The sequence below is a fragment of the Sapajus apella genome, unplaced genomic scaffold (genome assembly GCF_009761245.1).
Source record: "Sapajus apella isolate SASKATOON/1434 unplaced genomic scaffold, GSC_monkey_1.0 scaffold42, whole genome shotgun sequence".
Lineage (NCBI taxonomy): Eukaryota > Metazoa > Chordata > Mammalia > Primates > Cebidae > Sapajus > Sapajus apella.
In genome coordinates, this window is record NW_022436982.1 from 1,097,280 (window position 1) to 1,167,509 (window position 70,230).

At 44.7% G+C, this 70,230-nt stretch overlaps 4 protein-coding genes and 1 non-coding gene across 10 annotated transcripts in view; 2 read left to right on the plus strand and 3 right to left on the minus strand.

Moving 5' to 3' along the window:
* NFX1 (nuclear transcription factor, X-box binding 1) overlaps nt 1-12,045 on the minus strand; it is an 81,841-nt gene extending 69,796 nt beyond the window's left edge. For 3 of the 6 annotated variants that reach the window (XM_032299965.1, XM_032299966.1, XM_032299968.1), the window contains exons 1-3: nt 11,871-12,045; nt 6,764-7,771; nt 184-342 (exon numbers count right to left, since the gene is read on the minus strand). In XM_032299965.1, the coding sequence (XP_032155856.1) occupies nt 184-342; nt 6,764-7,771; nt 11,871-11,895 (1,192 nt within the window). In that variant the 5' untranslated portion in view covers nt 11,896-12,045. Of the gene's footprint in view, nt 1-183; nt 343-6,763; nt 7,772-10,327; nt 10,391-11,870 lie in introns of all 6 variants that reach the window. The other 3 variants (XM_032299964.1, XM_032299967.1, XM_032299963.1) reach the window with 2 other exon arrangements.
* A 7,649-nt stretch (nt 12,046-19,694) lies between these two features.
* CHMP5 (charged multivesicular body protein 5) lies at nt 19,695-35,743 on the minus strand. Its single transcript, XM_032299969.1, has 8 exons — nt 35,478-35,743; nt 34,499-34,603; nt 33,018-33,064; nt 30,180-30,273; nt 29,684-29,755; nt 24,676-24,784; nt 22,993-23,105; nt 19,695-20,376 (listed from the first exon to the last, which is right to left on the minus strand). The coding sequence occupies exons 1-8, from the start codon at nt 35,544-35,546 to the stop codon at nt 20,326-20,328; spliced, it is 660 nt and encodes a 219-aa protein (XP_032155860.1). The 5' UTR covers nt 35,547-35,743; the 3' UTR covers nt 19,695-20,325.
* Nucleotides 35,744-35,968: 225 nt separating this feature from the next.
* BAG1 (BAG cochaperone 1) lies at nt 35,969-47,533 on the plus strand. The gene is made up of 7 exons (XM_032299970.1): nt 35,969-36,457; nt 37,827-37,955; nt 39,880-39,962; nt 42,596-42,709; nt 45,426-45,533; nt 46,627-46,689; nt 47,243-47,533. Exons 1-7 carry the CDS (start codon nt 36,241-36,243, stop codon nt 47,330-47,332), a joined length of 804 nt encoding a protein of 267 aa, XP_032155861.1. The 5' UTR covers nt 35,969-36,240; the 3' UTR covers nt 47,333-47,533.
* LOC116566201 lies at nt 39,609-39,712 on the plus strand. The gene has a single exon (XR_004275796.1). It is a non-coding gene; the product is annotated as a small nucleolar RNA U13 (small nucleolar RNA).
* A 5,993-nt stretch (nt 47,534-53,526) lies between the features above and the next one.
* On the minus strand, nt 53,527-60,288 carry SPINK4 (serine peptidase inhibitor Kazal type 4). The gene is made up of 4 exons (XM_032299971.1): nt 60,181-60,288; nt 57,336-57,376; nt 55,901-56,013; nt 53,527-53,732 (listed from the first exon to the last, which is right to left on the minus strand). Exons 1-4 carry the CDS (start codon nt 60,239-60,241, stop codon nt 53,687-53,689), a joined length of 261 nt encoding a protein of 86 aa, XP_032155862.1. The 5' UTR covers nt 60,242-60,288; the 3' UTR covers nt 53,527-53,686.
* Nucleotides 60,289-70,230: the final 9,942 nt, after the last annotated feature.

Here is a 70,230-nt window from a genome sequence, read left to right on the forward strand (position 1 = left end):
GCTGGTTTATTTAAGATCCATAGCTTAATTCTCGTCAAATGAAACACATGATCAAGGTAACATAGTCTGTGTGCAGAAAAAATATTTAAGAGAAATTAAATTGTATTTTTAAAGCTGGGTTTAAAACTTCAACATATCAAATGGGTAGGTATAACTACTACTCAAAAGAGAGAATTAACTGACCTGCTTGAGATGCTGGAGACCTTGCCCATTTCTTTATGCAGTTCAAATGAAACACATGGTAACAGCTCTGACAACTCCACACTGGGGCCGTGACGCGAACCAATTCACAGCACACCATGCACTCGTATTTTTCTGTAGTTAGTTGTTCAATTAGAGAACCTGTTTAAAAAACAAAACAACAAAAAAGATAAACTCAAACACAAAAAACCATTCCTCACTTTAGTCAAGGATCAGCAAGTCATTCAAGAAAAGAATCCAAACACAGAGACTTTAAGGGATATTTGATTCTGAGTAAGGTGGCTGGCTATTCAGACTGACGCCAAGAAAGGGCAGGAATATGCTGAGGAAGAGGATTTAGGAAGAAGACACTCAGGTGGGGATTCCCACAATTAAGGAAACATTCCCAGGAAAATAGCAGAGTAGCCAAATGCCCCTTGTAACACAGCCTGAGCATCCATGGGCAATACAGGGTCTTGCTTTGCATTTTCTATTTTCTAGGATCCTCTAATCAAACAGATCCATGGATTTAGGTTAGGAAGGGGCTTGTGAAGCTTGAGTGGTCAGCTATAAGACGCCCAAGCCTAGGCAGGTTCCAACAACCCATGAGTGGTGAGATGGCTCTAGCAGTTGCCCTAAAAGTCTTTAGTCATTCACTCAACAAAGATATTCTTGGTGCCTACCATAAGCCCATTGGTGGTGTTAGTCTCTGGCTCCAGGAGCTCACCATCAGTGACAGAGACCATCAGTGACAGAGACTAGTGTGTAGCATCAGAAGAATCCTCCCAGATTTACTTCTGAATACCTTCACCCACTTCCAGATTTTTTCCTCAAATACAATTGCAGCAAAGTCTTTCTAGATTTTAATACAGCCAGGTACTCTCAAAACTGAGTGTGAGTGTGTGTATATGCTTTTTTGAGTACACACTTCTAGCACTGCATTTATTTCACAATATTATAATATTGTTATTTGTTTTCAGGTCCAAATAGGTTAAAAGAATAAAACTAACCTTAAATACAACATTCCAAGCACATTTCATATTATTATTTAGTCCCCTCAGAAACGCTGTAACAGGTCAGATGCAGTGGCTCACACCTGTAATCCCAGCAGTTTGGGAGGCCAAGGCAGGCAGATCACAAGGTCAGGAAATCGAGAACATCCTCGCCAACATGGTGAAACCCATCTCTACTAAAACCACAAAAATTAGCCAGGCATGGTGGTGTACGCCTGTAATTCCAGCTACTCAGGAGGCTGAGGCAGGAGAATCTTCCGAACCTGGAAGGCGGAGATTGCAGTGAGCTGAGACTGCACCACTGCACTCCAGCCTGGGCGACAAAGTGAGACTCCAGCTTAAAAAAAAAAAAAGGCTATAACAGGTACCATTTTACAGATGAAGAAATTGAGGCTTCATGTAGTTAGATCATTTACCCAAGGTCACAGAACTAGAAAGTTAAAAGTCAAAATTTCAAACTCGTCAAACTATCTGACTCAAAAGCTCATATTTTAGTATTCCATAATATTGGCTCTCCTAAAATTTACTTTCTGATTGTTCAATTTAATGTCAAAAAAATAGAGAACACCCTGAGACTGAAAGCTCTGTGGGCAGGGATAGAGTCTTGTCTACCTTGCTGAGTGTAGTATTTCCAGTATCTGGCATACTCTAAGTGCTCCATAAATATTTGTTAAATTCATGGATAAAGAAAAAATAAGTGATATCTGGTCTGTTCCACATCCTCTTTCTGTGAAAGTTACAGGTGTCACCAAAGTTCAGGCTCAAGTGTAGTAGCGTGAACGTGGTTTACTGCAGCTTCAAACTCCTGGACTCACGTGCTCTTCCCACCTCAGCCTCCTGAGTAACTGGGACCACAGGTGTGTGCCACTATACCTGGCTGATTTTTTTGTTAGTTTTTGTAAAGATGGGGTCTACCTCTGTTGCCCAGGATGATCTTGAACTCCTGGGCTCAGGTGATTCTCTTGACTTGATTTCCCAAAATTTTGGGATTACAGAAATTTAACCAAATTAAAAAAAAAAATCTTCCCTGAATAAGAAGTAAATAAAATAAAAGCAAAAACATCTTCTCCAAAAAGGAAAGATGAAGAAACTGTCACAGATGGGAGGGGACTAAGGAGACATGATTAAACGCACCGTGATATCCTGGATTGGATCCTGAAGCAGAAAAAGGACATTAGCAGAAAAACTGGTAAAATCAGAGTAATGTCTGTAGTTTAGTTGTACTGCTGCCACTTTCTTAGTTTTGACAAGGGTACGTTGGTTACGTAAGATGTTAACATTAGAGGAAGCTGGGTGAAAGATATGTGGGAATTTTTTGAACTATCTTTGCAACTTTTCTATAACTTTGAAATTATTCCAAACTGAAAAGTTTTACAATCAAATACCTTTCTCTCTCCCAGACTTTAACACTTCAATAAATGCCAATTCCATTCTTCTAAGTTGCTCAGGCACAAAATTTCCTTCCAAATACATCCAAAGTCTAACCAATTCTTACCTTTTCCACCACTATCCCACCAGTCTGAGTCTCCATCATCTCCTACCTGAATGAATGCAATAGCCTCCTAACTTGTCCCTATGCCTTCTTTTTTTTTGGGACAGAGTCTCACTCTGCCATCCAGGCTGGAGTGCAGTGACACAATCTTGGCTCACTGCAACCTCCTCCTCCTGGGTTCAAGCAATTCCCTGCCTCAGCCTCCTAAGTAGCTGGGATTAGCCTGCCACCATGCCCGGCTAAGTTTTTGTATTTTTAGTAGAGACAGGGTTTCACCATGTTGGTCAGGCTCATCTTGAACTCCTGACCTCAGGTGACTCAACACCTCAGCCTCCCAAAGTGCTGGGATTACAGGCGCGGGCCACCACGCCCGGCCCCCATTGCCTTCTTAGAGCCTATTCTCCACACAGCAGCCTAAGTGACCCTTTTTTTTTTGAGACAGTGTCTCATTCTGTCACCCAGGCTGGAGTGTAGCAGCATGATCACTATTTACTGCAGCCTTCACCCACTGGGCTCAAGTGACCCTATTTCAGCCTCCCAAGTAGCTGGGACTACAGGCACGTGCCACCATGTCCAGGTAATTTTTATTTTTTTATTATTTTTGTAGAGATGGGGCTCATTAAGTTGCCTAGGCTGGTCTGAAACTCCTGGGCTTAAGCAATCCTTCTGCCTCAGCCTTCCAAAGCACTGGGATTACAGGTGTAAGCCACCATATCTGGCCCCTAAATGATTATTTTAGAATGTAAGATCATACCATCCCTCTTCGCAGGACCTTCCAGCAGCCTCTCATCTTACTGAGAACCAAGTCTAAGGGCCTCACATGATCCAGCCCCTGCTATTTCTCTGATCACCTCTCCTGCTCCCATCTTTATCACCCGCATACCCATCCTCACATCTAAATTTGCTCCTCTCTCTGCCTAGAATGCTCTTCTCAAGCCAGCCACATGGTAGATTTCTTTACTTCACCCTCGTCTCTTTTCAAATGTCTCCTTATCAACGAGGTCAGCCTATCTAAAATAGCACCCTTGTCACTCTGTCCTCTTAACATTCTTAATATTTCTTTTTAGTCCTTATCACCACCTGACATATTAACTATCTAAGTGCTTTCTGCCTGTCTTCCCTACCAGAATGTAAATTCCATCAGTTATTCCCTTTACCTAGAAGAGTGCTTGGTACATAGTATTTAGGCAACAAATATGAACGAAGTATCCTCAAGAATGATATGAATAATGTGAAAATGTTAAGGTCTCAAAAGATTTGTTAAGCAGAATTCTAAGATGGTCTTCCAGATTTCCACCCCCCTGGTATGCATACCCTATATAATCTCCTCCCCTTGAGTATGGATGGGCCTGATTTAATCAGGTAAGCCCTTTTAAAAGAGTCTAAAAATCAGAAACAGAAGTCAGAGAGATCTGAAGCGGCAGCAGTTGCTTTCCTACAGCCCTCAGAGAAGCAAACTATCATGCTGTGTACAAGCCACATGGCAGGGAAATGCAGGTGGCCTCTAGGAGCTGAGAGGGACACCGTTGGCCAACAGCCAGCAAGAAAACAGGAACCTCGGTCCTGCACCTATAAGGGACTGAATCCTACCAACAACCAGTGAATGAAAGAGAACTCTGAGCCTCAGATGAGACCATATCTCCAGTCAAATTTGAAGGTATTGAGCAGAGAACCCAGCTAACATGGGCCCATTATCTGACCCGGGCCCATTATCTGACCCACAGGGACAGTGACATAATAAATGTGTGCTATCATAAGCCACTACATTGTGATAATTCACTATAAAGCAAGAGGTGATTATTAACCAGCTTTAAGATTCAATAATAACTCTGGTATAACATTGCTTTGCTTCACATATAAGTTGAGGTTCCAAGAACAACCACCAGACGAAGCAAGCAACTACAACTATAGGCTGGTGTAAAAACAGGCCCTGGGTAGATGCTGTCTTCAAGGGTTGGGCTGTATCTCACACTAAACTGGAGAGGAATTAAGATAGTGAAGGTCCATGAGGAGGAGCTAGCAGAATAAAACTATTTGGCTTGATGAAATACACACTTAGGGCAAAATGATAGATGTCTTTGAATATTGCCAAAAGCTGATTTGCAATAAGGAGGAGGGGAACTGTGAGAAAGAAGAGAGACTAGTTGCTGTGCTGAGACAGAGGATAAAACTTGAACCAAAAGATAGGAAGGAAAGACACTTTCAGTTCAATATGAGGATGAACTTTCTAATGGTTAGAACTGAGAACCTACTATGTTTCAAGGGCTGTGTGGGGCAGTAGGGTCACAAAAAAAGAAAAGAAATATACAGTGTCTGTTTTTGAGGAGCTTACAGACTAGTGGAGGACAATGAAGCATAAATAAATTATGGTTTCCAGGGGTAAGTTCTGTAACGGAAGCATGCAAATATAAGAGAAAGACAGAAATGTAAGGGCTATAAGAGATTAATGCTATCTATAGGGGCAAGAAAAGGTTCCCCGGACATGTGACTAAAATAACTTTTTTTCCCCCACCCAAGACAGGGTCTTGCTTTGTCATCCTGGCTGGAGTACAGTGGCTCACTGCATCCTTGATGTCCTGAGCTCCAGTGATCCTCCCACCTCAGCTTTCTGAGTGTCTAGGACTACAGGCATGTGCTAACACACCTGGCTAATTTTCTTATTTTAATTTTTTTGTAGTGACAGGGTCTCCCTACGTTGCCCAGGCTGGTCTTGAATGCCTGGGTTCAAGTGACCCTCCCACCTCAGCCTCCCCAAGTGCTGGAATTACAGCCATGAGCCACCATGCCTGGCCTAAAGTAGCTTCTGAAAAATGAGTAAGAATTCATGGCCAGGCGCAGCCTGTAATCCTAGCACTTTGGGAGGCCAAGGAGGGCAGATCACGACGTCAGGAGTTTGAGACTAGCCTGGTCAGCACAGTGAAACCTCATTTCTACTAAAAAAAAAAAAAAAAAAAACATTAGCCAGGCATGGTAGTGCATGCCTGTGATCCAAGCTACTCTGGAGGCTGAAGCAGGAGAATTGCTTAAACCTGGGAGGCGGAGGGTGCAGTGAGCCAAGATCGTGCCTCTGCACTCTAGACTGAGCAACAGAGTGAAACTTTGTCTGAAAAAAAAAAAAAAAAAATTCTCCAGCAAACTGAGTGACAGAAATTCTAGAGAGAGGGAACAACAGCATGCAAAGACAAAACAGTGTAGAATTCAGGGAATAAAATGTGGTAGACATTGAGGCAGCAGAAGATGGGACTGCTGAGTAAGGCAGCAGAAGATGTGACTTCATGTGTTTCAGGCAAGGCACAATGGCTCACACCTGTAATCCCAGCACTTTGGGAGGCCGAGGCAGGCTGATCACCTGGGGTCAGGAGTTCAATATGGTGAAACCCCATCTCTACTAAAAATACAAAAATTAGCCAAGTGTAGTGGCAGACGCCTGTAATCCCAACTACTCGGGAGGCTAAGGCAGGAGAATCACCTGAACCCAGGAGGCGGAGGTTGCAGTGAGCTGGGATTGAGTCATTCACTGCATTATAGCCTGGGAAACAGAGTGAGACTTGTTTCAAAAAAATAAATAAAATATGCATGTTATAAAAATTGCTCTCCAATGCTGGTGTAAGAGGTGAACTGAAAGAGAAAAATTAAGAGATGAATGATAAGACCAGTTAGGGACTGCTGCAACTAAGCAGACCAGATGAGGCAGATGAGACAGCACAAGATGAAACCTACAGAGGCAGCAGAGATGTTACCACCCACCACTTGTGCTTTCACGACTCAAAAAAATCTTGTAACCAGACATCTACATCACCCATATTTGCATTTCTGAAAACTCTTACAAAATTGCTTGTTTGGAAAACAAAGAGAATTCTTACTTGTATTTGCTTGTGATATGCATAAAACTAAGTGATTATCTATTGGGGAGAGGAGCAGTGAGTAGTAGTAGAACTTAGGCAGGCAGGGAATAAAGACAGAGACTTTTTCACCATGTAACTTTTCATACTTTCTGTTTTCTTAATTATGTGAATATATGACTTATTTAAAAATTAAAAAAACAACAAAATATTTCCACCTATCTAGGTAGGTTTACCTGTGTGCGTTTCCACATTCTTTAGCACATGGTTCTGTTTGCCTCGGGGGAAAGGAGATACAACTTGAGGATCCTGCCTCCGTACAGTGCATTTCTCTTGGTCAACCCTCCTGGAAGACTTGTTGATGACTGCCAAGTTCTCACCAACACAGGCAGATTTTGTTGGTCTTTCATTGAGGTTATCCTTTGGAATGGGGGCCATGTTGTTTCTGTGTCCTGCATTTGTTTGTCGCTGGCCCTCCTGTTTTGGTGGATTTCTGCCTGGTCGTGGCCTGGCCCCCTCCACTTCCCAGGGAGGCCTTTTTTGTGGGTATCTTCTCTGCTCATTTCGTCTGGCTCCATACCCATCCAATACTCCCTTTCTAGAGGATGCATCTGAAGAGTCAGGGTGGAAAACCCCCACAGGTTTGGTATTCTCAGGTCCAGCATCCTCAGGTTTTTGAGTTGTTCGGTTACTCCATTCACATTTGAGTTTCCCCTTGACTTTTGGTCCTCTACCATAGCTGTATACAAACTGTGTTGCTTTTTTGGGTTTTGCTCCCCTGGGATCTGCACCCACAACTTCCTTCTCACTCTCAGAAGGGCTATGCTCTCTGGGGTCTGTCCCACTCTCTGATCTGGTCATACTCTCTAATCCAGCTGCATCTGAGGTCTGCTCAGTAGGACTCTGTGCTTTCTTGTATCTGGCATGGTGCTTCTCATTCCTCAATTTCTGCCAAGGTTGACTCTGAAGACCATGGCTCTTGGGTGATTTATTACATGGAGAGGATTGGAAAGACGTCTGCTGACTCTTAGGTTTGCTTCCTGAAGGATGATAAATATGCTGATGAACAGCAGAGATTTCATCATAAGGGACCTGCCTGGAAAGGTGACAGGGAGGTGGTGAACTGTAATTTCTTCTACCAATCCTATTAGAATCTAGTCTCCTCTGAGTTCCACAATTTAGACCAGAATTTTTTTTCTCCTGAGGAATGAATTCAGCAGCATCCGTATTGAATTTAAAAGTACCTAGGACATAACAAATAAGACATGCCAGTAAATAAATTAATCTTCATCCATGAAAGCCATAGACTCCAAGCCAAATCTAAAAATTATTTTCCTTAGGACTTCGTATAAAACATGCTGTTAAGTGAGACCTATGTTTCCAGTGAAAGTGATGGGTCCAAGGTGCTTATGGAGGACTAATCAATCATCATTCCATGTCCAAAAACCAAACACCAATAGCCAATGATAGCTAAGTGTTGTTGGGTAAAAATGTTCACCTGGGCCATAAAGTACTATGTATACATGTATTTATTTATTTATTTATTTTTAAGACAGAGTCTCGCTCTGTTGCCCAGGCTAGAGGGCAGTGGTGCGATCTCCGCTCAATGCAGCCTCAAGCGATTCTGCCGTCTCAGTCTCCCAAGCAGCCGGGACTACAGGCATGCGCCCTCATGCATTTGTATTTTTAGTAGAGATGAGGTTTCACCATGTTGGCCAAGTTGGTCTCAAACTTCTCATCTCATGATCCGCCCGCCTCGGCCTCCCAAAGTGCTGGAATTACAAGCATAAGCCACTACACCCGGACTACATGTACTTATTTTATTATAAAAATTTAGGGCCAGCTAACAGTTCAGGGATATCAATCATCAGGTTCCACGTGGTCTTCTTTCGAAAAACCAAAGTAACATTGTGTAATATCAAGTAAACAGGCTTTGGACTAAGCCAAATGGGTTAAAGTCTAGTCGTTCAACTTATAGTATGAACATAGGGATACCACATGTCTGCTTTCAGCCTTAGTTTCCTTGTCTAGTAAAGGATGATAATACTTATTTTAATGGTTACTGAGAAATTTAATTATGATTTCATAGATAGTACTTAATAATAGTTTTCATCTCTTTCCCCTAGGAATATATGTTGGGTTTTCCATACATAACCTCTATAATATGGTTTATAATCCCAAAGTGGAAAAAATTAAGCATACTCCCCTTCAACCCATTCATGTTCCCCCAGAAGATGCTTCTCGGTACAGTCAATTCAGTCCCTGAAGCGCAAAGACAAAATGGTTTGCCTAAAGACATTAGTTAGTAGCAAAGTCAGAACTATGTGTAGCATACAGAATATACTATAAATTGATAGTGTCTGGGAGACATGAGTTTAAGTCACTCATCACTTACTGTGACTTTATGAAAGTTACTTAGGCTGTTTCCTTACATGTAATCAAGTTAGTAATGATCTCTATATCAAAGAATTTTGCAAGAATTGCAATGAAGAGTAAAGCAAGTTAGTAACACACATAAAATGGTTAAAATGATACTTTACAATTGCTGTTAGGACTACAGAGTATCTGAAACACACAGGCTTGAGCATAAATGTGTGCAGTACAGAGCCTGAAGGTTTCAGGTCTAATAATAAGGCCTAACATTTATTATGTATTACGTGCCAGGCACTATCCTAAGCACTTTACATGTGTTAACTCATTTAATCCTTACATTCCTGAAGAGAAACTTGCCCAAGGCCACAGAGATATTTCAAGGAAGTCTTCAGGATTCCAACTCAGGATGTGTATGTAGTATTAGAGACCATGCTCTCACACTAACACAGCTTGGGTAGTGGGTAACATAGAAACATACAATGAAGAACGGAATGAGATCATAAAGGTCATAGGGTACCTCTCACCCAATTCAGGATTTGTCCTGAAAGCTTTCACATAGGCAGAATTCTAGGGGTGGGATGGAGGGCCTCATAAAATGACAAGATTAGACAAATACAGAAGGTAGCAGAGGAATTCTGGAAACATAAGATAATTTAAACGTTGGAAGGGTTAAATTGGACCAATTGGTATTGTGTAGTTCTCTCTTGCTTGAAAAAGCAAGGCTGGAAAGAGGGCCAGAAATAAGATTAAAGATGTCCAGAGAAGCCTAGTAAAGGATGGGAACAGTGTTTTGTGTTAAACAGTAATGAGCTGATGCAATTAGAGAGTCCAGAGAAGGCTGCATATATTCATATACAATATATGTTCAACTAGATAAGAGGCAATAGGCAAAGCCCTCAGGAAATAAACCCGTAAGAGACATGAAGAAGGGAAACAGGACAAATTTGATCAGGTAACTGGCCATGGCAGAGATCAGAGACACCAATTTTTTTTTCACTATTTCGAATAGCTGGAAGTTAGTAAATAGGATGTCTAGTCATTATGGCTAGAATACAAGTAAGTGGTACCCTAAATTCAATATAGCACGGTAGGTGTCCAATAGGTAGGTGGGGCAGAATAAAGGGAAATCCAACTGGCAGATTAGAAAGTCCAGAGACAAGGCTGGCACTGCAGAGTCTGCTCACTGGCAGAAAGGTATCCTCTGCACTGGGCTTCTGTTTAAGGACCTTGATGATGAGGGTGTCGGCTAAAGATGATGCTAAAGTAAGAACATGGAAAGGGAACTAAAGCAAAATCAAACTAAAGCACATGAAAACCAGTAAAGAGGTCTTTGGACTAGAAGATTTTGCCTCATTGGATACGTTCTGGGTTGGAAAGAGTAATTCAGGCGCAACACCAACCATAGTGTTGAACTTTGGTTGACTCACAATTAGGCCCCACCCAATTCTTCTTCAAACACTGAAGGGTACAGAAATGAGTCAGAAATGAGCCTGTGGATGAGACAATTAATGGATCCGGTTTAGAGAATCTGGTGAAAGACTAAGGGAGAATAAAAAAACACCAGCCTAAAAAGTTTTCCAACCCCAACTAAGAGTTTTTTTATTTTTATTTTGAGACAAGAGTCTTGTAATGTTGCCCAGGCTGGAGTGCAATGGTACGATTCTGGCTCACTGCAAACTCTGCCTCCCGGGTTAAAGTGATTCTCCTGCCTCAGCCTCCTGAGTAGCTGGGATTACAGGCACCCACCACTACACCAGGATAATTTTTTATTTTTAGTAGAGACAGGGTTTCACTATGTTAAGTAAGGCTGGTGTCGAACTCCTAACCTCAGGTGATCTGATGGCCTCAGCCTCCCAAAGTGCTGGGATTACAGGCATAAACCACCGCGCCCGGCCCCCAACAAAGACTTAATATTCACATCAAGACTACAGTACATCAATGCAATATGTTTTCCAACTTTTTATACTAAGAACCACAGTAATAATTACATTTTACCTGCCACCCAGTACACAAATACACATACGGTCTTGGTGGCCCAACAGCTGGTTGGAGACAGAGCTGACTCAAACCAATGATTTCCAAATCCCATTCTACAAACTGCTGCCCTGTTTTCCAGAGTGGGCCATAAAATCAAGTGAATGAAGTGGGTTGTGATTTCTTTGAAAACATAATATATTACTGATTGTAAAACCGACCAACCAACAAACCCCACCGCTTACAGAAACTTCTGGTTCGCTTTTATATTTATATAAGTGTACCCTAAGGGCGTGATGCAAAATTTTTTTTTTTTTTTTTTGGTCGCTGTCCAACAAATTTGGAAAACACTCATCTATGGAACACCCTGAAGAAATGGAAATGGATGTTATATTAACAAACAAATGAGGCTGTCTCTACACACTGAGGCAACTCCAGGAGGGAAGTAAGTGAACAATTATGGAACAGGTACACTGCAGGGCAGGAGCGATCACAGGAATTAACTTATTTACTCCCAACTGACAGATGAGAAGACTAGGACAGTCACACCGGGTTCGTGGCAGGCTAAGACTCTAAACTACTGGAGTTCGACTCGCGCACACGCCACCAGCCCAGGAGGTACGAACAGACCACACCCTATACGTCAAGAGCCCGCGACGGTCAAGGGCTATGACCTGGCCGATGACTGCCCTGTCGAAGGTCAGTGCGCCGCCGGCCCAGGAAAAGCCTGTGGGGAGGGCGGGACACCCACACCGACTCGCGACGCCGGGACAAGTCCTCTCTCCTCCGAAACCCAGCTATCGGGCTTCACCACCCAGTTCAGGAGGCTAGAGATCTCCGTACGTACGACGCGCGGGGCTTGGCCCTTCCAGGCCACTATCCCCAGCCCTAACACGCGCTACTCTCGCGATGAGTGGCTGGAGCCCTAGAACTTCGTCATTGACCCAATTTCCGTTCCCTGAAAGGGGCCCAGTCCCGCTCAGGCCGGGACAATACCTGAGACAGGAGGCGCCTCCGCCATCCCGTGCCGCAGCACCTAGACCGAGCCGGACAGGAGGCGAGCACTGTCACCAGATCACGTGCTCCGGACTTCCGGCGCCGCGGGAATATTCGCATCTGCGCGCCGTGTAGATGGCCACAGAGGTTGCGCGGCCCGAATCTGTGTGGCGCGTTCGTGACATCAGATAAACGCGCCAGGTGTCAGACGGGAGGAGACCAGTAGCTGAATGGAAACAGCAAGAATCGTGGGAGGGAGGGGTCAGCGACTTGCGTAATCATTGTGGTTTTTTTTTTCTTATTTGAGCTAGGGTCTTGCTGCGTTACCCAGGTTGGAGTGCAGTGGCCAGATCACGGCTCACTATAGCTTCAGTCTCTAATCCTCTCGCCTCAGTCCCCGGGGTTGCTAGAACTACAGGCGGAGACACCATGCGCAGCTATTTTTAGTAGAAACGGGTTTCGCCATGTTGCGCAGGCTTAAGCGATCTTCCCGCTTTGGCCTCCCAAAGTGCCGGGCTTACAGGAGTCAGCCACCACGCCTGGCTCCGAACTTTTTTTTTTTTTGAGACTGGGTCTCGCTCTGTGGTCCAGGCTGGAGTGAAGTGGCGCGATCTCGGCTCACTGCAACCTCCGCCTCCCGGGTTCAAGCAATTCTTGTGCTCAGCCTCCCGAGTAGCTGGGATTATAGGTACCTGCCACCACGCCCGGCTAATTTTTGTATTTTTAGTAGAGACGGGGTTTCATCATATTGGCTAGGCTGGTCTCGAACTCCTGTCCGCCCGCCTAGGCCTCTGAAAGTGCTGGGGTTACAGGCGTGAGCCACCATGTCGGCCCGAACATTTCTTGATGGCCTTCTGAGTTTCCTCTTTATAAAACTGCTTATCGAATTCCACTGCCCATTTTTCTTCTTGATGGTCTCTTTTATATTACAGGTATCAATCGTATCAATCGTCAGTTTTAGACATTTAAATTGTCTTTTATTCCATTAAATTTGTTAATTTTGTCTGTTGAACATAAATCCTTAATTTTGATAGATTAGCTCATCGATCTTATAGTCACCTTTAGAAATTACCAGGTGTGTCACTCTGTGTCCAATCAGGAAAGAACACTTTTTTTTTTTTAATAGGGAAAGTTTTATTTAAGATTAACCATAATAGAGGGTTGGAATAATAATGGATTCGCCAGTAAAGAAGCAAGAGAATTCCAAAACGGGATTAGCATATATAAGGAGCAGCTAGGGCTGAGATGGTGGCAAAGGAAGAGCCAAGACCAGAGCTGGCATGCAGACCTTGTTAGAGAAAAGGCCTGTGGCTCACAGGGTGGCATGGAAGTTGCCAGACATTTTTCTCCTGGAGTGCTGGTGAAAGCCATTCTTGGGAAGGTGTCTCACCAGAGGTATTCTACCACAAACCGTCTGCGGGGAGTGCTAGGAGAAGTTTCTGACAACTGGTCACTGTATAGTGTGATAGCCAAGCACTGAAGAAGCCAGTACAGTGCAGAAGCCACTAAAGAAGTTGCCCAGACCACAGAAACCTGCCCAACTGAAATCGGAAACAGGAGCCAAAACCCATTCCTCCTGCAGTTCTCTCTCCAGTGCCCTCTATTGACAAGGTTTACTATCTGCCAGCTGGCAAAGAATAAATTAAAAGGCCCAAATCCATTTCATAGAGCAAGCACAAAGGATAAATGTAGAAATGAAAGCAAATTCTTAATTGGCACACTACAGAACCTACTTATTATTTTCAAAACTTGTGGATAAATGAAAGCAAGCAAGCATTTATCTTGGCTTTCCTATACAAACTACTTCACACAACATACTAAAGTTTATGGTAGGTGGTGAAAGCTGTACTCAGATGGAAATACATAGCTGTAAACACTTATATTTGAAAAAGAAGTCCAGCCGGGCGCGGTGGCTCACACCTGTAATCCCAGCACTTTGGGAGGCTGAGGCGGGTGGATCACGAGGTCAAGAGATCGAGACCATCCTGGTCAACATGGTGAAACCCCGTCTCTACTAAAACTACAAAAAATTAGCTGGGCATGGTGGCGCGTGCCTGTAATCCCAGCTACTCAGGAGGCTGAGGCAGGAGAATTGCCTGAACCCAGGAGGCGGAGGTTGCGGTGAGCTGAGATCGTGTCATTGCACTCCAGCCTGGATAACAAGAGCGAAACTCCGTCTCAAAAAAAAAAAGAAAAAGAAGTCCAGATAATAGAATATTATTCATTGTCAAAAACATGAAGCCAGCATCGTGGTGTTTACCTGTAGTCTCAGATACTCGGGAGGCTGAGGCAGAAGGAGTGTCTTGAGTCCAGGCAAGTTCAAGCCCAACCTGGGCAACATAGCAAAATACTGTCTCTTAAAAAAAAAAAAAAAAACCCAAAGACAGGGTGTGGTGGCTCATGCCTGCCATCTCAGCACTTTGGGAGGCCAAAGCAGGTGGGTCGCTTGAGTCCAGGAGTTCGGTACCAGCTTGGGCAACATAGCAAAACCCAGTCTCTACCAAAAATACAAAGATTAGTCAAGCTTGGTGGTGCGTGCTTCTAGTCCCAATTACATGGGAGGCTGAAGTGGGAGGATCATTTTGAGCGCAGGAGGTGTTGGTTGCAGTGAGCCAAGATTGCACCACTGCACTCTAGCCTGGGTGACAAAGCGAGACCCTGTCTCAAAAACAAAACAAGAAAAACCCCAAATCCATAAGAGCTATCAAGCCATGAAAAGACATAGGAAAAACTTAAATGCATATTGCTAAGTGGAAGAAGGCAATCTGAAAAGAATATTTACTGTTCGATTCCAACTATATAATGGTCTGGAAAAGGCAAAATTATAGAGACAGTAAAAAGATCAGTGGTTGACAGGAGTTAAAGGGGAGAGAGGGATGAATAGGCAGAGCACAGAGGACTTTCAGAGCAGTGAACTATTCTGCGTGATACTACAATGGGGGATACATGTCATTATATTTGTTAAAACCCATAGAATCATCAGCATGGTGGCTCACGCCTGTAATCCCAGCACTTTGGGAGGCCAAGGCAGGTAGGTGGATCTCTTGAGCCAAGGAGTTGGAGATCAGCCTGGGTAACGTGGTGAAACCCCATCTCTGCTAAAAATACAAAAATTAGCTGGGCATGGTAGCATGCAGCTGAGGTCCCAGCTACTCAGGAAGCTGAGGTGGGATCACTTGAACCCAGGAGGCGGAGGTTGTTTTTGAGCTGAGATCATGCCACTGCACTCCAGCCCGGGTAACACACTGAGACCCCATCTCAAGCAAAAACCAACAAAAAAACCCATAGGAATGTACATCAAAGGTAAACCCTGTAGACTTCGTGTGATAATAATGTGTCAATGTAGATTCACTGATTGCAACATACCACTGTGGTGAGGGAAGCTGACAGTAGGAAGGCTGTGTGTTATATGGGAACCCTGTGTGTTTTGCACTCAATTTGCTGTGAACCCAAAACTAAAAAATAAAAAAGAAGAAAAATCTCAAATAAATAGCCCAACCTTCCACCTTAAAAAACTGGAAAAAGAGCCGGGCGCGGTGGCTCAAGCCTGTAATCCCAGCACTGTGGGAGGCCGAGGCAGGTGGATCACGAGGTCAAGAGATCGAGACCATCCTGGTCAACATGGTGAAACCCCGTCTCTACTAAAAATACAAAAAATTAGCTGGGCATGGTGGCGCGTGCCTGTAATCCCAGCGACTCAGGAGGCTGAGGCAGGAGAATTGCCTGAACCCAGGAGGCAGAGGTTGCGGTGAGCTGAGATTGCGCCATTGCACTCCAGCCTGGGTAACAAGAGTGAAACCCCGTCCCAAAAAAAAAAAAAAAAAAAAAAAATTGGAAAAAGAATAGCAGGGCTGGGGTGGGAGTGGTTGACACCTATAATCCCAGCACTTTGGGAGGCCAAGGTGAGAAGATCGCTTGAGGCCAGGAGCTTGAGACTAGCCTGGGCAACATAGGGATACCCCATGTCTACTAAAAATTAAAAAAATAAATTAGCTGGGTATGATGGGGGAAGACTGCTTGAATCTGGGAAGTGAGACTTCAGTGAGCCGTAATTGCACCACTGTACTTCAGCCTGTGCAGTAGAGTGAGACCCTGTCTCAAAAAAAAAAAAAGCAAACTAAACCAAAGCATGTAGAAGAAATGATAAAAGACCAGAAATTATTGAAATAGAAAAAGAACAAAATCAACAGAGTTCACTGAATTAAAGTGATAAAACTGACAAATGAAAAATGTTTAGAGAGAATAATCAAGAAAAAAGGAGAAAAACTGAAATTACTAAAATTATGGAGGAAAATGTAGGCATTATTGTCCACATTACAGAAGTAAAAAGGATCAAAAGGGAATGCTATGAACAACTGTATGCCAACAAATTACTTAGATGAAGTGGACAGATTCCTAGGAAGACACAAACTACTCAAGAACAAACAGAACATCTGAATATACCTATAATAAGCAGAGACTCAATCAGTAATTTTAAAAACTTCCCATAAAGAAAATTCCAAGCCCAAATGATTCTATCAAATGTTCAAAGAAGAATGAACACCAATCCTTCACAAACTCTTCCAAAAAATATAGGATGGAATACTTCCCAATTCATTCAGTGGACAAAAAACTTTACCATAGAGCAATCATTGCCTACTTCTTCACTGCAGAAATTGATGGTAACAGTCCAGAATGCTTAACCGTGAAAATAGGTGCATACTGATCAGGCACCACAGAGCAGCGGTTCTTAACTTTGGCTACACATAAGTACCTGGGGAGCTTTTAAAAATCCAAATGCCCAAACTATATCCAGATCTATTATATCAGAATCTATGGGGGTAGGACCCAGGCATCAATATTTTTAACAACTCTCTAGGCGATCTAACTATAAGAAAACACAAAAGGAAAGCTAAGGGATATGGATGATAGAAGTGCCAAACTTTTACTCTACTGAATCATTCCAATCTCCTTCCCCATTCCTGCTAAACTCTCAGAACTGAGAGACTAAAACCTAAGACCACCTGCACTCAATTGTGCTTTTCCTAATAGTTAACAGGTAAAAAATAATAGTTGTCTGGCGGTAGCCATAGGAGTGATGATCATAGGTTCTGTAGTGCCTGGGGCTTTCTGCTACAGGACTCCCTCCCTCCACTTTCCTTTAATTCACTGGTATTGACACAGACCATGGCATGCCCTTTGGGCTTTCCCCAGGACAGGAAGAATTAGCAAAATGACAAAGGCATAAGGAAGCTTCAGGTAGGAGAAACTATGAACAGAGGTAAGGAGTCATGACTGTACGGGGACTAGATGTGGGGGGACTAGATGCAGAACAATTACTAGATCATAAAATTGAAAAGTGTGACATGACACAAGCTACAGAGCAATTATTCCATCTCTTGCTGGCAAGTGACAGGAACCCAATGCCAACTACTTTAAGCAAAAAAGGGGGTTAAGTTTATTTGCAGAATCCTCAGATACCTCACAGAACAGAGTTGTAGAGACTCGGAATTTCAAGGATCAGAATTCAGAGCTGAGTGCCATGGAGAATCTTTCATTCTGTCTCTCATCTTGGCTCCTCTCTGGCTTCACTCTCCAAAACTGACAAAGAGTAAAAGAGTATTTTTTTTTTTAAAGGAAAAAGCATTTTCTCTACTTTCCATTTAGAAAATTTGAGGTATGAACTCTGATAGACACAGCGTGATCACATACACACGTCCATAGCTTGGAAGGGTAAGGACAGTACTACTCTAATATTGGCATGTTCCCAATAATCGCATAGTTGAAATGGGGGAGTTGTTCCCTTGAAAGAAAGAGAATGCTGTTCTGAAAAGACTAGGCAATAAATCATTACAGATAGGCAGAGGCCAGGTCATTGGCAGCTTTTTATGGCCTGCTGGAAGTATTAGAGAACCATTAAAGACTTTAAGTCAGATTTGTATTTTAGAAAGAGTAGCAATATGTGATGAGTGCACTCACGGAAGTGAAACTGTGCAAGAAGAGAAGACATTTATTCCAAAAGACTATGTGAGAGATATCTAGGCCAGGGAGAGTTGAGAGAAGGAGAGGAGGAGCTGGATTTGATAAATAGGGATTAAAAGCAGTGTTTAAGGATAATTGACTGTGTAGGCAAAATGTAGGCATCATGTACAACTCAAGAGCTTTCTGCTTTGAATGATAGGAGGATGATGGTTCCATTAGCCTCACAGCCTCCTGTCATGAGACAGTGGTTTCCGTCTCATAGCTCCCATTATGAGACAAAGAAAACAGAAGCAGGAGATTCAGGTCTGAGGAAAGGTGATAGGCTGTTTCAGCCATTTGAATGCTGAATGGCTGAAACATCATTCAAATGGCTTGTGAGCTTCTGGAACATCCAAATAATAGGCAAAAGCTAGCTATAAATAAGATTCTGAAACTCAGGGGCAAGCTCAGGGATAGAAGTATAGATTTGGAAGTTAGCAGTTAAAAAGCCCTGAGAATAGCTGTGATCACTAAATAAAAGTGAACAGAGAAAGAAGTCTCTGTGGGTAAAAGCTAGAATCCAGAGGGAGCAGTAACATTAGTTAGAGAGTTGAGGATTTCAGAAAGATGCCTTAGAGGGAATAGTTAGAGGAACAGAAGAACCGGAGAGTACTGTCACAAAAGCCAGGAGAATAGAGATTTGGGTAGAATGATGGTTCACTCGTATCCAATGCACTAACAATCTAGTGAGAGGGCTAAATATCACCCACTAAAACGGGCAATATATGAGTCACTGGTAACACTAGGCAAGACAAGAAATCAAAGAGAAATGTTTGCTGACAGTGAACTTCAAGATAATGAGCTTAATTTGGAAATGCTAGATTCTAGGTAATGATGGGCATTTAAATGGAAATGCCCAGAAGTGAAAATAAGAGTAAGAAGGCTAGGCTAGTGACAGTCATTTTGAGTCATTAGTGCATAGGTAATAGTTAGTGGGTGTGAGATTTCTCAAGGGGAGTACAGATTGGAATTATAATGAAAGAAATATTCAAGGGGCTAAGAGGTGTTCATATAAGAGAATAAGTGGGTCAGATTAGAAGAAAACTCAGAACTCAGAAAAGCCAAGAAAGATTTCAAGAAGGTAATGATGAATACTGTATGTTTGCTCCCTCTGGAAGGCTTCTTGAGAAGGTGAGGTTGGAGATGGAAGAGGGTTACATATGTTATCTTATCCCCACTTATAACTAGACAAGAGTGAACTCCTGAAGAGAGGAAATGTGATTGTTCTCACTAACTCCTGGGCTGGTACAGAGACTTCTACAAAGCTGGTGTTCCTAAATGCATATTGGTTTGATCTGCAGACACATGAGAGTCGGGTACAGATGACAGTGTGAGGCACCCAGCTAGGCTGGAGGGGGAATGCTGCTGGCAAGAAGTTGAGTGAAGAAGGGAGGACAGGATCATTAAAGACTCTGAAATTGGGCAGGAGTTGAACTTGCTGTAGCACTTCAGGCACCTTCCAAGAAAAGAATGAAGCCATTGCTTTTTTATTGTTAAAAATCCTTCCTTTGAGACTAGCCCGTTGTTGCAGTTAACAAGTTACTTATGACCATTACTTCAATTATTCCTCACAAAAGCTGTCTGTGAGCTAAGCATGATTTTACTAATAAGAAAACAGAAGGTTAGAGAAGCTGAATAGACTACTCAATAGTTAGTAAATGGTAGACCCAGGGCCCAAGCCCAGACTGTTCCTTGCTCTTTCCTCACAATGCTACTGGTTAATTTGGTTTCTGTAGTGGAGTGATAGGCTGAAATGACATTAGAATTCTATTAAATTTGGTTTCCACAGTAAAGGTTTTAAGCTGAAGTGATATTAAAATTATATCCTTTTGAAAAATATTTATTGAGTATAAATAAATGTCCTATACATTAAATATCAAGAAATATTCATTATTGATTACAAGTCAAGATGTAATACTGAGGGAACTATAGAATCAAAATACCCACTCATGATACAGTAGTGATAATTCCATTCCAATACTGGACATAGTAATGTTTTGTTCATAAGACACAACTAAACCCATCACTTTAACCAACCTATAACACAATAGAAAAGGATTGTGACTCATAATATGAACAGCCCCAATAATCTCATCTTTGTCTTAACGATTTACCAAGTCATTTTGAGACTGTAGAGTTACACTGTCATAGATTTTTAGGATTCCATTTCCTTAGTTTTATTTCAAATTATTATTAATGAATGGAAACAAGTCATACAAGCCAAAGATACTTTTAAACTAAGTTCATTTTTCATAAGAAAAAAAAGGAATCAAATTTTAGTACAAAGAAAGCATCTCCCAAGCAATGAGTCTCTTAATGGAAAAAATAAAAGAGCAGTGTATTATTAAACTTTCCTTCAAAGCAAGGAAAGAAACCTAAATCTGTTATGGTAAATTTGGAAAGATAGTCCCATAATATGTGTTTGTTTTACAAGATATACTTGAATGATGCAAATCTATGAAGCAGGGATCTGTGGCAATCCAAATTCATCCACCAGAACTCCATCCTGTAAAAAGGAAGCAATGTTTAGTGCCACTATTTTTCCACTTGATAAAAAAGATTACAAACATTTAACAGTTAAAACTCATTTCTACGTATTAAATCAATCAAAACCAAAATCCCACTCATGAGAATGAGCTTGACCGGGTGCGGTGGCTCACGCCTGTGATCCCAGCACTTTGGGAAGCTGAGGCGGGCAGATCACGAGGTCAAGAGATCGAGAACATCCTGGCCAACATGGTGAAAACCCATCTCTATTAAAAATACAAAAATTAGCTGAGCATGGTGGCGCATGCCTGTAGTCCCAGCTACTTGGGAGGCTGAGGCAGGAGAATTGCTTGAACCCAGGAGGCGGAGGTTGCAGTTAGCCGAGATTGCGCCACTGCATTCCAGCCTGGCGCCTGGTGACAAAGCAAGACTCTGTCTAAAAAAAAAAAAAAAAAAAAAAAAAAAGTGAGAATGAGCTTTTTCATGAAAGGTAAAGGAGGAAGTGATGAATCAAGAAGAGAACTAGAAAGGACCAAAAGGGGGATCCTCCACAGGGGAAAGAGAGTGAAAAAGAGAGAAAGAGAAATCTAAGAGTAAACCTGGAAAGGGGAAAAGGAGGCTGGAGGGTCAAGGAAGAAAGGTTATGGAGTTGGCTCTTGCCTCCATATTTGCATTTTCACTCTGATCCTGAATGTGGACCAATAGCTTTCCTAGCCTCCCAAATCCTTGAAGGAGCAGTGCCCTCGGATAGGGAGTCACTTTCATATCATGCTTTACTATAATCATAGGCAGTGATACCACTATCACTAAAAAAAAAAAAAAAAAAAACCAGGACTGCTCTATCTGTGGAGTAGCCATTCTTTTATTCCTTTACTTTAAAAACAACAACAACAGGCCGGGCACAGTGGCTCACAACTGTAATCCCAGCACTTTGGGAGGCTAAGGCAGGCGGATCATTTGAGGTAAGGAGTTTAAGGCCAGCCTAACATAGTAAAACCCCATCTCTACTAAAAATTCAAAAAATTAGCCAGGCGTGGTAAAGCATGCCTGTAATCTCAGCTACTTGGGAGGATGAGGTGGGAGGATTGCTTGAACCTGGGGGTGAAGGTTGCAGTGAGCTGAGATGGTGATACTGCACTCCAGGGTGGGTGACAGAGTAAGACTCCATCTCGAAAAGATAAAAACAACAACAACAAAAACTCCATATATCCACAGCATATTTAACTCAGGAATCTGTGACCTTCTAAAAGTGGAAATAACATAGATGCTTCAGGGACTTGTTACTAGGAAATTAACAAGGTGGGCTATGGTAGTGTTAATAAAATTATTTCATGGGTTGTTAAGAAAAAGCAACCCATGGACCTCGGACCTTGAAGTTGCCAGAGAGGTCAGGGAGGAGTGGGCAGTTCAGAAAGGCAAGACTATCCCAGGCCCAACAGAGAAGGGAGGGATGCAACAGAGGAAGATGTACACTAACAGCAATCAGCAATAATGGATCTAAGAAATTACCTGTTCCCTGCCCTTTGCTCTCACATTTTACAGGTAGGAAAAACTGATGAGGTTTAGAAAGAAGACATAAATTTCTGCTATTTTGTCCAAAGTCACACCACACCCAGCCTGGCTGTCATTATTAGTGGCTCACACCTGTAATCCCAGCACTCTGGGAGGCCGAGGCAGGCAGATCACTTGAGGCCAGGAGTTCAAGACCAGCCTGTCCAACATGGTGAAACCCCATCTCTACTAAAAATACAAAAATTAGCCAGGCGTGCTGGCGTGCACCTGTAATCCCAGCTACCTGGGTGGCTGAGGCACGAGGATCGCTTGAACCAGGGAGGGGGAGGTTGCAGTGACCCAAGATCACACCTCTGTACTCCAGCCTGGGTGACAAGAATGAGTGTCTCCAAAAAAAAAAAAAAAAACCATAATCATGTAGATTTGAACAGAGTTTTAAGTTTGCAAAGTCTTTTACATAGAAGATCTAATTTGTCTGCACAACAATTATGTGAGATACTTGTAATTATCTGCATTTTGCTGAAGCAAGGAAAACAAAAGCTTACAACTAAGCAATTAGTCATACTTAGTGCCAGGTGTCCGGATTCTTTTGCCTTAAATTAGAATCTTTCTACATTAAGTTTTATGCTTAAATTATTTATCTGTAGTTTAAAAAGTCCACCCATTCTAAACTCTTGTGTGTACAGGAAAAAAAAGAAAAAAAAAAAAAACTAAGAAAAAGAAACGCAAATAAAATTAAAAATCCACCCAAAATAATTAACTCGTGTGTATGGTGAGTGAGACATTGTCACTGCTACTTAGCAAGTCTCACCTATGTGTTGCTTATGCTTTTACAGGAAATGTCTAAGACCCATCAGTGGTGCCCAGTGCCAGCTCACAACAAAGGTGATTATGTATGTTACATAAATTGTCATTGTATAAAAACATTCCTGAGCCTCAGTGACAGTATTTATGCAGTCAGTTCATCATTGAATACAGAAAAACTGGACCTTCAAGGGTTCACAAAATAATGCCGAGAACCGTCTTTGTTCTAATGTAAGACGACATTTTAGATTCCCAGACTTATGGTCAAGCATAAGCCTTTGCTATTTTGAATTAAAATATAAACAGAAAAAGCTTTCACCTTGTTTTTTGTGTCAGTGGGAACACCTTCTGGAATTGCAGGTGCAGATGCTGCTTCATCCAAATAAGAACTGTCTTCATCAGCCAGAAGCTCATCACCCAGTGCATCCAACTCTGAGATCAAAACAGTCAACATTTTTAAAAAATGTAAGCAAGAAAACTGGCAGCTAATAAATTCTCTCATTTACTGATGAACTTGAAAGAAGGCAGTGAAAGAGGGTATGAGATTGTTGTATGCTGTGTGACCATTACATGAAATCAGACTCTAAAAATAAGTCTATGGTAAAATAAAAATAAGTTGGAAGTAGTCAAGAGGAATGACAACAGCAGGTAGAGACTCATCAGGGGCAACTGAAGATGGGAAATTGAAAAATAAAGAAATAAATGAAAAAAAAAAAAAGGTTCTAAGCAAAAATAGACCATGGAGAGAGCCGGAAAGAAGCAGCAGTAATGTAACAGGGGAATCACACAATAGAAATCCAGTGTGGAATGGTTCAGTCATCTACCCGGTTACTCATGCTAGAAATTGACAGCCACCCTTGACATCTCCCACTTCTTCCACATCCAACCAATCAATAAGTCTTGTCCACTCGACTTTCTAAGATTTCTTCAATCTGTCCACTTCTGTCTGTTTCTGCTACCATCACCCTAGCTAGTCTCAGCCACCATCATCTCTTAAATGACTATAGCAATAGCTTCCAGACTGCTGTCCCTGAGGCCACTTGACAACACTTCTCATTTTTTCATGCTAACCCCTACTCATCCTTCAGGTCCCATATCTCTCCCCGACTACTAACTAGGTTAGAGTCCCTTAGTATGTCCTCCATGGTACCCCCTACTTCTTCCCTATAGCCTGTGCTCTAGTAATTAATTACTTGAAGCAAACCATTTATGTCTTGCACTGGTAGAGGAGAAACTTCATGAATGTAGGGACTGCATTTTTCTTCAGTGCTAAATTCCTACCACCTTGTATAGTACCTGGCATACAGCAGGTGCATATTAAGTATTTGCCAACTATTGTTTCTTTTTTTTTCTTTTCTTTTGAGAGAAGGTCTCACTCTGTTGCCCAGGCTACAGTGGCGTGATCTTGGCTCACTGGAACCTATATCTCCTGGGCTCAAGTGATCCTTCCACCTCAGCCTCCAAGGAGCTAGGACCACAGGTGCATACCATCATGCCTGGGTAATTTTTGTATTTTCTGTAGAGACAGGATTATGTCATATTGCTCAGCCTGATCTTGAACTCGTGGGCTTGAGTAGATCCGCCTACCTTGGCCTCCCAAAGTGCTGGGATTACAGACGTAAGCCACTGCACCTGGCCCTAACTATTGTTTCTTAATTGGTTATGCTGTTCTGAAGGAAAGGACTCCAACTAGGAAAATAGGGAGAACAAAATCAAAAGGAATATAGCAAGGAAAGGCCAGATTGAGGATACTTACACATACTAAGCACCAGGTCAAGGCCTCTACCTGGACCTTCCGTCAGAGTTGATACATCCCACTGTTATTGGTGGAGTATGCAATCTGATGTGGCTGCCTCGCAAGCTCTTTGCCCAGGAACAGTACCATAAACTAACCTTCAGGAAATCCTGATAGAAATTTTCACTAGCATTGGGGAAAAGGTTCCAGGCAGTTGTTCCTTTTGGACTCCAAAACTAAATATAGATTATTTTTCTCATAAATTACCTGCTTCTAGGTCATCTTCATCCAGTTCTGGGGTGCCGTAACTGCGACTCAGTGCTTCTTGGATTTCATTTGCATCTTCCATCATATCCTCTAGCTGGTCTTGTAAATCCTATGGAAATATGTATGAGAGGATTTTCTCATTTACCGTTTTCTTCTAGGTACCCACTTCCCCTACATTCTCCTTTGAATATAGACATGAGCAACTTTTAAAAAGATAATGTAAAATGCCAAGCACATAAACAGTTCTCAACAACTGTTAGTTCACCTCCCCGTCCCAGTCTTTAGCTAGTAATTTCTTAATGTCAACAACTGAGCAGACACTCCTCTAAAGGACAGGTTCAAGTAACTCTTAAACATTCCTTCCAATTAAAAGTATGAGAGATTGCTTAAAGAATTAAAAATCACAAGCCCAAAGATGTCCTCTAATAATAACTATGAATGTTACTGACCCACATAATCCCCCACCTATTTTTGGTGGCAAAATATGAACTTAAAGCTTAGAATTGGTGATCTCACATTTTATTTTATTTTATTTTATTTTTTTATTTTTTTTTGAGACGGAGTTTCGCTCTTGTTACCCAGGCTGGAGTGCAATGGTGCGATCTCGGCTCGCCGCAACCTCCGCCTCCTGGGTTCAGGCAATTCTCCTGCCTCAGCCTCCTTAGTAGCTGGGATTACAGGCACGCGCCACCATGCCCAGCTAATTTTTTGTATTTTTAGTAGAGATGGGGTTTCACCATGTTGACCAGGATGGTCTCGATCTCTAGACCTCGTGATCCACCCGCCTACATTTTATTTTTTACTTTATTTATTTATTTATTTATTTATTTAGATGGAGTCTCACTTTGTCACCCAGGCTGGAGTGCAATGGTGCAATCTCGGCTCACTGCAACCTCCGCCTCCCGGGTTCAAGTGATTCTCCTGCCTCAGCCTCCTGAGTAGTTGGAGTTACAAGTGCGCACAACCATGCCTAGGTAATTTTTGTATTTTCAGTAGAGACGGAGTTTCGCCATGTTGGCTAGGCTAGTCTCAAACTCCTGACCTCAGGTGATCCGCCCACCTCGGCCTCCCAAAGTGCTGGAATTACAGGCATGAGCTACTGCACCCAGCCACATTTGATTTTAAAGTGCTTCATGGAAGTCCAAAGTCCTATGTGAGAACAGATGATCATCCGCTCTCCACTATTACAGAATGTATAACTTGAACATTAAATCAAGCAACCATCTTGATCTAAACTATCAATCCTTTTCTAGTTAATGAAGACAGGGAAGTTATTGAGACAAGCAAATTATTCTTCTCAAGTCAGCCAAAGATGATTATACTGTGTAGAGAAAGAAGGCAAGAGTAGAAACTACTGAAGTGGTACAAAAAGTTAGTTGTACATGGCCCATCCTGGATGGAGAACCAGAAAGGGAATCATGATAGGTGTCACAGTTGAGACAAGGCTGGTGAAAAAATGGACTGAGTGCATAAATCATGTATGAATAATCTACCTGTGCTCAACTGGGAGATTACTACAAGGCTAAAAATGCAGTTGTCCCTTGATATACGCAAGGCATTGGTTCCAGGATGTCTGCCTATACCAAAATGTGCCCATATCCAAGTCCCCAGTTGGCCCTCCATATAGGTGGTTTTGCATCCTGCAAATACTGTATTGTCAATCTGCTTTTGGTTGAAAAATATCTTCATGTAAATGACTCATGCAGTTCAAACTGCACGTGCTATTCAAGGGTAAACTATAATGTGAAACCAATCTAAGAAGTGGTATAGTATCACAAAGGGCAGCTGGTATAATGGTTAGGAGTGAGACTCTGGAGTCAGACATACCCAAGTTCAATTTTGCCATGACTCAATGAGAAGTAATGTCTCTAAGCCTTATTTTCCTTGTTTGTAAAATGGAATTATTAGTAGCCACATCTCACTGGGGTTGTTGTAAGGGTTCACTGGAATAATATATGTAAAACACTAAGCACCTAATACTATATATATTCACTGTATTAAGTATGTGCAGAACAACAATTTGCTCTTCATATATTAAAATTCCACACAGATGGGAACAGAACTAGTGCTGATAAAGCAAAAGGACCAAATCAGCACCATTTATCCTTCAGAATTTCTACAGCAATGCAAGACATTTGATAATTCTGTCAGGCACAGTGGCTTATGCCTGTAAACCCAGCACTTTGGGAGGCCAAAGTGGGTGGATCACTTGAGCTCAGGCGTTTGAGAGCGACCTGGGCAACATGGCAAAACCTTGTCTCTACAAAAGATACAAAAATTAGCTGGGCATGGCACATGCCTGTAGTCCCAGCTACTCAGTAGACTGAAGTGGGAAGGTGGCTTGAGCCTGGGAGGCAGAGGTTGCAGTGAGCTGAGACTGAGTCACTGTATCCAACCTGGGGAACAGCAAAAGAAAAAGGAAAAAAGAAAATTCCTTCCTGGCCCCCAAATTAGAGTGAGTTTCCATATAAAGGTGAAAAGGGTAGTGAAATGGAGGGGAAAAGAATTTTTTTTAACTTTGATTTTCTGCATTTCCAAGTACCAAACTGCAGCATTATATGCATGTTTAACACTCTGCTACACAGAGAAGCACTGGCTGAGTAATAATTAAAAGACAGTGAAAATAACAGAGAAAGCTAATCAAGTCAAGCTTATACAATAGTATTACACATCAAAACATGTCTTCCCAAATCGTCTATGAATAGGATTCCTAGCAACAGACTCCAGGATAGACACAGAAAAAACTCATCCCACAAAGAATTAGCTGGTTCTCTGTTGTATAAACAAACAAAAGCAATATAAAAAAATATAAGCACTAAGCTAAAAACAACATTGATGTAGTAATATGCAGAAACTGAAAAAAGAAAAACAGACCTACACACACACAGAGAACAGCAAAATAAAAAGTTAAAGCTATAAAACAATGGAAATGTTTTCCAAGTAAAGCATTTTAGAAAAATAAATCTAACCAAAAAATTCAAATCTAACCAAAGACACATACACACCAAAAGAGTTAAAGGGGCTCTCCACCTGTCATGCTGGCAATCTATTGGAGGACAGGAAAAGGATAATTAGGCAGGGAGACAGACAGACAACCACAGGTGAAAGACGAAGAGACATACAAAACATTCACAAAGACTAAAGTTTCTCTTTTGTTCATATTAAATACCTCTAATTAAAACACAAGGAACCCTAAAAGCAGAAAATACCATTGCATTTCATTATATTTTATTAGCAAACAGTATTACACAAAAAAAGATGGCTGGGAGTGGTGACTCACACCTGTAATTCCAGCACTTTTTGAGGCTGAGGTGGGCGGATCATCTGAGGTCAGGAGTTTGAGACCAGCCTGGCCAACATCTCCGCTAAAAATACAAAAATTAGCCAGGCATGGTGGCGCAGGCCTGTAGTCCCAGCTACTCGGGAGACTGAGGCAGAACTGCTTGAACCCAAGAGGTGGAGGCTGCAGTGAGCCGACCGCACCACTGCATTCCAGCCTGGGTGACAGAGCAAGACTCTGTCTCAAAAAAAAAAAAAAAAAAAAAAATGCATACACAGAACATTTTTATCAGTGAAGATCCTACGGAGTATCACAAAGTTTAATTCCATGCATGCAGACACTTGTGGAGGATTAGAAACAGCCAAGGGCAACCTAAGGAGGGGTGCTTGAAAAAATAAGAAAGGGGAGGAATGCCTTCACTCTTACTAAAGATCAGCATTACCAGAAACTACCTTTGCAGAGGCAATAAAATGCCTTGTATGCAGTAACTGCTCACCCAACAAACACTGCTTGAATCAGGCTGTACTGCTTTCTCTCCTTCTCTCCTGTTTTTTATTTTTATTTTTATCTCCTTTTATAACCTCTGATTCATCATCCATCAAATACTTTCTGAGCACAAATTATGGCAGGGCATTATCGTGAGCACCGCGGATACAGCAGTGAACAAAGTAAGTCCTTGCACTCAAGGAAATGAGCATTCTAGTCAGGGGGTAAAGGTCAAGAGCAGTATTTTATTTACAGAAAGGAAGACTCTCTCTCCTCTGACCAGTTACCACTCACTCCCTCTGCTATCTCCTCTTGCCACCTGGGCTGTTCATCTGACAGCTAGGAGCTGCCAAGCTCTTAGGGCTCACCTCCCTGGTCAAAACCCAATTCCAATAAGAAATGCTAACTTTAAGGAACTAATGACATTATTATTAAAAATCTAAGGAGAATTACTAGAAAAGGGATTTACCAAGTCTACTATGCCAGGAGTTAGGTTAAGCCCTTTACATACGCTTTGCTTATATACCTTCATTTAACATTCATGACAATCCTGGGAATAGGCAACAACATCACTACTCTACCACTGAAGAAACAAACTAAAAGTCATTGAGTTAGTTAAAAGTAACTGCTGTATGCTATTACAGGCCAGGCATTGTATGCATAGATATACTAGCTCATTTATTTCATCCTCATAATATAGATGTTCCTTGACTTATCATAGGGTTACATCCTAATAAACCCATCATAAGTTCAAAATATCTTAAAGTAGAAAATGCATTTAATACATCTAACCTATTAAACCATCACTTAGCCTAGCCTACCTTAATTGTACTCAGAACACTTATACATTAGCCTATAGTTGGGCAAAATCATTTAACGGCCTATTTTGTAATAAAGTGTTGAGTATTTCATGTCATTTACTGAATATTGTACTGAAACTGAAAAACAGAATGGTTATGTGGATACTCAAAGTATGGTGTCTACTGAATGCATATAGTATTTGCACCATCATCAAATTGAAAACGCATTAAGTTCAACTGTCTTAAATCGGGGACTGTCTGTAACCGTATGTGGTACTAGGAAACTGAGATATTTGGTACCCTTTCTTGAAGTCACTCTACTAGTAAATGGCAGCCTGAGGATTTAATTTCTCTACTGTGCTCTTCCTATCACACACACACACTGGTTTGGATTCTCTCAAAAACTAGTGTACCTTCTTGCAGAAACTAGCATACGTCTCACCTCTATCTGGTCGATTTTCACTTGCTTGTATGCCTTCTTCATTTCCTTTACTCCCAGTTTCATAGCATCAACCTAAAAAAAGGAAGAAGAAAACACAATGTCTTAGGTAGTCATGGTGGTTAAATTGTCTTTATTTATTTATTTATTTGAGACAGAGTTTCGCTCTTGCTGCCCAGACTGGAGTGCAACAGCTCAATCTCAGTTCACTGCAGCCTCTACCTCCCCGGTTCAAGTGATCTTCCTGCCTCAGACTCCCAAGTAGCTGAGATTACAGGTGTACGTCACCACACCCAGCTACTTTTGTATTTTTTGTATTTTCACCAGGTTGGTCAAGCTGTTCTCGAACTCCTGACCTCAGATGGCCCACCCAACTTGGCTTCCCAAAGTGTTTGGATTACAGGCATGAGCCACTGCGCCTGGCCAGTTAAACTGTCTTTAAAAAGCCATAGGAAAAGAAAATAAGAATAAAGAAATGAAATAATGGGAAAAGGAGTACCGTGGTCTTGGTGTCCTTCAATGACTGAATGGTATAATTGGCTTGTTCCATGTTGAATGACTGTTGGGCGAGATTGTCTCGCTGCTGCTCATACCTTTTCAGAGTAAATTGAGAATGGCAAATATATGAGCCAGATAGAAATCCTGAAGAACAAAGTATCCTTACACTAAATAAGAGTATTTTCTTTAAAAAAAAGGAGCAAAAACCTTAAAAATTAGATGACACACAGAAAAACTGGCAAAAACAATTTAATCATTCTAACACAAATAACATTTGATATGTCCCTCCAGTCTTTTTCCTTTGCATGTACAATCATGAGTCGCTTAACAATGGGGATATGTTCTAAGAAATATGTTGTTAGGCAATCTCATCACTGTGCAAACATCAGACAGTGTACTTGCACAAACCTAGATGGTATAGCCCACTACTCACCTAAGCTATATGATATAGTCTACTGCTTGCTCCTAGGCTACAAACCTGTACAGCATGTTACTCTACTGAGTATTGTAGCCAATTGTAACACAATTGTAAGTATTTATGTATCTAAACATCATATAGAAAAGATACAGTTAAAATACAGTATTATATCCTTATAGGAGCCAGAGTGATATAATGCAGTCTGTTCTGTCATTGACAAAACCATTGTTATACAGCACATTACTGTATTTTAGTTATAACACTACTTTCCAATTAACATTATAGCATTTGCTTTTTTCTGTGTTGCTGCATATTTTAATGTCTTTATAATTATTTCCTATGATAAATATCCAGAAGTGAAATTCTTAGAGCAAAAGGTAAAACTATTTTTAAGGCTCTTCATACATATAGCTAAATGTTTTTCCAGAATTTTGAACTCCTTGAAGACAGGCAGATTTTATTTTATTTATTTATTTACTTAATTATTTGTTTAGAGACAGTCTCGCTCTGTCGCCCAGGCTGGAGTGTAGTGGTGCCATCTGAGCTCATTGTAATCTCTGCCTCCTGGGTTCAAGCGATTCTCCTGCCTCAGCCTCCCAAGTAGGTGGGACTACACGCCTGTGCAACCACGCCTTGGAGTTTCACCATGTTGGCCAGGCTGATCTCCAACTCATGACCTCAAGTGATCTGCTATTTTGGTCTCCCAAAGTGCTGGGATTATAGGCATGAGACACTGTGCCCAGCCTCAGGTGTATTTTATTAATCTTGTATTCATAAATAGGTAATCCATCTGACTTAATATAATGTCTGGTGTTCAAAATGTTTTTAAAATAAAGTTTTATATCAAATTATAATACTACTCAAAGACTTCTGTCACTATGGTCTTTATGCAATATTTGGAAACAATCTAACTATCCAACCAGAAAAAGAATGGTCCAATCATGGTGTAAGCAAATGGTAGAATATTATAATCTCATTAAAAAAAATAAAATTTCCAAAGAATATTTAAAAGAACAGGGAAATACGCATGATATAACATTTTTTTTTTTTTTTTTTTTTTTTGAGACGGAGTTTCCCTCTTATTACCCAGGCTGGAGTGCAATGGCACGATCTCGGCTCACCGCAACCTCCGTCTCCTGGGTTCAGGCAATTCTCCTGCCTCAGCCCCCTGAGTCGCTGGGATTACAGGCACGCACCACCATGCCCAGCTAATTTTTTTCTGTATTTTTAGTAGAGACGGGGTTTCACCATGTTGACCAGGATGGTCTCGATCTCTTGACCTCATGATCCACCCGCCTCGGCCTCCCAAAGTGCTGGGATTACAGGCTTGAGCCACCGCGCCCGGCCTCATGATATAACATTAAGTGGAAAAGGATAACCTACATATACACAATACAATTTCAGTTTTCTTCTAAAAAGTTATATAGACACATACCACATATGCAGAGGCAGAGAAAAGAAACTGGAAGAAATTAGCATTTTGAAGGTGGTTATTTCTAGTAGTAAGAATCTAGGTCAATTTTATTTTCTTCTGTTCATATTTATGTATTTTCCAAGTTTCTACAATGAACCTGTATTCTTTTTATAGCAAAAAAGGTTACTTAAAACTAGCAATGCTACCAATTAAGAAGGTAAATCACTTCACGACACTCCCACCAGTCTAGGCATTACAATTTCTTTTTCCAATTTGATCTAATTTAAAAGGAGGAAGATGGTGTCTGGTATCCTATAAAAAGTCATTTAAAAATAGGAAGACAGATATTGATAATCTTTCTAGTTTCTTAACAGCAAATTACACCTAACCTCCAAAACCCTGTAGAGGATCACATCAGCTGAACAGTCCACAGAGGTAGGCACCAAAGATACCTTAGCTTGTGCTCAAAATTGGGACATAGTCACCTAAAACAAATTAAGGATCTTAAAATTTATTATGATGGGAGGAAACAAACATTTAGGATTCCTAACTTTACAAACAAAAACAAAAAAGGCACACTCGAAAATAAATAATAGGAAAACCAACCCTATGGATCTGGTCAGTTCAAAACAGTAGTCACTAACCATATAAAGCTACTTAGGTTATTTAAATTGCCTAAAATTTAAACTTCAATTCCTTAGTCACACTAGCCACATTTCAAGTGCTCAATAACCACATGTGGCTAACAGCTACTATATTGAACACACAGATATAGAACATCTCCATCACAACAGAAAAAGTTCTATTTAGATGGAAGTTGCTACAACAGACATTGCTGAACACATAGTGGGGAAGAACCCAGCTAACTGTATTTAATTGCACGTCAATGAAAATTCGTAATTACATCAAGAGTGCTTAGAAAATAGTATGAAAACCTGAAGGAATGGAAGATCATTTCCCTTTTAGTTAAACCTGCTAGAGGGAAAGAGATTGTGTATGTAACTTACATCCGCTTTTGCTTTAAAACTCGCAATGCTTTCTGCTTGACCATATTCTGGAAAGAAAAAGATTTAATAAAAATAAAGCGGAAAACACACATACAGTAAAAGAAATTTCCAATAGCCTCAAACTCACATGGCTATTTCCTCTTTTCTTCAAAATAGTAGAAATAATGGCTCCTGGATTCTGTTCTTCCCCTCCCAAAGGCAGGTATCTCTAAGGTCTAGTCTTTAAGCCTTAGCTCCTATCTGTCTTTGCATCCCACATCCCAGAGTCCTGAACTACTTTCCCTTTTTCTAATGCATATTATCTCTACCTCTAGCCCCCAAAATGCTGATTCTGTATATCTAGTTGCCTTAGGGAGAGTCATCATTTGTATAGCCTATCAACTTAACTTCAACAATTCCTAACTCCTAAACCTTACCTCACCTTGGAAATAAGTAACAATGGCCCCACCAATCTCTCACCTCTCCAGGTTGAAAACCTTTATATCAACCTTATCTCTCCCCTTTTTGTTCTTTCTTCATGCACAGTCTTCCTGTTAACTGATTTCAGAACTCACTTTCAAACTGATTCTTTGGTTTCCTATCACCATGGTTTGGGCTTTCATTGTCTCAAGTCTACATGGGCTTTCCTGCCTCTGGTGGTTCTTCATTCCACACCATCCACTAAGATGGCTGGGATGGGAAAGGCCTTTCTTTTCTATAGAATTCTGTAGATCATTTTACTTGTCTTCTCCAATGAGGAAGGAAAAATAGATATTACTTCACAGATGATCATAATTCACATTTACTGAGTGCTACTGTGTACTAGATGTAGTGCTATGCAGGTCACATCAATTACCTCATTTAATCCTCACACTGTAAGGCAGGTATTATCTCTGTTTTACATATGGGAAAACAGAGGTTCAGTGATATACCCAGGCTCACATGGTTAATAACTTATGGACCTGGAGAAAACAAGGTAGTTCTATATCCACAGTCCACGTGCTTAAACACAGTATTTTATGTTCCTACCTAACAGGAGTGGAAAATAAGTGACTTTATCAAGATCAAAACTACTAGGCAATGACAGTGTTACTATTAGAACACTGGTTCCGGATGCCTAGTTCAGTTTTTCCCAGCAGGCCACTCCTTAAGCAGTCTAATATACCAACCTAATCTGACCAGCTTGGCAAGTCACTGATCCTGAGCACAGCCTAGTCCTCCTCTCCAGATCACTACCTTCTCAGTATAATGGGCTAATTCTCATATACATGCTTCTAGACATGTGATCAGCATCTCTTTCCACAAGATCAAATCCCAGCCTCCCATCCATATTTGGTTGCAAACTGTCCTCCCTAAAGGAAACACCCTCACGTTTTCTCCTTACCAGATTGTAAGCATCTCTTCAGTAGGGATGCTCACAGCCCCTACACTAGGCTCTATTTCTATAGGTGTTAAAAGTAGGCTGTGCCAGCACCTTGTGCAGCAGTTGCTGCCTACATTACCTTTGCAGGACCCTCTCTCATCTTCTTGATCTGATCCTTGTACTTTACTAGATCAGCATCCAATCGAGAAATCTTCTTGTCAATGGATTCTGCCCTGCTGTCCACCTTGGGGGAAAACATCAAGTGCACTGGTAGTTACTGCAATACACTTATTTCAGAAGGGGCAGGTAGAGAGGAAGGAATATAGAGGAAGAAAAGAAAAAAAGCAGCTTATGGGGAAGGGTGAAAAGCAGTGGTTAGCAAAGAGGGGTATTCCCAACCAGAAACCCTGGGCTTTCATAAATTATACTCTGACCTTCCCTGCCATACTGCCCCATTTCTGATATACCAGCTAGCCCTCAAGTGGGTTGGGGCAGATAATAATTTGAGAATCACGGGGCTGAGTTGGAATTTCCCTGGAATCAGAGACTAGCCAGGCTGAGAGCTCATCCAAGAGGTGCATGAAATGGGCCAGTGCCCAGTGGATACCAGCTGATTGTAGATCTAATGCCATTTCCTAGATCGGGGATGGTGGTTTAATCTGAGGGGTCAGGATTCTGAGTTTTGTGTTACTGAGATCCAGGATTGAGGTACCGACATGTTGACCTAAGGTATCAAGCTGAGTTCTGATGTGAGCTGGGGATGACAGCTGATAGAAGGGTAAGGGATCAGGCAGAACGAGGTGGGAAGGGTATGTGGGCCTAGGGCTGGGTGAGGTGAGAGGATCAAGGCGAGAGCGAGTGGACGGACAATGGGCATCAAAACGCGTTGGGTGTAGGTAGGACAAGGCAGTGACAGGGTTAGGGGGTCCCTGGTTTGTGGCGTTAGGAATGACTTGGGTAACAGGGATGAAGGAGAGAAGATGGGATTGAAAGGGCCGACGTGTAAGGGGCCCAGGACCAGGAATGAAGTGGAGGAATAGGGGCCTGGCGCCGGGGGTGGGCGGGGTCGGGTGTGTCAGAGGTCCTGAGCCTACTTATATGCATGGTCAAATGCCCACCGTGCCAATGCAGTCAGTCAGGCTGGGCGGCGGAGCCTTGGGTTTCGCTTTCCCGAAGAATCGGTTCATCTCGAGCGGCCGCGAAGAAACCCAAGCACTGGAGCAAAACCAGAGGCGGAAGCAGAGTCACCCCGCCTCGACTTCCGGCCCCACCCTCGTGCGCAAGCGCAATATGCTTCCAGTAGTTTCCCGACCCTTTTTCCAGATTTTCAGTCAGGTCTTCCCGGGAAAGAACGCTAAACGACTCCGTGCACCCGGAGAGAGCCTGCAGGGGGCGGGGTGTTGGTGGAAGGAGTGGGAGGGGTTTCACCAGAGAAAGGCGGGGCCTCAGCCGAGTGGGTGGGGCCTGGAGGCAACTATAGCGGAATAGGGCGGGGAGGGGGCGGGGCCGGCAGGAATAGGGCGGGGGGAGGGGGCGGGGCTGGCAGGAATAGGGCGAGGGGGCGAGGGGGCGGGGCCGGCAGGAATAGGGCGGAGACGGGAAGTAGCCGGACTGGGTTGCAAGAAGCGGAGCTCAGCTACCTCCGCTGGGCGGTCAACAAGCGTGGGCCTGGCTGCGCGCGGCGGGGCGCGGAGACCGCGAGGCGACCGGGAGCGGCTGGGCTTCCGGCTGCGCGCCCCTCGGCCAGGCCGGGAGTCGCGCCAGTCGGAGCCCCCGGCCCAGCACGGCCCACCTCCCTCTCGGCGTCCATCTGTCCGGGGTGCAGCCGGCGGGCATGACCGACCCACCAGGGGCGCCGCCGCCGGCGCTCGCAGGCCGCGGATGAAGAAGAAAACCCGGTGCCGCTCGGCCCGGAGCGAGGAGCTGACCCTGAGTGAGGAGGCGACCGGTAGCGAGGCGACCCAAAGCGAGGAGGCGACCCTGGGCGAAGAGATGAGTCGGAGCCAGGAGGTCACCAGGGACGAGGAGGCGACCCGGAGCGAGGAGGTGACCAGGGAGGAAATGGAGACAACTGGGCTCACCGTGACTGTCACCCACAGTGAGTGCCAGGCGCTGGGTGGGCTCCGTGCTGGCCCCGAAAGCCGGGCCGGGTCTGTGGATTTGCCACGTGTCCTCCAGAAGCGTTTGTCCTTGGTTTGTCCTGCTGTCCGGCAGCGTGGGTTCTTGGTTGTGTCCGTGGGACTGCCTTTTGTCCCGGGCTTGCGTCTGCACTCTTTTGCATGTGGCGGGTGTATTTTGTCTCTGGCCATTTGTGCGATCCTGGGTGTTCGAACTTCTCCGTGCTTTACGTCGTGGGCCTGCTTGGGTTTGTGTGCCCGCGCAGTTATTGTGGTCTTTGTGTCAGGCATATATTTGGCCATGTGGTCTACGACTGCTCGGTGTGTGATGAGCCTGGCAGGGTGCTCCTCATCTGCTGAGTGCCTTCTCTGTGTGTGCAGCTTGAGTGGGCTGTGGGTCCAAGCATTGTATTCTGGACACCCTTTGGGTCTGCCTACTTGTTGGAGTTGACACAACCAAATGAAGTCAGTACACCGGAGAACTGAGTCCATGAGGTTTCCCCAAAACCAGCTAGAGGAGACCCAAGGGTCTGGGAATCTGGAGACCCAGATTCTAGATCCTGCAGTTTTGAGTGACCTTGGGATGGATGAATGTCTTCTTTCTAAGAATCTGGTTTCTACTCTGTGAAGTAAATTTGGTAACCCTGGCTTTTGCTGACCTCATGGAACTGTTGGGGGAATCAAAGCTTGGTGTAATGTACTGGACACAGGCTCCCTCCTTATTGTCCACATCCCTGGAAAAGAATTGGCATCTCCTCTTCGAGAAAGAAAGTCTCTGCTGTTTGTTTTTATTTATCCGTTTACGTAGCACCAGTCATGGGTGCACTCAAGTGTGTCCAGTGGGAGAAAAACAGTCACTTGCCCATGATAGCAAGTGAGATGAAAACCAATACAATACAGGGTACAGCGCAGTCAGGCCACAGGAAGCAGATGGCTTGTGACAAAAAGGGTGGGCTTGGAAATCAGCTAGATCTGATGTCAAGCTCTAACAGTTGGGTCTCCATAGGCAGGCCTGAACTTGCCTGAAGTCACAGTTTGCCCATCTGTGAAATAAGGAGTAACAGGTGGACCTACGTCGTGGGTTTTTTCTGAGGATTAAATTAGATTATACATGAAATGAATCTAAACAGCCCTTTATGCATAAGTGCTTAAAATGTTAGCTGATATCATTCATATTGTTTAGTTATTATGATAGAAGAAACAGAAATCCTTGAGGAGGTCACCAGAGGAAAGCTGGGTGGTATGGGGGCAGGCTCTGTGGAGTAGTTGGCATATGAGCTGGGCCTTGAAGGCTGGGTAAATAAATACAATAAAGTGTCATCTTCATCCAGTGCTTTTCTTTCTCCCCAGGTAGTGAGAAGCACGACCTTCATGTTACCCCACAGCAGGGCAGCAGTGAACCACTTGTCCAAGACCTGGCCCAGGTTGTTGAAGAGGCCACAGGGGTTCCACTGTCTTTTCAGAAACTCATATTTAAGGGTAGGCATTTCTCTCCCATCTTTTCCTTATGGCCAAAGGACAGTTTTAAATCTGCTTAACTTTTCCTAATAGTCACTCTGTTTTCAAACTGGGACAATTTTTACTTATTTGTTTATTCATTGAGTTCTTCAACAAATATTTATTGAAGACCTGCTAGGTAATGGACACTTTCATATACCTGGACAGGTATCAGATTTGAAGTCTTAGGATGATGACAGAAATCTCACCATTTTTGATGAAGCTCCTGGGCAGTCTTCCCTGGCTAGGTTAGATCATCTCCCCATTATATGTTACCATGGTACTCCCTGCTATTTCTGCATCAGTTCTATGAAATTACTATTAGATAATCATTTTTTTATGATTTCTGTTAGAATAACAGCATCTGTGAGGGTGGAGATACTGCTGTGTTTCCAGTGCTTCACATTGTTCTGACTCAAAGGAGGTTTTGAACAAATTTACCAGGGGCCTGGTTGTGGCAGGCTCAGTGGATGATGCTAATTTCTGCCAGGACCCACACCATCCTGACCCCTGTCCTCTGTCTTCCCACTCCCATGATAATTTATTATTTTATTTATTTTTTTGAGATAGAGTCTTGCTCCATCACCCAGGCTAGAGTGCAATGAGTGGCATAATCTCAGCTCATTGCAACCTCTGCCTCCCAGATTCAAGTGATTCTCCTGCCTCAGCCTCCTGAGTAGCTGGGATTACAGGCGTGTGCCACCATACCGGACTAATTTTTGTATTTTTAGTAGAGAGGGGGTTTTACCATGTTGGTCAGGCTGGTCTTGAACTACTGACCTTGTGATCTGCCCACCTCGGCCTCCCAAAGTGCTAGGATTACAGGCGTGAGCCACCACGCCTGGCTGAGAATCCATTATTCTGGTATCTACTGAGGAAAGACTTATCCCATTGGATATCAGTTATTATAAAGAATTTAGTAATAGTAATAGTAATAAATTTTACTTATATTTCGTAGTGTAACTTATTGTCTTTAATTTTAAAAAATATTTTGTTTCTGAATTGACAATAGAAATTCATGTTTCAAAATAGAGAAAAGCATGAGGAAGAAAATGTTCCCATGGATAAAACCCCTCATAATAACAGTGTGTCATCAGCATTCATTGTGGCATTCAAGTTTCTTGCAAAAAATGAGCTTTAATGCCTACAAAGCCTTTTTTGTTTTTTGCTTTTTGTTTTTTTGAGATGGAGTCTTATTCTGTTATCCAGGCTGGAGTGCAGTGGTATGATCTCAGCTTACTGCAACCTCCACCTCCTGGGTCCTCAGCCTTCCAAGTAGCTGGGACTATAGGTGTGTGGCACCACACCCGGCTAATTTTTGTATTTTTGGTAGAGACTGGGTTTTGCCATGTTGGCTAGGCTATTCTTGAACTCCTGACCTCAGGTGATCCGCCCATCTTGACCTCCCAAAGTGCTGGGATTACAAGTGTGAGCTACTGCACCTGGCCAAAGTCTTCTGTAGTATGGTTCATCAGCCCCTGGTTCCTGAATATTTGGCTCTTTCTAGTTTCTCACTATTATGAAAAGGTTGCACTGAATATTATTGTATAGTAGTTACTGTGCAGATGCATGTCCAATTATTTGTTTAGGATAAATATCTAGAGCTGAAATTACTGGGTCAAGATACCTTCTAAGATCCTTTTGCAGTTCATGAGTATGATGATTGGGTGTTCACACGCTTGTGTGAGATGTGCCACCCTTGAATCTTGTTACGACCTCGGCACATTACCCGTCTGACCTGAAAAAAAAGAAAAAGAAAAAAAAAAAAAAAAAAAAAAAAAAACCTTCTAAAAAGATACCAGTTCTTATTAGTGAACACACTTGTCTATTTCCTGTGTTCCTGCTGAAATTTATTTTTAGTGTTGTACTATTATTACAACTTGGCCTACCTTTCTCTTCCTTTTAGGAAAATCTCTGAAGGAAATGGAGTCACCATTGTCAGCACTTGGAATACAAGATGGTTGCCGGGTCATGTTAATTGGGAAAAAGGTAAATTCCATCAGAAATCCTCAGAATCAAATGACTAAAGTCCTTTATACATGTTTCTGTTTAGAAGACTAAATTTGGGACCCAGATTCTGCATTGGTTAAACACCTCTCTAAACAAATACAACCTTTATTTGTTTTATAGGATTACCAATTTTGTTCTCATACCCTCCTGCTCCTGTTGGTTAGACCTTTTGCTCTAGGAATTAGGAGCAGTTGTGCTGCCTTAATATGTTTTTTGTTTTGGTGGTGGAATCTTGGACTGGTTAAAATGGTGCCTGAGAGAGGTCTCATTCGCTTGGAGTAGAATTTGCAAGATACCTTTTGTTAAAATAAACTTGTAGATATTAAGAGTAATTACTCTGTGATAGTTCAGGAGCTTCTTTCCCTTTAACCAACATTTTAACTAAAATCTCCCATAAGTAAAACCTTTGACTGGAAAGAGAGGTTCAGATTAAAGAACTGAGGGGGAAAAAAGAGTCAGTTGGTTACAGATGAGGTCAGCAACCCTTAAGGTGATGAGAGAGGGCTGGCACATTGTGACACAGCAGAATTATTGAGCATATGAAGTTCCCTTATTTTGAGTGAGGTAGCTGAGTAGAGAGAGGGCAGAGATTAGTAAAGTGAAAACAAAGAAAATCTAATCCAGACTGAGAACTGCCAGGAGACTGGAACTCAGGACTTAGCTATAATGAGGAATGAATAATTTGGGATAGTGTAACTACACAGACAGCTGCTAGATCTAGCTACCAATGTGACAGAAGGGGGAAATATTTTAAATTTCTTGCTTTAGGGTCAGGGAGAATGGTGATGGGCAATAGGCAGAACTGAAGGGCCAAGTTTGAAGAAACTATAGGACTCTTACTTGGAGCTGACACAGGGTATGGAGCGAAGTGTGAACTCAAGGAGGGCACCATGGCACATGTCTATGGTCTAGCAACTCGGGAGTCTGAGACAGGAGGATCACTTGAGTCCAGGGCTTTGAGGCTGCAGTGAGCTATGATAATGCCTGTAAATAGCCACTGCACTTCAACCTGGGCACCAGAGTAAGACCCTATCTCAAAAAAAAAAAAAAAAAAGTCTGAACTTAAGTCTGCTCTACCTCTTTTGGACTGTGTGATACCATGTTACTTTACTGCATTAAGCCTCAGTTTCACCATCTGTAAAACAGCAGTACCTCCCTGATAGGGTTGTGGTAAGGCTTAAAAAAAATAATACGGGCCGGGCGCGGTGGCTCAAGCCTGTAATCCCAGCACTTTGGGAGGCCGAGGCGGGTGGATCACGAGGTCAAGAGATCGAGACCATCCTGGTCAACATGGTGAAACCCCATCTCTACTAAAAATACAAAAAATTAGCTGGGCATGGTGGCACGTGCCTGTAATCCCAGCTACTCAGGAGGCTGAGGCAGGAGAATTGCCTGAACCCAGGAGGCGGAGGTTGCGGTGAACCGATATCGCGCCATTGCACTCCAGCCTGGGTAACAAGAGTGAAACTCCGTCTCAAAAAAAAAAAAAATATGGTAATATGCTTAGGATAGTGTGTGGCATGTAGGGAGTGTTCAGTAAAAGTATTCATCGTTGTTAACCAACATCATATTAAAGAGGAGAGCTCAATTGGAGGCTGCTATTTAGGAATTCCATTTAAAGGAATAGCAGAATTCTGCCTGTCTTGCCATTCTGGACCCTCACAAGTGTTCACTGAAATGTGTTTGCCCGCCAGGCTTCAGTCCTGGTTGTTGATCAGTCTAGGACTGAGACTAAATCTGGCATTTGGATTGTCTCCATTCTCATAACCCAAGCTGTCAGGGCCCTCACCAGAATGTTTACTTAATATCTTCTCTCTAGTCTGGAGTCTTTGTAGATGGAAAACTTGATGTGTAACCCTTTGACTTGCTTTCCAAGAAGCAACAGAGTTCAAACCATTCTTTCTAGGTGAGTGGTTTCATGCAGTTGTGGTCAGATATTTTTCCTGACAAAGACTAGTATTGTTGATTGCTTTTTCTTTTTCTTTTCTTTTTTTTTTTTTTTTTTTTTTTTGAGACAGAGTCTTGTTCTATCGCCCAGGCCGGAGTGGAGGTGCATGATCTTGGCTCACTACAACTTCCACCTCCCAGGTTCAAGCCATTCTCCTGCCTCCACCCCCAAAGTAGCTGGGGCTACAGGTGCACGCCACCACGCCTGGCTAATTTTTGTATTTTTTAGTGGAGATGGTGTTTCACCATGTTGGCCAGGTTGGTCTCAAATTCCTGACCTCAAATGATCTGCCCACCAAGTCTCACCTGTCCTTGTTGACTGTTGACTTTATTTTCTTCTTTTTTTTTTTTTTTTTGAGACGGAGTTTTGCTCTTGTTACCCAGGCTGGAGTGCAATGGCGCGATCTCGGCTCACCGCAACCTCCGCCTCCTGGGTTCAGGCAATTCTCCCGCCTCAGCCTCCTGAGTAGCTGGGATTACAGGCAAGCACCACCATGCCCAGCTAATTTTTTGTATTTTTGGTAGAGACGGGGTTTCACCATGTTGACCAGGATGGTCTCGATCTCTTGACCTTGTGATCCACCCGCCTCGGCCTCCCAAAGTGCTGGGATTACAGGCGTGAGCCACCGCGCCCGGCAACTTTATTTTCTTCTTAAACATTTTAGAACAGTCCAGAGGAGGAAGCTGAACTAAAGAAGTTGAAACATTGGGAGACGTCTGTGGAGAAGATAGCTGACCAGCTGGAAGAGTTGAATAAAGAGCTTGCTGGAATTCAGCAGGTAACTCTCTTCATGGACCTTGACTTTCTGCCTTCTGTCAGAGCTTCCTAGATATACCTTGTAGTTACGGGGACAGGTTCTGCCATCAGACTCCCTAGGTTCAGATCGTGGATCCACCCTTTCTCTTACTGTGAACAAGTTTATCTTTGTCTCAAGTTCCTCATCTGTGAAAATGGAATAATAGTGACATTTCCTTCTTAGGATTGTTGGGAGGATTAAATAATTAGATTGAGCTTGACACATACTAAGTGCTTTATAAGCATTTATTGTCATAGTTATTGCCAAACCCCAGCCAGCATCCATCTGTGCTCACAGGAGAGCACCTGGCATGCTAGGATCATGTATTGTCTGAAGTAGAACAAGTAGCTTCTCCCTGTCTAGGCTGTTGTAGTCTGTTTGGCAAGGCAAAAAACATTTTGCTGATTCATAGAAGGTCCAAGTTGAACATGATAGTGAAGTTGGGAGAGTCATCCTATTCAATTCTTTATATTAGAGATGGGGTACTAAAACCCAGCACAGATTAGGACTAGCTCAAGACCACGTATTTCTTTTTTCCTCTCATTTTGTAACATTAATTGGTGTGTGTTTGTGTTTTGGCATTTATTTATTTATTTATTTAGAGACAGAGTCTCACTCTGTCACCCAGGCTGGAGTGCAGTGGCACGATCTCAGCAGCTCACTGGCAACCTCTGCCTCCCGAGTTCAAGTGATTCTCCTGCCTCAGCCTCCCAAGTAGCTAGGATTACAGGCTCTGCCTGCCACCACACCCATCTAATTATTTTGTATTTTTAATAGAGATGGGGTTTTACCATGTTGGCCAAGCTGGTCTCAAACTCCTGAGCTCAAGTGATCTGCCTGCCTCAGCCTCCCAAAATGCTGGGATTATAGGAGTGAGCCACCACTCTTGGCCTATATGTTTGTGTTTTAATTACAGAATACATGCTGACTGTACAAAAGTTTTAAGTACGTGTGTAGGCACTAATATGGAAAATAAAAATTAAACATGAGGCCCTAATTCAGAGATTACATTACCAAAGCCTGAAATGTATTTTTCATCTTAAAAAAAACATTTGGTATAGGCCAGGTGCAGTGGCTCACACCTGTAATCCCAGCACTTTGGGAGGCCGAAGCTGATGGATCACCCAAGGTCAGAAGTTCAAGATCAGCCTGGCCAACATGGCAAAACCCCATCTCTACTAAAAATACAAAAATTAGCTGGGCATGGTGGCAGGTGCCTGTGATCCCAGCTATTTGGGAGGCTGAGGCAGAAGAATCACTTGAACCTGGGAGGCGGAGGTTGCAGTGAGCCGAGATTGCGCCTCTGCACTCCTGCCTAGGTGACAGAGCAAGACTTCCTCTCAAAAAAAAAAAATTTTGGCCAGAAGGAGGGTGGGAAGCAAAAAAACAAACAAAAAAATTTTTTTGATACGTTATGTATGCTTTGTAAATTATTCTTTTATTGGACAAAAAATTAAACATTTTCTCATCTACTACTAAAAGAAAAAAAAAATTTTCCTGTGATGGTACTTTGCAAAGCTTGCATTTCATCTTATATAAATGTATCATTTACCTAGCCAATTCTGTATTATTCATCATGTAATATTATTTTTAGTATTTTGTGTAATGCTTCTTTGAATATCCTTGGACATAAATCATTTTTGACTGTTCTTGATTTTTTTTGGTAGAATAAATTCTTTGAGTTGGAATTGCTGGGTGATCTTTAAAGCTCTTGTTACATGTTGTGAAATCTATATCTGTAGCTCTTGGCCGTGATGAACATCCTCAGAGATCCCTGCTATCCAACTCTTATCACCAGCTAACTGGTCATTAGGCCAAGCTGTATGAATGAACCATTAGACAATTTAATAAAAATAAGCACTGCTGCCATTGGTTAGCATGTGTCTGTGCCACAAGTTAATTACACGTGTACATATATTCCCTTTGCCTCGAAGTAACCCCCTAGGGTGTGGGTATTATAATCTTCATTTTTAAAATGGGAGTACTGAGGCATGAATAGTCTTAAGTAATTTGTTCAAGAACACTTGTTGCCGGGTGCAGTGGCTCAAGCCTGTAATCCCAGCACTTTGGGAGGCCAAGGCGGGCAGATCACGAGGTCAAGAGATCGAAACCATCCTGGTCAACATGGTGAAACCCCATCTCTACTAAAAATACAAAACATTAGCTCGGCATCGTGGTGTGTGCCTGTAATCCCAGCTACTCAGGAGGTTGAGGCAGGAGAATTGCCTGAACCCAGGAGGCGGAAGGTTGCGGTGAGCCAAGATCGCGCCATTGCACTCCAGCCGGGGTAACAAGAGTGAAACTCTGTCTCAAAAAAAAAAAAAAGAACACTTGTTAGTCAATGGCAGTTGGGATTCATGCCTAGGCTTTGAAGACTCTAAGCCTGTGCTTTTAACATCCGCCTCTTGTGTGCAGGTATACACTTGTGACTGGGGGCTTCACTGGAGCCAAGCCTCAGGAGGCATTTGCAGCCACAGTGTGTCATGTGAGGTAGAGCAGACTACAACCCAATAGAATTCTTAGACTGGCCCAGGGCCAGCCTTTATAATTTTTCCAAGAGATCAAGTTGTGGATCTGACATGTGACCTGGCCTGCCAGGGCTGTGTTGGACTCAGTGTGGTCGCTTCATTAGTATCGCGGCGTGGAATTTTCTGTCAGCCTCAAAGAACCCTTGCAATAATGCATTATGCCTTCACAGGGTTTTCTGCCCAAGGATTTGCAAGCTGAAGCTCTCTGCAAACTTGATAGGAAAGTAAAAGCCACAATAGAGCAATTTATGAAGATCTTAGAGGAGATTGACACACTGGTAAGTAAATATTCAGCTGAGAAGAACTAGTTTTCTTTGACTGTATTTCAGTCACTTTCACTCTTTCAGTAATGTACTCTCCTATTGCCTGAGCAAACCCATCACTTGAGAATATTAAGTATCTACTACAGCTAGTGCTCAACTTACGACCACGATTGGTTCAGACAGACCGGTCGTAACATGATTTGGTCGTAAGTTGAGTAGGCTATATGCACGCAGAGATGGTAGTGCTGCCCAAAGCTGGCCCGCACTGTCATACGCCCAGCTGGGCAACGTTTGCGCTGCCAGACGCGGAGCAGTCGTGGCTAGCGATTGTGGTCATAAAGTCGAATGGTCGTAAGTTGCATAGGTCGTAAGTCGATCAATACCTGTATTGTGTGCCAATCACATTGCTAGGTCCTGGGTGAATGCACAATAATAAGACAGTTCCTGCTTTCTAGGCACTCACAGCCCTCCAGCATAGGACTTTTATCATTTATATTTATGTTTGCCAGTAGCATCTGTAATCAATATGAAGCTGGGACCCAAGTAGTCCACAATCTCATGGTCAAAGAAACAGAGGACTTCACTTTCTCTGCTCCTCATGTGACTGATCATTCTGCAGGGCTACTTACTTACAGAGGATTCAGCCAGACCCAGATCTCGTCAGGCTGTTGAAAACCATTAACTCAGGTTCTCTTTTGCAGATAATAGTAATGATATTAGCCTGATGCTTCATTCTTGAAGGTGACTTGTGCTGTGTGCTTCTGTTGGCCAGAGTTGTAAAGCAGCAGCAGCAGGCACTTTTCCTGTCACAGTGAGCCCATGGTCTGGCCAGGGCAGAGTATCCATACATAGGAAACAATGAAAGAACAAAGTCTGTGTTACAGATCCGTTCCTATGGCCCAGACGTTGAGAACAGAGGGAGCTTTTATAGGGTCAAGAGCCATGGAAGGGCCATATGGGATACAGACCTAGGGAAAGGGTTCTTGAAAATGCACATCTCATTTACATTGGTGACCTGTGACCTGTTTTGTATACTGTGGGTGTTTCTTGTGTGTTCTCATGTCATTTTCACTGAGGATTATTTATGTGTCAACTTACTCTTCCATAGATCCTGCCAGAAAATTTCAAAGACAGTAGATTGAAAAGGAAAGGCTTGGTAAAAAAGGTTCAGGTGAGTTGTGTAATAGCACATGACAAAGTATTATATGTTAATATGTTGGTATGTGTGTTTATCTGTTCAAAATCGAGTAGTGTAGAAGCGTGGTGTGTGGTATGGGCTTGTTTTGGTTATTGTTCATTTATCAGCAAGAACCCCAAACATCTGAGAAGAGCCCCCTATATCCCTGTAATTATATTTGAATTTAAACTATTTAGGGAGGGAACTCAATGGAGAGCAGACAGGACTGACACATTACACAATTCCAGGAGGCAGTATTCATGCATACAGTGCCCCCTGCAATTGTGCAGTAGCCTTGAGGCAAAGCTTTTGTGGCCTTTCCCACCTTTTAGGGGATTGCTGGCCTAGAGCGTGGTCAGAGACCCTGGTCCTATTCTTCCTCCCTCCCCTTACCTTGAAACCCAGGCCAGTTGCCCATCTCCATTCATGCACAGTCTGTTTTGGGTCTGAGTCATGGGTTCCCCAGAATGTCTAGGCAAAGAGCCTTGTGTGGGCAGTGGTTGGCTATCCCTGGATGGGCCCTCAGTGCCCCATGTGTATTTTCTAGGCATTCCTAGCCGAGTGTGATACAGTGGAGCAGAACATCTGCCAGGAGACCAAGCGGCTACAGTCTACAAACTTTGCCCTAGCCGAGTGAGGTATGGCAGAAAGAGGCTGTGTTGTCCTGAAGAATGGCACCACCAGCTCTGCCGTCTCTGGAGCAGAATTTACCTGATTTCTTCCAGGCTGCCAGGGGCAACTGGCCCATTGTCAGTTTTCCTACTCCCACACCAGTTCTCAATGAAAAATATGGTCTTTGTGATTTTGTGTAAAACTCCTGTCTGTTTTCTTCTTCTGATCTCTGTGGTTGTGCTGTCTAGCAATCCACCTTTTCTGGAGAGGGCCACCCCGGCCCACATTTTCCCAGCTGTTTGGACCTTTGGGTGCTTTCTTTGGGCTGGTGAGAGCTCTAATTTGTCTTGGGCTAGTTTCAGGTTTATAGGCTGCCCCAGTCCACAGATACATGAGGGCTGCTTTGCTCTTGTGATCACATAGTCCCATAGCTGTAAAACCAGAATCACTAGTCAGGAATGTTGGGAACAGCATAGAAGAGGTGTTTGGCACATAAGTAGACCACATATCCCTCATTGTGACCTAATTCCAGAACATCTGGCTGGGCTGTTGCTTTATAGACTTTGTCTGTACCTCCCAGTGACCCCAACTAGCCACAGGCCATGAGATCTCAGGGGTCCATTCCTGGGATGGAGCCTGTCTTCCTTGTCCCCAAGCAAGTCTTCAGAAGGTTAGAACCCAGTGTTGACTGAGTCTGTGCTTGAAACCAGGCCAGAGCCATGACTTAGGACGGGCAAAGAGAAGGTGCCAGAATGAGTAAAGCAGGCAGGTGGTATAGCCAACCATAAACTCAGGAGTGACATGTACTTCCTTCAAAGGCATTTTTGTTAACCATATCCTTCTGAGTTCTATATTTCCTTCAAGGCTGTTCTATCCATTTTACAGACTGTCCCCCCCACCTCCACCTCATAATTGTTATTAAAAAAATTGTTGCCGGGCGCGGTGGCTCAAGCCTGTAATCCCAGCACTTTGGGAGGCCGAGGCGGGTGGATCACAAGGTCAAGAGATCGAGACCATCCTGGTCAACACGGTGAAACCCCGTCTCTACTAAAAATACAAAAAATTAGCTGGGCATGGTGGCGCGTGCCTGTAATCCCAGCTACTCAGGAGGCTGAGGCAGGAGAATTGCCTGAACCCAGGAGGCGGAGGTTGCGGTGAGCCGAGATCGCGCCATTGCACTCCAACCTGGGTAACAAGAGCGAAACTCCGTCCCAAAAAAAAAAAAAAACAAAAAAACAAAAAAATTGTTTAAGGCCTGGCATAGTGGCTCATGCCTGTAATCCTAGCACTTTGGGAAGCTGAAGTGGGAAGATCACTTGAGGCCAGGAGTTTGAGACCAGCCTGGCAACAGGGTAAAAAAAAAAAAAAAATTAGCTAGGCATAGTGGCATGTGCCTATAATCTCAGTTACTGGAGATGCTGAGGCACAAGAATTGTTTGAATCCAGGAGGTGGAGGTGGCTATGAGCCAAGATTGTGCCACTACACTCCAGCCTAGGTAACAGAGCAAGATTCTGTCTCAAAAAATAAAAATGATTGAGTCGGGGGCAGTGGCCTCTTCCTGTAGTCCCAGCTACTTGGGAGGCTGAGGCTAGAGGATCACCTGAGCCCAGGAGTTTGAGTCTAGTCTGAGCAACATTTAAATAAATAAAAATCAGGAGGCTGAGGCAGGAGAATTGCCTGAACCCAGGAGGCGGAGGTTGCGGTGAGCCGAGATCGTGCCATTGCACTCAAGCCTGGGTAACAAGAGTGAAACTCCGTCTCAAAAAAAAAAAAATTAATAAAAAATAAATAAATAAATAAAAAGGAAAAAAAAACAAAAACCCCGCTGTTTATATGCTCATTGTCAAGTAGAAGAGTGTTTTGTTTGTTTTTTTGATCAATGAGGAAAAGCCTTTCATGGCTATAATCATAATTTATGCTTAATAACATTTGAGAGTAGCCCTGTGTGCTAGAACTCTGCCTGAAATGATCAGTTGCTGTCACCCTATTCTTTAGCACAGTGTCCAGGAGACAGACTTCTAAAAGGCCACTCTGAGACCAACATCATTTGACAGAGAGGGAGTTGTTGAAGTCCCAGGAATTTAGGACTGGGTGGGTAAGACCTCAGACAAGGTGGTAGAGGTAGACTTGTGGACAAGGCTCAGGTCCCAGCCCACCACATCCCCAACTTTAATCAGAGCGGTTCACTAATCTATTTTTGTGTGATAGCTGTATGGTGTGGGCCATTTAATGAGAAGTTACTGTATGCAGAACACTATTCTAAATTTTTCATATATATCAGTCATTTAATTCTAACATAACAACTTCAGAAATAAACAGATATCCCCATTTTAGAGATGAGGAAACTGAGAGAACTTAGGTCATTAACTCAAAGTTGTAGAGTAAGCGGCAAAGCCAAGACACAAAGCTGGGCGGTTTGGTTTCAGAGCCAGTGCTTTTCACCTCCACTGTACTGCCTCTCAACCAACACAGGGTTGCACAGGCCCATTCCCTGATTTTGTCCTCTCTTCCTCTTCCTTTAGCTCCCACTTCCTCTCTGGCACTTTCTAGTTCGTTTTCGGCAGAGCAGCCCGAGTGATCATAAAGTGCAAATCTTACCATGTCAGTCCCCTGCTTAGAACCCTCCAGTGGCTCACCGCTTCTCTTACTATAAAGGTGGAAGTCCTTACCCTATGCCTTCTCCCATCTCATCTCAAGCCCCTCGTTTGTTTGTTCTCTGCTGTCAGCCACTCTTCTTTCAGGTCCTCAGATGCACTACGCCCTCTCCTGCCTGAGTGTCTTTGTACCTGCTGCTACCTCTGCTTGGACAGCTCCTCACCTTCCTTTTTCCAACCCCAACCCTTGTATAGGTGACTTATTCATTCTTCAGAAGCACTTGTCTCTTCCATGGAGAACCCTCGCCTGCTGTCTTGAGACCCTATCAGGCCCCCAGTTGGGATCCTCTCATGGCTTCCCATATGTTTCTTTCACAACATTTACATAGTCCATGATAGTTTACTTGTGGGATGATTTGGTTAATCTTTGCCTTTAAAACCAGACTGTCAGTTCCTTGGGTGAAGGAGCGTCATGGTAATAGTGTTATTTCAAGCATATTGTTTTGTATATAGTAAGACCTCAATAAATATTTGGAGAACGAATTAATGTTGAATGCATACATCAATAATGAAATTTCCGTAGCTGCATTTAGCCTCTAAATCTCTGTCAGCATTGGAATTTTCAGTCTTAACAGCCTTTATTGCATTAAGGGTTGAGAAAAGAAGCCCTAAGGCATAGCCTACTGGGCAGATGTGCTGGGTGATTGCACAGGCTGCACCCACACAGATCTACTCATCCAAGGGGTTTCTGCCTGTGAAACCCTTCTCCCATGAGAAGGGGAGAGAGCACTCCGTCTCAGTTGCCCACTTGCCTGGGACATGGTAAGTCCTACTGCTGGGAGAACAGATGGGAATGTGTGTTCCCACAAACTAATCCTTCAGCCTCACAGTTGGAAGGATTCTCTGACGTTGTTTTGTTTTGTTTTGTTTCATTTTGTTTTTCTTCGAGATGGGGTCTTGCTCTCTCACCCAGGCTAGAGTGCAGTGGCGTGATCTCTGTTCACTTCAACCTCTGCCTCCTGAGTTCAAGCGATCCTCCCACCTCAGCCTCCCAAGTAGCTGGGACCACAGGTGCATGCCACCATGCCTGGCTAATTTTTTGTATTTTTGGTAGAGACAGGGTCTCACCATATTGGCCAGACTGGTCTCAAACTCCTGAGCTCAAGCAATCTGTCTGTCTCGGCCTGCCAAAGTGTTGGGATTACAGGCATGAGCCACCCGTTCCTGGCCTCTACATTGTCCATTTAGTTAACGGTTTCTACTTATCCTTCAAGGCACTTGGTAACTTAAGGTAACTTAAAGGTTACCTCGTCTGAGACTGCTTTATATAGTAGTCAGTACCTTTGTTGAAAGTACCAGAAACCTAATTTCAAAGAGACTGGGCAAAATAGGAACTTGATGGTCATCATATCAAGTCATCCCATGAACTTTGGGAAGGTTAAGGGCAGCTGGGCTTCAGAAGCTCAAACACTGCCTGTAATCACTCTGCCTCTGCATGTCTGTGTTATCTTCTTATTCCTGCTCCTTCCACAAAGCAGGAAGTGTGACTGCTAACAACCCCCATGTTGTTCATCCTACAGCTCCAATGCCAGAGGGGAACTGCCTCTGTTTTCTTATTTCTGATTTGAAAGATCCTGGGGAGAATTCTTTTGGCTAATCAGCGATGGCTAGGGCAGCAGGGTCACATGCCATAGATATGGCCTTTAGGAGCCAACACTTAATGTTTTGGGGTAGTTCCCAGAGATGGGACCACAGAGTCCACATCTGTAAGTGGTGAATTAGGTATTCCTTCCAGGTGGTGCCTGGCACATTGTTCAGGCTTAATCTCTGATTTCTCAGGTGGTGAGTAGAAGTCTGGGAAGGAAGGGTCACTGATGAGGTGTTTGGCTGGGCTGCGCCACTTGGGTACAAGAGGGGTGTCCCACTTAGGGCAGAAACTTTTAGATGTCACCAATATCCACTTTCTCCTCCTAAAAAAGTGAACTAATTTTTACTTCAATGCATGGCCAACCAGATAGACTATTTCTCAGTCTCCCTGCTCAGAAGGCCATGAGACTACATTTTAGTTAATGGGGTATATACAGAGTGTGTACATCTTATGGGAAATGTCTTCAGAGGCAGGTGGCATGCCCTTTCTCTCTGTGGCCTGGAATGCAGATGTGATGGCTGTAGTTGGAGCAGCTGTCTTGGGCCTGAGGTAGAAACTGATGAGGATGGCAAAGTAACAAAATAGAGGAGCATGGAGTTGTCATACTACATAGGTCAATGTGTGGGAGAAACTATATTCTGTCTATAAGTCACTGTTATTTTGGGTTTTCTGGCTGTCACAGCCAAACTTTCTTACATCATTCATAAGCAGTTATGAAACAAGTTTATCAGTCCCAGTGGAAGGCCTTATTCATAGATGGCCTCCTAGTCCTGCCACCTGCAAGTCTATCAGCAACAATTCCTGTCCAGTGTTTCCATTCCAGTGGTCCAGGGAAGGTAGCTTCGTGCATTCCTGTGCCCTTTCTGCCCACTCTACAGCAGGAATCGGAGTCTGTAAAACTGCTCTCACCTGCCCAGGCCTCTCTCCATACTCCTTTCTCCTGCCACCATTATCAAGAGGCTCTGTCTATTCAACATATACCACAAGAGGGGGGTCTCTGTCTATGGTGACAGTTCTGAACGCTGTGTGTCCCTGTGGGACATTGTGTGAGTGCATGTGTGCAGGACGTGCCTGGGGCTGTGTCTAATGTCAGAATATTTGACAACCAGTCAGAGCGGATGTTGACCAAAAGAGCAGAGCAGCATCTGGAAATCATCCTGCAGTGCCAGGAATTAATCCCAGACCCTGGACACCGAGAGACCCAGGTGTTTCCAGGGGATAATCTGAGTGGCTAGGGTATAGGGGGAAGGGTGGCACTCAAAGGCCTTGGGGCAGCACCTGTTTTCAATTGTGGAAAAACCTAGTTCAATGTTATGACAAGCAGTTCAGCTGTACTGTGTACACTGCCTGAATATCAGCCATTGCTGTGTGTCACGTGTATGTGTGTGCCTGCCTTAGATTGCTGGTATAGGCCAGTAGGAAGCCATGGGGGGCACAGGGTGACTCTCACAAACCTTTTTTTTTTTTTTTTTTTCTTTTTTGAGACAGGGTTTCACTCTGTCATTCAGAGTACAGTGGTGTGATCATGGCTCACTGCAGCCTCCACTTCCCAGGCTCAAGTGATCCTCCCAAGTAGCTGGGACTACAGGTGCATGCCACCATGCCTGGCTAATTAAAAAAAAATTGTAAAGACAGTTTTGCTGTGTTGCCCAGGCTGGCCTCAAGCGATCCTGCAACCCTCAGCCTCCCAAAGTGCTGGGATTACAGGTGTGAGCCACTGCACCTGATTTTACAGAAGCTTTCTGAGGCTGGGCCATGCACCCTGGCAGTGGCAGAGAATACAGATCTCACCTAGGTTTTTGGCCTGAATGACAGTCCAGTCTGGGGCAGACAGGAACACTAGGCACCATCCTGGGGTCAGCGACTGGCCTTTCAGGCAGGCAGAAGATAACTGGGACCTCTGAGGGGACATGTGACAGGGTTGAGGAGTACCAGAGGGATGGGGAGAAGCTGGACATCAAATTCAGAGTAGAGAGAACAATGCAAAATCCACCTCCTATCCCCTCTGCAACCAGTGTCCCCAGAGATACTGACCACTTCACAGAGTTGGGCTGGATCTTTTATTTCACATCATATCCTCTCCATGCCCACCACTGTTCAGCCTGAAACTTCGTGGCTTGAGGTGCTCCTGTAGGATCAGCATTTGCCATCTTTCGTGATCTGGATGTCCTGTTTGGTTTTTCTGGGATCAAAGAAGACAGGTATGAGGCCGCCTTCTCAGGAGCTGTAATGTACCATTCAGGGACCTAGCATAGTCCATCCAGATATCCTGCTGAGTGGTGCTCACATATGCAGTATACAGATGCAGGGAAGATCCCAAGGTCCATAGGCACATCCTTCTACAGCTTTTCCCTTTTGCACACCCTGACGGCTGCCAAATCTGTCTCCAGCTTGGACCTCTGTCCTGCCTGTTGATGCAGTTGTCCATATCCACTGGGATGTCCTAGAGGCTCAACTGTCCACAAACATCATTGCCCCCCAACAGAACTGGTACAGACCCCCAAACTACCCATTCAGCACATGAAACCGCTGGCCACCCAAGCCCACAAATGAGAAACCAGTATGTCGCCTCCTTCCCCTCACCCTTTACATCCAGTCACATCCAAGCCTGTCAATTCTACTCCCAATGTACCTTCTAACCATGAGTCTTTAATTAGCGTGATCTTTCTCTAAGCTAGGACAACATCCTGCTGTTCCTTATATTTCCTCAAATACAAACTTTCACATCTATCCACAGCTTTGCAGCTTCCAAGGACTTTCTTCACTGCCATGGTCTCTTTTAGCTCTCAGGGTCATAGAAAGATGAGTTTTATGTTTTTTTTGTTTTTTTTTGTGGAGAATGGGGTCTCACTATATTGCCCAGGCAGGCCTCGAACTCCTGAGCTCAAGCTATCCTCCTGCCTCTTCTTCCCTCAGAGCTGGGATTACAGGTGAGAACCACCATGCCCAGCCAGAAGATGGGTTTTATTGATGAAGAAACTAAGAGCCAATAGGTGATCTGATGTAGGGAGGTTATGTTCTAGCCCTGCTTATCTCTCTGGACTCACTTCTTTTTTTTTTTTTTTTTTTTTTTTTTTTGAGACGGAGTTTTGCTATTGTTGCCCAGACTGGAGTGTAATGGCACGATCTCGGCTCAACGCAACCTCCGCCTCCTGGGTTCAAGCAATTCTCCTGCCTCAGCCTCCCGAGTAGCTGGGACTACAGGCACGCACCATCATGCCCAACTAATTTTTGTATTTTTAGTAGAGACGAGGTTTCACCTTGTTGACCAGGATGGTCTCGATCTCTTGACCTCGTGATCCACCCGCCTCGGCCTCCCAAAGTGCTGGGATTATAGGCGTGAGCCACCGCACCCGGCCTGGACTCACTTCTTATTTCTCCCCCATTCTCCCTTAAACTTTACAATCCAACAAGTCCAATTTCTTATGTTTCCTCAAATGTAAATTTTCTTTTCCTTGTAGACATTTTCAAACAAATCTACTTGGAATTATCTTCCCTTGCTACTTTTTCCTAGCTAATTTCTACTTATTTCTCAGGGTTGAGTTCAGGAGTCTCCTCCTCCAGGCAGTCTTCCCTGCTCTTGCCTCTTCCCTACTCCCATGACATCCTGTGTGCCCCACTGATCCCTTAGAATTTTGTGCTGCAGGCCAGTTGCGGTGGCTTATGCCTGTAATCTCAGCGCTTCAAGAGGCTGAGGTGGGTGGGTCACTTGAGATTGGGAGTTCGAGACCAGCCTGGCCAACATGGTAAAACCCCATGTCTACTAAAAATACGAAAAAAATTAGCCAGGCATTGTAGTAGGTGCCTGTAATCCCTGTAATCCCAGCTACTCAGGAGGCTTGAGGCAGGAGATTCACTTGAACCTGGGAGGTGGAGGTTGCAATCAGCCGAGATCGTGCCACTGTACTCCAGCCTGGGTGACAGCGAGAGTTCATTTCAATTGGCTGACCATCAGCCTGGCTTCCCCTTTACATCAATTGTATGTTCAGGAGGCCATTGATGCTGACTAACTTATGCTCTATTCTAGCCCCAGTGCCTAGCACATAGTAAGTGCTTAAAAAATAATTGCTGGCTAGAGGAATGAAAGAACAAATGAGATCACATAGTCAGGGCAGAACAAGGAAAAGGGTTTCAGCCCCTACTCCTTACCACCAGCTTCTAGCTTTCTGCTTGGAACCATGTGCCCTCTTTGAATTAATCTGGTGTTCATTCAATTAGGGCCACGTGTTAGAGGACTCCTCTCAGGTCAAGCATGTATAAGGAAGAAGCAGGTCAAGTCTTACTCCTTTCAGACTGTGCACCAGAGATGGGGGTCCACCCAATAAAGCAGGGGTTATGGGGCAAACTTACATCCGAGCCAAGCAGAGCTGGCATTCATTTGTATATGTGACCCCATCAGTGCCGCAGACCAGGTTGGATGTCTGGGAACAGGTTGGAGACTCTACCATGTGTTCACAGATGGGCTGTGAAAGAGAAGAAGGGAGGGAGAGGATTCAGGTATTCAGAGGCAGTGGGGAGGGATACGGGTTCTGCTTAGAGCCAGAGAGTCCCCAGGGAGGTATCAGAGTCAAGAAGGCCCCAGTGTGGGTCCAGCGAAGATGAAACCAACCGCTCGGGACCCCTTGGTGTGTTTGCTTGTATGTGTGTGTGCATGACCACCACACGTGCATGCCTATGCCTGGGTGTGTACATATGTGTACCTGTGTCTCCGGAGCCCAGGCATTCAAGTGTATGCCTGTGTTAATGTGTGTGGAGTGAGTTTGTGTCCTCTAGCACCTGGGGATAGTTCATACCCTCTTCAAAGACTCTAACCAGAACTTCTGTTGCTAGTTCCATTGAAGACCCCAGGACACAGAACCACCCATCATTCCCAGGAGGCCCCTCTCTCCCTAGGGGCTCCTGTACTGTCCCTGGCCTGCATGATCTATCAGGCCCATGTCAGAAAGGCTACACAGGGTGGGAAGGCTGGAGAAATGGGGCAGAGCTTGGGGCTTAATTGAGGCTGTCTGAAAAGGTTTTAGGTCAAGCCTGAGGTCAAGGTCAGAACTTGGTCAGGACCAGCATTAGAGCCTGAGACAGGGATAGGGTGAGAAAGGTAGCCGTGAAGGCCCGAAAACAGTGGTGTTCCTCTGACGTAGGCTAATTGAAATAACGTATGTAAAGTATTTGGCTCTTTTGCACTGAATAAGTGGGTCTAGATTCTGAAGGACTGATGGGGAGGATGCTGAGGCTCCAGATGGGAAGGTGGCTCTGAGCCTCCTTATTCCCCTATGTGAAGGGGTAATCTCAAAGGTCTCAAGGATATCTGCACCACTGCCTTCTGGTCACTGGGGACATCAGACCAAGGGCCAAGGTAGAATCAGATTCAGGGGTAACTTGGTGTTTAGACAATCAGATGGAATGTGGTGGGGGGAGGCTGGCACACTCCACAGGTGCATTCAGTGTGCCAGGGTCCCCTCTGTTGCTTGCCCGTCTGCACTATACAGAGCAGAGAGCACACTCTGTCCTGCTGAGCCTGCATGGGGAGATGTCACTGATGGAAGGGGCCTTGAAGACCAGGTGGGGGGATCACAAGGGCTTTGAGGCCAATCTTGGGACTTGGGTGAGGGGGCTGGGCCTACTCAGCCTTGGGGGCTAATCTGAGGAATGTGCAGGCCAGGAGCCCAAGTTGAAGCCATTGAAGGTGTCTGAGCAGGATCATGGAGAAGAATAACGGGTTCCTTAGCATGGATGAGAGGGCTCCTCTCAGCAGAGGGAAAGCGAGAACAGCACGCAGCTGCCTTACCATTCTTGAGAAAGAGAGCTTTCCTGCGGACACTGGCACTTCTGAAACACAAAGAAGCAAGAATTAGATGATGCTAGCTCTGGATCCCAGGTCTAGGGATCTGAGGACTGCTTCTCCAGGGAGCATGGCCCAGCAACTATCCAACCTGGAATTCCTCAAGGAAAGGTGGTGAGTCACCAGTCAATGGGGCTGCCAGAAAGCTGATGTGATCTTGCGTTCCATACACAGAGATAGAAAGGAATTAGGGAGATGACAGTCCAGCCTATTCCTTGTTAGTTAGGTCCACTGGAATTGTTGTGTACCATATAATAATTATAAAATAACAATTCCACAGTTATTATGTGCCAGGCATTGAGAACACATGATTTTAAGTACTCTCCACCTCTCTCTTACAGCTTTGTGTAACAGAGGGAAGAAAGGAGGTAGTAGTGGATGCTGTGTTCTGCCACCAAAAGCCCTCCCTCAAGACCGAGGCACTTATTTACTCATTTCCCCAGCTGCCAGGAATATTGACCACTCGCTGCAAGTCCCTTCTAGGAATTACCTTCAGAGAATAGAGCTGCCTCATCAAGGCTGCTTCCTCTACCCAGGAACAGTCCATAGCCCATGTCGGGTTGATGTGGTTACGAAGGCCACCTGACCCCCTTGTCCAAAGTGGCCTATAGGCTCATCTGAAGCTTCTGTTGCACTGCATCGAAGTCAACCTCCCTCATCCTTCATGGATATTACTCCCATGAACTCAGTGAACTCCCCAGTAAACTGCATGCATATCTCAGAGTCTGTTTCCTGGGGCAGAGGTCGGTTTAAGCAACTACAAAAGAGGCTCAAAGAGGTGAAGCAATGCAGTTTGTTAAGGCAGAGCTAGGATTTGCACATGGGTCTGCTGCACTGCAGAGCCTGACTCTTTCTACATGCACCAGGTCAGGAGTTCAAGACCAACCTGGCCAACATAGTGAAACCCCCTCTCTACTAAAAATACAAAAATTAGCTGGGCATAGTGGCGTGCGCCTGTAGTCCCAGCCACTCAGGAGGCTGAGGCAAGAGAATTGCTTGAACCTGGGAGGAAGAGGTTGCAGTGAGCCGAGATCATGCCACTGCACTCCAACCTGGCGCCTGGCAACAGAACGAGACTCTGTCTCAAAAAAAAGAAAAAAACAAGAAACCAGACACAAAAGATTACATACCCTATGATTCAATTTATGTGAAATCCTAGACCAGGCCAACTAATCTGTGATAGAAAAAAAACACTTTGGGAGGCTGAGGCAGGAGGATCACTTGAAGCCAGGAATTTGAGACCAGCCTGGGCAACACAGCAAGACCCCGTCTCTACAAAATAATTTAACAATTAGGGCCAGGTGGGGTGGCTCACACCTGTAATCGCAGCACTTTGGGAGGCCAAGGTGGGTGGATCACCTGAGGTCAGGAGTTCAAGACCAACCTGACCAACATAGTAAAACTCCATCTCTACTAAAAATACAAAAATTAGCTGGGCATGGTGGTGCAGTCCTGTAATCCCAGCTACTTGGGAGGCTGAGGCAGGAGAATCACTGGAATCCAGGAGGTAGAGACTGCAGTGAGCCTAGATTGCACCATTGCACTCCAACCTGGATGACAGAAGAGACCAGCCTGGGCAATAAGCAAGATCTCAGCTCTACCAAAAAAAAAAAAAAAAAAAAAAAAAATTAATTAAAAAAAGAACAGTTCCTTTGAGGACACCAGCCAGCCAGTTACCTCTACAGACCAAGAGAAGCCCCAGATCTGTGGCCAAGACCAGCTTGAGGCCACCAGTGATCCTTGACTCAGCTTCAAATCCTTCCATTTCTCCTTAGGAAACTGCATAGTCCCAGGGATGCCTCTGAGGCAGGTGGCAGCTATCTTTCCATTGCTTAGGCAGGTAAAGCAAATATTTAATGATGACTTCCTGTCCTAAAGCAAAAACATCATCTTATAAAAGGAGAGTTGCACTTTAAAGGTCATCTAAGGGCCAGGCACCATGGCTCATGCCTGTAATCCCAGCACTTTAGGAGAAGGCCAAGGCAGGTGGATCACTTGAGGTCAGGAGTTCGAGACTAGCCTGGCCAACATGGTGAAACCCGTCTCTACTAAAAATACAAAAAATTAGCTGGGTGTGATGGCACACACCTGTAATCCCAGCTACTCAGGAGGCAGAGGCAGGAGAATCACTTGAACCCAGGAGGCAGAGGGTGCCATGAGCCAAGATAGTGCCACTGCATTCCAGCCTGGGTGACGGAGCTAGAAACTGTCTCAAAAAATAAATAAATAAAAATAAAAAATAGGCTGTTGTGGTGGCTCTTTCCTATAATTCCCAGCGCTTTGGGAGCCCCAGGTATATGTGTCCAGGCCTGGGAAAGGGCTCTCTCATGCTCACATGGTTTCCCAAGTCACAAACCACAACCTTTCAGAGAGGTCGGGAGCTCAGAAGAACTCAGCCAGATCTCTTTTAGCACCTACCCCCTGCAGCCAGCACACTTGTCAGTCTCTCCTGAGAGCTGGGACCCACCTGCTCTCTTCTGCCCCCACAACCTCCAGCCCAGTAGTTGCTCAGTGCAGCTTGAACTGGAACCATCTCCTCCTGTACAGCTGGAGAAACTGAGGCCCCAAGAGGGTAGGGGACTTTGGCAATTCTGGGCCAGAGTCAGGATTTGAACCCGTTTCTTTTCTCCCAGGCCAGAGCTTCCCCGAAACAGTGGAGGGTGCATATGCAGAATGAAGGTGCATGCCAAAAGCTGAGGACTCACAGGGTGCTCCATGCCCTGCCTCTGCTCCCACCCCCAGCTCACCTACCAACACGAAGTCACAGAGAATCCAGGTTCTGCCCACTCACCCCTGTCCACAACAAGGAGGGCAGCCAAGGTCAGAGTGACTACCCACTGGTAGACAGCCATGCTGATCCTGGGATGGTGTAGCCTGAACTGGCCAGGGCCTGGGCTGGGCCTGGAGAAGGATGGGGGCCTATTTATAGTGCTACTTCCCTTATCTTATCTTATGTGGGGCCAGATAGAGAGGCCAGAGTTGATCTCTACATGCTGGCATCCGGAAAGGGCTTGCTCTAGGTAGAGATGCTGAGTTCATGGTGAAAAGGGGATGTGGCCATGGGGCTGATGGGTTTCCAGAGTGACAAAAAGTTTGGACAGCTTGCAAAGCTGACTCCAATCTGAGGGTTTGAGCAAGGAGAGGAAAGTTGAAGTAGAAAGAGAGTCCAAGGCAGAGAGAAAAAAAAAGAGTGGGAAAAAGCAACTGGAAGATGGCAGGAGGCAGAGAAAGGGGCTGGAGCCTGGATTCCTTTGCCAGTGCCTCCAGCAACCAACTCTGACCTCAGTAAAGCCGCTTTTCTTAACTGGGCCTCAGATCACCCATACACGAAGTGGAGATGATAATTCTGGCTCTGCCTTTCTCACAGGGCTGCTGTGAGGATGGGGGCAATGATAGCAGATGGGAAAAAATTTTGCAGAGATGAAATGAACTGTAAATGTAAGCAGAAATGATCCTGTTTAACTTTTTTATTTCACTTTTTTTTTTTTTTTTTTTTTTTTGTACCACAAGGTGGTCACAACAGGCAAAACAAAGGCAAATAAAACATAAAAAGGAGCTGAGCACGGTGACTCACGCCTGTAATCCCAGGACTTTGGGAGGCTAAGGCAGGCGGATCACAAAAACCCTATTTCTACTAAAAATACAAAATTAGCTGGGCATGGTGGCGCATTCCTGTAATCCCAGCTACTTGGGAGGCTGAGGCAGGAGAATCGTTTGAACCCGGGAGGCAGAGATTGTGGTGAACTGAGATCATGCCATTGCACTTCATCTGGGCAACAAGAGCCAAACTCTGTCTGAAAACAAAACAAAACAAAACAAAACACATTAAAAGGAAGATGACTTCTTGCTTTGCAGGTATTATGTGTTCATTTGCATTTTCCTTTCTTTTTTTGAGCAGTCTCGAAGTGTTGCCTCGGTTGGTGTGCAGTGGTGCGATCTCAGCTCACTGCACCCTCCGCCTCCCAGGTTCAAGTGAACCTCCTGCCTCAGCCTCCTGAGTAGGTAGGATTACAGGCGCCCAACACCACACCGGGCTAATTTTTTATATTTTTAGTAGAGACAGGGTTTCCCTATGTTGGCCAGACTGGTCTCAAACACCTGACCTTGTGATCCGCCTGCCTCTGCCTCCCAAAGTGCTGGGATTATAGGTGTGAGCCACCGATCCGGGCCTCATTTGCATTTTTATAGGTTAAATACTGACAAGATTCTTTTTTTTTTTTTTAATTCATCTGGGTGCAGGTGGGCTAATGCCGAAAAGGGCGTTAGCCAACAAGATTCTTTTCAAGAAAAATCAATTTCTAAAACTCCCCCATACTTACACAGTATTCATGAATAAGTAATTTGGTTATTTGCTCTAAAAGAATTTCTGATTTATAAACATAAATTTCTTTTGCATACATATTTCTCTAATTTATTTAGAGGAGTGTTTTTCAGCTCTGTCTGCAGATTGGATTTTCCTGGGGGAGAAGTACAAATACAGATCCTGAGTTTTACTCTGAAATATTTAAATCAGAATCTGTGTTTATTTCTTATTTTTGTTCTGTGTGTGTGTGTGTGTGTGTGTGTGTGTGTGTGTTTATTTATTTATTTTTATTTATTTTTTTTTTTTTTGGGACGGAGTTTCGCTCTTGTTACCCAGGCTGGAGTGCAATGGCGCGATCTCGGCTCACCGCAACCTCCACCTCCTGGGTTCAGGCAATTCTCCTGCCTCAGCCTCCTGAGTAGCTGGGATTACAGGCACGTGCCACCATGCCCAGCTAATTTTTTGTATTTTTAGTAGAGACAGGGTTTCACCATGTTGACCAGGATGGTCTCAATCTCTTGACCTTGTGATCCACCCGCCTCGGCCTCCCAAAGTGCTGGGATTACAGGCTTGAGCCACTGCGCCCAGCCCTTGTGTTTATTTTTTAAAGAAAAACTTTATTTTATGTAAAAAGAAAAAAATAGAAAAACTTTATTTTGAAACATTTCATGCCTACAGATAAGTTGCAAGAATATTACAATGACAAGGGGAAGGATTCTTGTTTGAGGACAGCCCCAGTCAGGTGCGATGGCTCACACCTGTAATCCTAACACTTGGGAAGCTGAGGCAGGAAGATTGCTTGAGCCCAGAAGTTAAGAGACCAGCCTGGGCAATATAGCATATCTCAGCTCTACAAAAAAAAAAAAAAAATTAATTAAAAAAAAAGAACAGATCTCTTTGGGGACACCAGCCAGCCAGTTACCTCTACAGACCAAGAGAAGCCCCAGATCTGTGGCCAAGACCAGCTTGAGGCCACCAGTGATCCTTGACTCAGCTTCAAATCCTTCCGTTTCTCCTTAGGAAACTGCATAGTCCCAGGGATGCCTCTGAGGCAGGTGGCAGCTATCTTTCCATTGCTTAGGCAGGTAAAGCAAATATTTAATGATGACTTCCTGTCCTAAAGCAAAAACATCATCTTATAAAAGGAGAGTTGCACTTTAAAGGTCATCTAAGGGCCAGGCACCATGGCTCATGCCTGTAATCCCAGCACTTTGGAAGAAGGCCAAGGCAGGTGGATCACTTGAGGTCAGTAGTTCAAGACCAGCCTGGCCAACATGGTGAAACCCGTCTCTGCTAAAAATACAAAAAGTTAGCCAGGCGTGGTGGTGCACACCTGTAATCCCAGCTACTCAGGAGGCTGAACCCAGGAGGCAGAGGGTGCAGTGAGCCAAGATTGCACTACTGCATTCCAGCCTGGGTGACAGAGTGAGAAACTCTAAATAAATAAAAATAGGCCGGGCGCGGTGGCTCACGCCTGTAATCCCAGCACTTTGGGAGGCCGAGTCGGGCGGATCACGAGGTCAGGAGATCGAGACCATCCTGGTCCACATGGTGAAACCCTGTCTCTACTAAAAATACAAAAATTAGCTGGGCGTGGTGGTGCGTACCTGTAGTCCCAGCTACCCAGGAGGCTGAGACAGGAGAATTGCTTGAACCCGGGAGGTGGAGGTTGCGGTGAGCCAAGATCACGCCATTGCACTCCAGCCTGGGCAACAAGAGCGAAATTCCATCTCAAAATAAATAAATAAATAAAACAAATAAATAAAAAATAAAAATAAACCGGGTGCAGTGGCTCACGCCTGTAATCCCAGCACTTTGGGAGGCCAAGGTGGGTGGATCACCTGAGAACAGGAGTTCGAGACCAGGCTGGCTGACCTGGTGAAACCCCATCTCTACTAAAAATACCAAAAAAAATTAGCTGGGTATGGTGGCACACCCAGCTACTTGGGAGGCAATCCCAGCTACTTGGGAGGCTGAAGCAGGAGAATTGCTTGAACCAGGGAGGCAGAGGTTGCAGTCAGCCAAGACTGCGCCACTGCACTCCAGCTTGGGCAATGGAGCGAGACTGTGTATCAAAATAAATAAATAAAATAATAAAATAAAAAATAAAGGTCATCTGGGTTCCATCTCCCTTCTTCCACTAGGGCTTTCCAACAGCAGCCCCATGGGTAGGTCTTTCATGGTGATGGGGAGCTTACTACTTACCAGTTTCATTGTTGGATGGCTTGGAACAAAGAGAGTCCTTCCTTACACAAGAGATCTGCCTCCCTAAGAATCCTTGGAGGCCATAGCTTTGTCTCTGGCCTGTACCTGCATGAACTCCTATACCTGCGCAAGCACCTCTAGGCTGAACAGGTCCGGCGTCTGCCTGCCTCCTACCCTTGCATATGTGAAGCTCCTGGGCCTCTCTTCATTTCTCATCTGATCCCAGGTCTGTCTGTCAGTGTCCCAGGTTATAGTGAGGAAGGGAAGCAAGGGAGCAAAGGGGTTTGACCCCTTCCTTATTTTGGACCTTCGACCTCTATCCATGTGGCAGGAATGGCTGCTGAACCTTGTAGCTGCGCAAGAAGCCAGGACGCTTGAATTTTGCATCCTTCGAAGTACAGAGCAAAGTCAAGGGCAGCCCGTGGAGTGCCAAGCTCCCCTACCATCTCACCCCACCCCAAGGTCTCCTCTTCACTTATAGTAACAAACTTCTTAATCTGTCATCCCATCAAAATGTGAACCTAACTCCTACACCCAACTGCTATTGAACAGCCCATTCAGGACATCAGTGTATCCAAGTAAACCTCACTCATGAATTCACCATTCATGTATTCAGTAAGAGTTTAATGAGCAGATAAGTGTCATACTCCATGCGGAGTGCTTGGATATGGCAGAGAGTGAGTCAGATGCAGTTCCTGTCCTCCAGAAGCTTTGGTTAAGTGGAGCAACAGTACTAACCAAGCAGCAGCATTGTATCACTGTTGCAGTGAGTCCCACAAATGACACATGCTCCGTTCTGTGAGAGGATCCAAGAGTGACCTATCTATCCGAGATCAGAGATACCAACCAGTGAGCAGGCAGGACAGGCTGTAGCCAAGTGGAACAGTGCTGCAGGCAGAAGAAACAGAATGTGTGAGAGCCCTGAGGCAAGAAGAAGCTTGTCACATCTGAAGAATAGAGAAGCCATGTAGGTAAGGTGGGGTCAGGGAGCCAGAGAGGGGCATGCAGGGAGTCTGAAATGGTCAGCAGGGGCTAAATCAGCCTTGATCTCTGCTCCCCTGCCTCACATCCCAATAACCTCTGGCAGTGGAATCCCAGGCATTGACCCTTCAGCCTTGTTTGTCTTTCCATGGAGGGTCTAGGTTCTGCTTCCTACGTAGCTGTTGAATCCATCCCTGCCCCTCTACACTCCCACCCTACCCTAGTCCTGGCCACCGTTGTCGCCACCCTGGCCACTTCAGTAGTGTCCTGACTCATATCCCTGGCTCTCCACCTGCAGCTCCAAATTACTCTGTACACAGCGTCCAGGACAAGCTTCCTAAAGAGCAACGCTGACCAGGTCATCTTGCCCAAAATACTATAATGGTGTCCACTGCCAACAGAAGAAAGCCAAATCTTAGCCTGGTGTTCATGCCCCTTCAACATCTGATTCCAACCTATCTTTCCAGCAAAGAAATACAAGAATAAACACATGACATGTGATGTGGAAGAGAAATCAGGTGGCCTAAGAGGAGAGTGACAAAGGAGAGGCTTTTCTTTTTTATTTTTGAGATGGAGTTTCACTCTTGTCACCCAGGCTGGAGTGCAGTGGCGCCTTCTCATGTCACTGCTCTCTTTAAATGGTAGCACATGAGCAGAGAAGAAATGAGTCCTGCAGAGATTAGGGGGAAGAGCCTGCCAAGCAGAGGAACTGCAAGTACAAAGGCCTTGAGGTGGGAACAGGCTTGGCAGCTTTAACACCAAGGAGTCCAGTATAGCCCAAGTGGAATGAAGAAGGGAGTCAGTGGCAGGAGGTGGGGGCCAGGTTATACACGCAGGTCCCAGCACAGCCACCAATTTCTTAGGTGAGCTTGGGTGCATCTCTTCCCCTCTTTGGGCCTGCACATGTCTCCCATATCCCATATTGGCTTCACCAGTATGTATTACCACCAGCCTGCCTCCGAGGGCAGCTGTGAGGGCCCTGGAGAGGAGAATGTGAGATGAGATGTGTGTAGCTGCTGTGATACCAAGGAAAGGGCTTAAGTGGGGATTCCTAGAAGCAGAGCAGAGGCTAAGACCTAAAAGCCCTGGGCATCTGCACAGGTACTGGAATCAATACAATTAGGACAGAGCTGTCCTAAAACTGGGCTCAGGCAGGTAAGCTAGGCAATTCCTGCATCTCCTGTCCCAGGTCAGAATGAAAACCTGGGATCTGCCCCTTGGCTGGGCCAACACTCCCCAGCCTCACCCAGGAGCCTTCACGCCATCTGCTTAGATTGGACTGGTGCCCTGCTTCTGGAGGAAAACAGCCACTCCTTGATGACGGCAATGCTAGATCCATCAGGTCTGAGTCATGAGTCCTACTGATGGGTGGAGGGGACAGAGGCCTTGTTTGGCGTAAGGTGGGTGAGCTGAGCTCCAGCAAACCTTGGGCCTGCCAGATGGCATGGCCAGCATGGCCAGTTTGCCTTGGACCACCTTCCCTGGTCTCCAGCTCACATCCTGCTCCACCCTTCCACCAGCCCAAAGTGCCCCCACCTGCCTGGAAACCTGTGTGAGCTACACAGGTGTGGGCAGCTTCCAGGAAACACTTGCAGGAGACCTGTCTTGACCAAGCCAGCTCCATAGCCTGTCCTGGGCCCCTCAGCCACCCAAGTCCATGTCCCAGGTTTAGAGCCCATCTGCCCATTCCACTTGGTCCAGAGCTGTAGGGGATGGGAGGAGACTCCTTTAAGGAGAGATTTTATCTACTTTTTTGGGATTTGACTCCAAGGAACACTCAGTGATAAAATGGGCTGAAGTCATCCCTCCATGGGGGCATCCACTCTGCCGTTCAATGGACACTTACTGAGCACCTGTTGTTGGGCACCAGGCCCTGGGACTCCAGAGATGAGTGAGACTTGGACTGAAGGAGCTTGTGGTTCATCAGTGGTGGAGAGGTGGAATGGACACTTGAGCAGGTATTTGTAAAATGCTGTGGTGAGAGAGCAGTGATAGAAATAATGATAGAGATATTCCTTCCACCCCATTATCCTATGGAGTCTCTTCTCAACATGTCCAAAAAGTCAACTTTCCATCTTCTGTTCACCCAGAGCTGCCCTACCTCCCAGTCCCCCCCTTGGGTGGACACCACCACCATCATCCCAGTGCACTAGGCTAACCTGGGGACCATCCCGCCCACCTCTTTCTCCCAGCCTCGAGGAGGGGTCCTTAGATCCACACCAGGAACTCTTAACCTGTCCAACTGCTGCTGTCCCCTCCTGTCTAGGATGCCAGGTTTCTATGAGGACTAAGAAGGGGAGAGGCTGAAGACAGGCACCGGCAAGGTGGCTCTGGGCAATGGAGTCCAGGTTGTATTCAGAGCCAGGCTCCTAGTCGCAGTAAATGTTCAGGAAGGGGCTGCCCTTGTCCCCTGAATCCTTGATGAACGTGATCCCCACAACCAAACCCCGCTTGGGGGGTGACTTGTTGAAGGTGTCGATGGAGGCAATCTCTGCGTCCACGGGGATGTAGTTGAACTGCAGCTCCTTGGCCACTGGCCGGATTTTCTGTCGGAGGTCTTGGTAGCAGAAGCCGAGCACCTTGCCTTTAAGGGTGGCGGCCAGCAGCTCCCGCGCCCACCCGCACCGCCTGCCAGCCCATACACATTGCTCTGCTAGGAGAAGCGCCTGAAGCTGTCCTTGCGCAGCAGCGGACACGGCCCCGCTGCCACGGCCGCCTCCCCCATCACGCGCCTCCCCCTTCTCTTTAAAGAGAAGCCTGGCCAGGCACAGTGGCTCACACCTGTAATCCCAGCACTTTGGGAAGCCGAGGTGGGAGGATCGCCTGAGGTCAGGAGTTCGAGACCAGCCTGGCCAACATGGTGAAACCCTATCTCTACTAAAAATACAAAAAATTAGCCAGGCGTGGTGGCGGGCATCTGTAATCCCAGCTACTTGGGAGGCTGAGGCAGTAGAATTGCTTGAACCGAAGAGGCGGAGGTTGCAGTGAGATGAGAAGGCGCCATTGCACTCCAGCCTGGGTGACAAGAGTGAAACTCCATCTCAAAAATAAAGCCTCTCCTTTGTCACTCTTCTCTTAGGCCACCTGATTTCTCTTCCACATCACATGTCACGTGTTTATTCTTGTATTTCTTTGCTGGAAAGATAGGTTGGAATCAGATGTTGAAGGGGCAATCAATGTGGCCTGGAAATTGGGCATGTATGATGGGCCAGCCTGAGGTCACACGTATCCTACTGTTGCCAAAGGAACAGGATAAAATGATTAGTGATTTGGGGGCCTGGCAAATGGCATAACCTAAGAGCTGAAAAGGCTAAAGTCTTTAGTCAGTCCCAGGAGCCCTGGAAATTCTTTCCTTTCCATGATGCTCCCTTTCCATATCCAAGGTGGCCCGGTTGGTACCCACCCTCTCAAGGCAGACTCACTTCCAGGCAGGCACTTTCAGCATGCCCATGGGCGCTGGTCCAAGACAGGCGAGGGAGAGGTCCGGTTCTCATGCTTAAAAGTGCCCAGTAAATATTTGCAATGAGTCAGTGTGTTGACAAGTGGCCTCAAGGGCTTGTCAGCCCCTCCCTGGTGATTGTCTCCGCCTGGCTCTTGAGCTGCCTGAAGATCTCTGCTGCCCTCTCCTTGTGGTGCGTGTGATCTGGGCATGGTCTCCTGCCATGGTCTCCTGCCCACCTTTTTCTCCCAGCCCCGAGGAGGGGTCCTTAGATCCACACCAGGAACTCCTTTTTTTTTTTTTTTTTTTTTTTTGAGATGGAGCTTTGCTGTTGTTGCCCAGGCTGGAGTGCAGTGGCACGATCTCAGCTCACTGCAACCTCCATCTCCTGGGTTCAAGCAATTCTCCGGCCTCAGCCTCCCGAGTAGCTGGAACTACAGGCATGCACCATCATGCCCAGCTAATTTTTGTATTTTTAGTAGAGATGAGGTTTCACCTTGTTGACCAGGATGGTCTCGATCTCTTGACCTCGTGATCCACCTGCCTCGGCCTCCCAAAGTGCTGGGATTACAGGCTTGAGCCACCACGCCCGGCCTCACACCAGGAACTGTTAACCTGTCCAACTGCTGCTGTCCCCTCCTGTCTGGGATGCCAGGTTTCTATGAGGACTGAGAAGGGGAGAGGCTGAAGACAGGCACTGGCAAGGTGGAAAGAGCAGGGGCCAACCCTGTTTGATTGTGGCTCTGTCACTTAACCATCTGTGTGACCTCGAGTAAATTCCCTCTTTTTTTTTTGAGACAGGGTCTCACTCCATCACCCAGGCTGGAGTGCAGTGGTGCTATCACAGTTAACTGCAAGCTCCATCTCCTGGGCTCAAGGGATCCTCCCACCTCAGCCTCCTGAGTAACTGAGGCTACAGGCATATGCCACCATGCCCAGCCAATTTTTGTAGAGATGGGGTTTTACCATGTTGGCCAGACTGGACTTGAACTCCTGAGCTCAAGCATTCCACCTGCCTCGGCCTCCCACAGTGCTGGGATTACAGATGTGAACCACTACACCTGGCCCTATTTTCCTCTTTAATAATAGGGGGCTAAAAATAGCTTCTAGTTGGGATTAATGGGATATTTGACCACTGCACTCCTGCCTGACCTACAGAGTGAGACCCTGTCTCAAAAATGACAACAATAATAATAATGCCTACCTTGAAGTGTTGTATTAAAAAGTATATGTTGGGGCTGGGCGAGGTGGCTCTTGCCTGTAATCCTGGCACTTTGGAAGGCCGAGGCGGGAGGATTATTTGAGGTCAGGAGTTCAAAACCAGCCTAGCCAAAATGGTGAAACCTCGTCTCTACTAAAACTACAAAAGAATTAGCCTGGTCTGGTGGCAGGCACCTGTAATCCCAGCTACTCAGGAGGCTGAGGCAGGAGAATCTCTTGAACCCCAGAGGTGGAGGTTGCAGTGAGCCAAGATCACACCACTGTACCCCAGCCTGGGTGACAGAGTGAGTCTCTAGCTCAAAAAAAAAAGTACATATTAAATGCCTGGCTCATGACAAAACTTCATACATGATGCTGTTATGAAAAGGAGGAAGACAGAGGTAAGGAGAAGCAGAAACAGGCACAAGAGCCTGCCCCAGTATACGCCTCTGGCACTCCAGTGGCTCCATGCCACCAATCCAAAGCATCAGCTTTGTCTTTCTGCCTTTCAGCTTTCCAGGTGTGTCCAACAGTAGCCTATGTGGAAACGTGCAAGTCGCAAGCTGAGTCCTTCTTTTGTGAAGGAATTGAGCTGGTGACCTGAGAGAGCTGGTGTGGGGTGTGTGTGTGTGTATGTGTGTGTGTGTGTGTGTGTGTGATTTCCAATTGCCTCCAGTTTCTCCACATCCTCAACATTTTGCTTTTAACATTCT

Bases quoted from the DNA above. Each gene is read 5' to 3' on its own strand.
- CHMP5 (XM_032299969.1), bottom strand. From the start codon at position 35,546: ATGAACCGATTCTTCGGGAAAGCGAAACCCAAGGCTCCGCCGCCCAGC. The intron at 34,604-35,477 runs GTGGGCATTTGA...TTTTCCCCCAAG, and splicing joins TGACTGACTGCATTGGCACG to GTGGACAGCAGGGCAGAATC. The intron at 33,065-34,498 runs GTAATGTAGGCA...TTTTCTTTCCAG, and splicing joins TGAGAGAGGGTCCTGCAAAG to AATATGGTCAAGCAGAAAGC.
- BAG1 (XM_032299970.1), top strand. From the start codon at position 36,241: ATGAAGAAGAAAACCCGGTGCCGCTCGGCCCGGAGCGAGGAGCTGACC. The intron at 36,458-37,826 runs GTGAGTGCCAGG...CTTTCTCCCCAG, and splicing joins CACCGTGACTGTCACCCACA to GTAGTGAGAAGCACGACCTT. The intron at 39,963-42,595 runs GTAAATTCCATC...TAAACATTTTAG, and splicing joins TCATGTTAATTGGGAAAAAG to AACAGTCCAGAGGAGGAAGC.
- SPINK4 (XM_032299971.1), bottom strand. From the start codon at position 60,241: ATGGCTGTCTACCAGTGGGTAGTCACTCTGACCTTGGCTGCCCTCCTT. The intron at 56,014-57,335 runs GTAAGGCAGCTG...TCTCTTTCACAG, and splicing joins AGCTCTCTTTCTCAAGAATG to CCCATCTGTGAACACATGGT. The intron at 53,733-55,900 runs GTAAGTTTGCCC...CTTTGATCCCAG, and splicing joins CAGCTCTGCTTGGCTCGGAT to AAAAACCAAACAGGACATCC.